Source organism: Cariama cristata, unplaced genomic scaffold (assembly GCF_000690535.1).
Source record: "Cariama cristata isolate BGI_N322 unplaced genomic scaffold, ASM69053v1 scaffold2865, whole genome shotgun sequence".
In the NCBI taxonomy this organism is placed as follows: domain Eukaryota; kingdom Metazoa; phylum Chordata; class Aves; order Cariamiformes; family Cariamidae; genus Cariama; species Cariama cristata.
In genome coordinates, this window is record NW_009615597.1 from 1 (window position 1) to 66,300 (window position 66,300).

Consider the following 66,300-nt stretch of genomic DNA (forward strand, 5'->3'; position numbering starts at 1 on the left):
CCCGTGCACGTATGGAATGTATAGGGGTGGTGGCAAAGGGACTGTGCCTGTAGCTGGGGCGTGAGATGTGAACCAGCTGCGGGTGTAGGATGAGTTTTGCAAGGGGCTCACGCAGGGATGTAGGATCATGGGTGCGAGGGGCCCGCGCTGTGCCGAAAAGCAGGGTGTGAGCGGGATGCGCTGGGCGATGAGCGCAGGGAAAATCTTGGGCTGTGGAGGGCCGGGTGACCCAGCAAGGCTTTTGGGGGGCAAAACCCCTCCCTGAGTGCTCTTGCACTTCCCGGCCTGGGGGTGGGCTGGGTGGCTCAGCAGGCAGTGAAGAAACCGAAGCGAAATTTTACTATCCCTGAAATAATCATCTGCTTAAAAAAAAAAAATAAATAAAAAAGAGAGAGAGAATTTCCTGGAAGAGAAAGTTTTCTATTACCGAAGTGGCCAATGAACAGAACAAATACTCGAGGCCTTTTCCAGCCACACTCCTCAGCTACGAAGGCGCACAAGCCCTCCCTTCCCCGCAATCACATTTTGCTCCCGACATTAGCAGAAAACTCACTCTGGTCCCAGGTAATGTAAAGCTCGTCAGCTGAATCAAGGCAAACAATCGCCATAGGAAATGTGTGCACAGCTCCACACGGCTGAGCAGCGCCGGGGGTTGTAACTACCTGAGAGACTGCAATAGCTAAAACCAAGAGGGAGTTAATCGTGGGTTTAGTTCCCATGCCCTTGACCTACAAGTTGCAGAGCTCAAGAGCGCGACACTGACGGAAGATACTCAGATGAAGCCACCAAGGTCCCCAGTCTAAAGCTATAGCCCCCATATTGCCCTGGTTTTTGCATTTGGAACGTGTTATAGGGGAACCGGTTCCTTCTGCTCTCCCTTTTGGAGCTGCCCGAAGGATTTCAGGGGGTTCAGCCCCTGGGTTGTCCTGCAGGAACGAGAGATGCCATTGAGGACATTTTAACGAAACCTGGTAAGGACGGGAGAGAGGATGAGCAAATTTCAGGATCAAATCTGCATTTTGCTTTTTTTTTTTTTTTATTCTAATTGTTTTCATTTGCTCGGCTGCTCAGGGCAGCATGGAGCCCAGTAAGCACGGGGCCGTGCATCGTATGGGCATCACGAAGGTGTGTCCCTATGGAGAGGTGCCTGGTGCGTGCGCTCGGACACGAACGTATAGGTAGCGTGTGCGCGGGGGCTGCTTGTGCGTGTGCACACCAGTGCTCGCAGATACCTTGCGCTATATATATGTAAAAATACATATATTCCATACGAGGCTCAGAGCTATACGTCTCTCCATCATGCCTGCATACATCCATATACATACACCCACTAAGGTTGCGTTTCCGGAGACATTCTCAAATAGAGCAGTGTAATTTCTCCGCTGATTTTGATTGACATGCTGTCCCTGGGATCATGTGTTAATCCCTTCTTCACTCAAGCCTTTTCATAACTCATTTCTCTCTGCTAGATGGAGACTCTGATGGTTACCGAGGCAACGATGATAGCACTAAGCCATTTCCCTCTCTGCACGGAGACCATTATTCCGCATGCATAGGCCATTTGCAACAAAGGTCGCCACAAAGTCATCCACAACACAGCACGCGTTTATTAAACTTTTATTCTTTTTTATTTTTTTTTCCCTCCCCCTAACAGAGAAACTAGCCAGCACGTGTGCCATCTCCCCCTCCCCTTTTTTTTTTGGAGATCTTTGTAATATAGGTAATAATAACTGTAGCAGATATTATTGTACCCAAACTATATATCACACAGATCGGGGGCTTAGAGTTCCTGGTCCAGAAAGATCACGCTTAGATGGCAAGGTTTTGCACCAATGGTTCCTATTTGTCTTTTGTTCTCCTATCAAATAGTAACTTTAATAGCAGCTGGAGGAAAAAACAGCCAACAGCAATGATACGAGAGCGGTGTGAGGTGAATATCGGAATGTAAAACCCACACGGAGATTCGCCCTGCAAAACCAAGCACCTCCCAAAACCGAGGAACTAAATAACCATCGGCAATGACCACCCGCTCGCTGGAGTGATTTTCTTTTTAAGTCTAATTTCTACCTGGCTCCTTACCTGGGCTTCCTAGCTCTGTGTATAAGTTGCAGGGGGTCCTTCTCGTGGTGTTAGGAGCTGGTTTAAGGGTGTTAAAAGCCAGCTCCAGCCATAGGAGGACAACGGGTTAAAGAGCTGCTGGAAAGGGCCCCCGCTAACCTGAGGTGCTCCCTCCCCACCAGCCAGGCTTTGCCCATCTGGGGCCACGCCACTGGATTTGATTTCAGCCCCATCCTTCGCCTCTGGAGACCAAACGTGATGCGTCGCTTTGGGCCGGCTTTTAGCCAGCAGCCCTTTCCCACCGGGAATGGCGCGGATAAAGGCACAAATGCCGCGGCTTTGTGAATTTAGCACTGAAGCCAACCTCAACAAATGTCCGCATTTGCCACCAGCCCTACCACCTCTCAGTGCCTGGGAGCACAAGTTCTTGGCCCGAAGGTATTTATCACCTCTTTCTGGCTCTGTTTTAAGGCAGTTTAACATCTCTGGAGGTCTACATGTCCAACCCCATCAGGACAGAGACCCCCACCCCGCTGCGATGGATCTTGCAGCCCCGATACCTGACGGCAGCAGGGACGGGCGAGGGCTGGGCGGCTGCTCGGACAGTCCTGCAGCATCAGGTCTGCCGCAGATGTGAAAGAGGAGGAGAAGATGGCCCACGGTGATAAGCTCCCGGGAAATTTCTATGGTGCCTCCTACTCTTCTCTGTCCAGACAGCTCCAGCACCGCTTCGGGATCTTATCTCTCTGTATTGCTGCACCTCTCTGGCCTCCCTCCTACAGTGTCCAGCTCAGCTTGGTGCAAAACACACTCCTAATTGCACCGGCCTGGCCCAAAGCTCTGATCCCATCTGCCCTCTCTGACTCCCATCACTGGCTTCACTGGTTTTATCACCTATTTCGTTTAAACGTTCGATGCCGCCTCTTTAAAGCCAGGCAGAGGTCACGCCAGCCCGAGCTCCTCCACTGTTTCTCCCTTTATTTTTAGTTTGCGAATTAAAAAAAAAAATTAAATTAACAGCCTTTAAACATTCAGCTTCTTCACTTGGATACACGGAGCCACTGCAGTGAGTGGGAAGTCCATGTGAGTCCAACCTCTGCAAGTGCACGAAGTAAGTGGCGAGTTTGGAGACCCACCTAGAGGAAACACCTCCCAAGAGCAAACTGTCACGTCTTGACAGCCACAGTGGTTTCCAAACCAGGCTGTGTGCTTGTTTACAAAGTTTCTGTTTTGCAAGACATTCAAATAATCGGAGACATACAGGAGTTGGGCTTAAACCTCCCAATCTGCCCTTTATCTGAAGAATCACCTTCCCACTGCGATGCGACCACTGCGGAGGAGGGTGAAACACCATCGGTCCAGCTGATGCATGGGAGCGTGGTTTATGGTGTGGGGTGAAGTGGCTCCTCTGCTGAGGTGCTGATTTAGCAGAGGTGTTTGAAGAAAGCAGCTGCCCTGGATCCAAGGCTGGTGTCCAAGACCTGTCACATCCACCCCTTTGAGCTGATGGTGAGCAAGAGCCAGGCTTGCTCCGCTACTGCGACATTACGATGGGGGCACCCGAGAGGGACTGATCCTGCAGACAAGGTCTTGTCGTCAGGAGGACGCACTGTCTCGTGGCATTTTTCACTGTATTCCCAAACCACGTCCAGCCTTTCTGAATAAAAGCCCCTTTCCCTTTTCTCCACCCCCTGTACCATCCAGCTCCCTGGGTGCTCTTGCACTGCTCCTTCCATGGAAAGTCTCCAGCCTGCCTGGCTTGATATTAAAAAAAAAGGGCAGAAAAAATATATTTATCATGATTTCTGCTCATAACAAGCTCTTCCATCTCATGCAGCGATGCTTGAGGCCGGCAAACGCACAGGGATATTTACTTGTGATGCAGCCCTGGGATGGTGCTGGGACTTTGAGCGAAGCGTGGCAGGTATTTCTGAGCCCCCTGCACTAATTGATGGGCTCTCTATATATCATGCCAGATAAAGGGCTCTTGTGCAGTAAATGCTGATGTTTAGAACATCCTGATAGTGTTTTGTTAACAAGAAGATAACGGGAGAGCAAGATACGTTTGTTTAGCTGCCTATAGATAAACCCAATAGGGCCTTTGTTAAGTTTTCATGACTGATGGCAGGTACTAAATGCGATAAATAATACCCCAGGTCCTGATCGGAGCTACTGTAGTACAAATTATAACCCATGGCACTGACCTGTGAGGTGGGATGGAGGGGATGAAGGCTAGGGGAGTGAAGACCTGGGATTTTTGGGGGGCGGCGACCCTTTGTTTCTGAATCGACAGTGGTCTGCTAAGGCTTTTCCAACACTCCTGCAAAGTGGTACGCACCAGAAAAGCAAGGGATGAAAAGGATGTTGGCAATAAGGTGTTTGTGGCCGCAGAAAGGCAGAGAGGCTGCAAAAATTTACAGGGAGCGGGTGGCAGTGGACAGCCCCAGTCTAAAACCAGAGGTGACCTTTTCTCCAGGGCTCTTCACCAGCCAATCCAGCATGGGATGCCCCAAAAGTCTTTGGAAACGGAGGCTGAGCAAGGTTGTGTCGCAAAGTCCTGTCCAGTAGATCCCAAGCATCCTTCTCCCTCCGCCCCAGGAGGACGCTGAGTCAAGGCAGTGTCCGCCTCCCTCCCATGATGGCCTTCGTCAGGGTGCTTATTAGCATTTCTCCCCAAACAACCTGCTAATTGCAAGGTGGGTCACTGTCAGCCCTCTTACAAAAGTCAGAATTGTTATTGAGAGGCGATGTGGTGGCCCTGGCCCTGAGTCACGACAGGAGAAGAGGGGCCACAGGGTCTGCCCACGATGCTCCCTGGTGAGGTCCCACCGACACGCTGGCCTGCGAGGCCGAGGTTGATGTTAAGTTGGTGACAAATTAATTACCAGCAGAGGGAGAGTTGCTCAGCAGAGGCTCCCCAAAGCCTACGGTTGTCAAGGTTTAGAAGTCAGACCATGAAACAACCCAACTCCTCTCAGTTGTTGAAAGGGATTATAATTACACTATCTTCAGCGTCATCTTCCCCGAGAAGTTGGTAATTTGCTCCCATTTGTTTGTTTTATTCTCCTCGTGTCATTTTTTGTTTTATTCTTCTCATGTCTTTTAGGAGAGGAGACCGCAGGAGCTGCACCGGGGGGATGCTTTAGCATCCACGACCCTTGGGTTGGTGCCTTCCTGGTGTGTCCTGCCAAGCAAGGGGGTGAGGAGGGCTCCAAGTTTGGCTCCCTGGCTGAAAACCTCTGGGATGCTGGGAGTCTCAGCTCCTTTTCTGATTGAGGTGAAACTAGAAAGCAGTCGTGGCACCTCCAACCTGGTGCTGACTTTGCACGAGAGCCTGCTGCCTGGCCCAACGTCAGGTTTCAGCTCCCTAGGAACAGGGAACGAGGAGCTCAGAGTCCTGGTTTCCACTTAAGAACGGGACGGGTCCTTGGTGAGGTTGTGCAGTTTGGGTTTTGTTTTTCTATCCCAGCTGCTCACAATGCATATTTATTTGTTGAGGATTTTTAATACTCTTAAGGAGATGCAAAAGGCCAAAGAAGAAAGCACTGAACTGGGTTTGTGTACTGTCCCAAATTATTTATGTTAATATCTGTACCGGCCCTGCTCCTTCCCCAGGGAGATACCAAGAGCTCCTAATTTCTACTCCCCCTTGATGCACATCTCTGCCGTCCAGCACCGGCAGAGTGCCAAGCCCCCCAACCCACTGGGCAAGGCTCGCTCCTGCTGCGGCGGTGACCACGATCTGGTGTTCACGAGGCATCTCACATCTCGCATCCTGCATCTCGCATCCCGCCGGGTCCTCGTCGGCACCGCGCACGGGACCTCCCGCTCGAAGGGCAAACGGTGCTGACACGATGTTCCTCTGGTTCAGCAATCCATCTCGCAGGAGACGATCAGGTTGGATACAATGTAGGGAGAAAGAAATGGGTCTTTAAGGAAATTTTGGAGGATTTTTTGGCCTTCTTTAGTTTTTCTGGTCAACAATAGCAATGGCCAGAGCATATTCATTCCCATCCTCTGACCAGCTCCTTTTTTTTGCAAGGGCAGCTGTAGGATTTGGCTGTAGATAAACCTGCTCCTGGCATATATGCTCTAAGTCCAGATTAATTTCCAGCTATGGGTTTTCCCCAAGCAGAAATATTGAACGAGGAGGTAGACTTTGTTCCCAAGGCTGGACTATACATGCTTCTTAAACATTTCAAGCTTGCAAATTTATGGATGGAATAGAAACTCTGCCCCATAACTGATTGAGAAGATCCTAAATTTCCATTTCGCAACCATCTGCGATGCGGGACTCATGCTGTGCTCCCGAGCAAACGCTCAGCTTCGGCGTCAGAGCCAGCCAGGAGCGATGGAGAGATGTAAATGAAAAACTAGTGGGTCTTCCTGAGAAAACTTTGAACAGGCATCCAAAAAATGAATGTGTTTTCTTCTAATTAGGAGTGTTCGTTATATCTCATGGCGATCTACAAAACAAGCCACATGCCAGTTATTGTTGGTACAAGCACAACAATTCTGACTGTGGGAAAAAAATATTTCCAGGCATGTAGGACACAAAAAGTACTAAAGGCATTTTAATGACACTTTAATTAATCTCTAGGCATAGGTTAAACAGAGAATATCTAAAAAGGTGTGTATGTGTGTGGGGGGTAATAACAAAAGTTAGGACTCAAATCAAAAGATGCTTTAGTACCTGCAAAAGCTATTAAATATAATTATATTCATTTAAAATATCCCCACGCACAAAAAATGGTAAACTGGAATGAAGGTTGCAAGCAAATCTCAGTAAATCAAGGCTTAAAAAAAAAGTATCAAAAGAATGTTGTGATTATCATATGAACAAAAACAAACCTGAATAAATTTAGAGTTAAGGTGAGACTTAAAAAAAGAAGTCCCAATAAGCTAGGTGTGGAAAATTACAGTGGAGGCAGCTAAACCACTTCAACTCGGAGATGCCATGCAATAACCTAAAGAAAAAGCAAGTGTGGATTTAGAAACACGCTAACACGTCCTGACCTGGGACCGCAGAAATGGAAATGCCCTTGTCAGATGTCTGTCGGCTGATAGAGCTATCGCAACCAGTTGGGAGACTCTCATTTCCAGTTTGCTCACCAGACCACAGTCCTGTCTACGTGCACATCTGTGACAAAGCAACTGGGGTCTCCGCAGAGATGCGTCTTTTGGTTCAAGACGAAATGAACTTGATTTTATCCAAAATCACCACGTCCTGCCCAATTCTTGCAAGTGCTTTGCTGAGCCCACCTTGCATCATATCCCAGTTGGGGTTGGGAGGTGCACCAACCAGCCTCGGCAGGACCCCGCGTACAGACATCTCTCCATGCCTTTGGTTTGGAAGGACCTTGCAGAGGGATCCAGACTTCTGCGTGTCTATTATATGGGGATCTTGGCAGTTGTGATCCACTTTTGGGATAAAAACTCAACATAAGCTAGTGCCCCCAGTGATAGCTTCACATAAAGGTGCCTGGAAAAGTACCTGGGGAGGTTCCCAAGGACGAAGGAGGCTCAAAGGTCTATTTTGCAACAGATGTCACTATTAAAGCAAGGATTAGCTGCTAGAGGGGACCTCAAGTTTAGAAAGGAGAAGAAAGTTTCCCTTCTTGTATCATAGGTGACTCTTCACCCCAGATGCCGACTCTTTTGGTCTCAGATGGCTCTGGCACCAGCCTTGTCTGCTTGGTGTCAAGGGGAGCTGGGAGCTCAGAGTTGCCCGTTCCCAGCTCGGCTTTGCCCCTGCCATGCTCCATAACCTGGCACAAATCATTTCACCGCCCTGCTTCGGTTTTGCTGTTTGTAACGCCAGCAGAAAACAGATCAATCCTTGTTCACAGAAAGTGAGTGACACTAGCCCAGCCCCATGGTTTCTCCAAGCACGTCTGATGGGAACTACCACAGCTTCTGAGTCCTTAAAGCCACTAAACTAATACCCACGCTGAATAGTTATCTGTTTTTATTACCCTCTCCCAGCGATTGCTGGGGACACTCACCCCCCCCTTGTCCAAATGCATGCAAGTATAGGAATGGCATGGTGGGACGTGTTGCAGCGTGATGGCAAAGTTTGACTAGATGCCTCAGGAGGTCCTCTTATGTCTTAAATTCATATAAGTAGTGATCAATCGTGTTCCCCAGCTGCAGAGTATGTTGCCAGCAGGGAAGAGGCAGGTTGCTATCTGCAAAGGTCTGATCTCCAGCAGCTTCTGTGCTCCTGCACACCAGAGGTGTGGAAGATGTATCTCCAGAAGATGACAACAGGCACTTGTCTTGCACTGAGGGAAAACGTGCAATGTCAGACAAGTAAAAGTGAGAGATCCATTGCAAGCAGCAGGACACATCTGATTGAGATAAGGATAACTCAAAATGGAGATAAACAGCTAAATTACTAAGCTGTTGCAGAAAATTGGAGTACCTTGGGGAAGGCGATGCCAAGAGCACACTCAGCTCTGAAACTATTTTGCAACGTGTGCATCCAAGGCTGCGTTCATACCAGAAGTCCAAGTAATACTATTTGGTAAGTGTTAACTCCATGACCAGTGCATGCAATCCAGAAGCGAGAAGAAAAACAAAGATGTGATGCAGCTCTGCAGCCATTTAAGCATGGCTTTGGTAAACAGAGATGGTATAATACTTACCAGAGCCTCAGGCATGGGCTAAGGCTCTGGATCCTCCCTCCACCCACCTGCACACTGGATGACTTGTACAAAACTTGGCCTAGTGGGAGCCTGGGCGATTAATCTGATCCCCCCGTGTCTCCCCACCGCCCTCCTTCCCTGACACCAAACCATCACGCTTTGTTCTGCTTGTAAACACAACCGGACCATCAACTGAGGCCAACTGAAAATGAGGAGTCGGGCGGGCATCCCAAGATCTGTAGCCTGTTAAAAGCCCGGGGAACGTTTTCCAGCGAGCTGGTGTAGCGTAGCTTTGCCAACATGGGCACCTGGGTGTGGGAAGAATGCTGGCAGGGCGATGAACTCATTAAGGTGGAGCTCTGTCACCACCTCCCGAAGGAATCTGAGATGAGTCCATCGTGCCGCCGTACCCTTGTGCAAGCGAGTGTAGGAAGGATCAGTCACTGGAGCTCCCTGCTCCCCGGCTCTACAGACCGAAGTCAACGCCACCAGGAGAAATAAGAGCCCTTTCCATGTAAGCAAACTGATCCGGCTGATATCAAGTGACTCATTAACGGCTTACAAACTTAAGTAGACCATAGCGTTGCTCTCTAGTAGTGGGAACTTCTTGGCTTGAAAGGAGGATTTGATACCTGCCAAAAGCTCACCTTGGGCTTCGCCATCATTAGCAATAGTAGATCTGCCCTTGGACGTCCAAGAAGTTGCAAACTGTGCCTGTTTTAGCTCTGAAGAATTAAGTTTTCCAAAGATCCAGGGCACAGAGATGAGCTGGACCCGCGCTGGGCTAATGATGAACTCCAAAGCGTGCGACACGGGTGATGAGGGGTGAAGGTGGAATTGAGCTGTTCTTACGCTGGACAAATACATCTACTCATACTGCATGTTTTGTCAGTAGTTTATAACATTTCACCCTCTGCTTGGCCCTTCATCCTTTTCCCATCCAAGCCTGTCAAAAGAATGAAAATATCCCATGATAACTAGATTTGTTAGAGACAAATGAAACTTCATTTTCTATATTCGCAGAAGCCATGCTAAGAAAAATAGGTCCATGCCCTTAGTAGTACAGAAGAATCTGTGTTTGGCTGGGTGTGTAGAAAAGACTCAGACTGATGGAAAGGTCAGTGCAATATAGACAGAGGACAGCTGAAACTTTGCCACCAGCAGTAGGGATCATGCAAGAATCACCCGTTTCTCCTGCACTTTTGTTACCACAATAACAACAAGGAAAAAGGCACCACGAGGTCCTGAGCATTGGTTTCATCACATGGCCACGCTACCTTGTGTGCTATAGGTGGTAGATTGAATACACTTCACATTTACCCCTTTCAAGGCATATTTGCTTTAGCAGCTGCTAATCTAGAGGCTCCTCAGAAAGGATAAACTTGTCATCAGTTGCCTTCAGTGTGCTGCTCCTAAGTACATTTCTGTTGTCCATGGCCCAGACGCACGCTTGCTGGAAAGGGGAGGTGTATATATGGTTTTCAAAACGGCCAAATCGTCATCTTAAACACATCTGAATTGGAATCACTGTGACTTGGGAGCACAGGGCAAAAATGATCCATCCTTCTGGTCCCCATAGGTCAAATAGCCAAATCTTGCAGAGCACTGAAACACGACACGTATGGAGCAGGAGCTCCATCAAATGGAGCAGGATCAGTTTCCAAAGGAGCTGGTAGTGAGGAGATGTTTTTCCCAACTCTAAGGAACACAAGGGTTTTGCAAAATAGATCCCCTGTGGTCTGAGTAAAATGAGTAAATAGAGTATGAATAAAGGTTAAGCAGATGCACTGAGGTGGTTGCCTGAGCTCATGGCTTTGCCATGTTTGCTATGAAACCTCCAGGCAGACTTAAAAAACATCCTGGACGGGACATACGCATGACACCTGAAGTTTAGGTTCAGTGAATTTGAAAGACATTTCAAAACTGTCTACCAAGCCAGAGCATCTCTAAGGGACTCTCTAGCTGGTTCAGTTCAAGACTTTGCATAAGTCATGGTTATATTCCCCAAATGTCATCTCATGTATTCGATAGCTACGATACCCTCAGTGGGATCCTCAGCACAAAATTGTTGAGCATCCTGGCTTTGGGAGATTTTTTTTTTTGTCAGGTCAAACCAATCCTGAAAGTAAATAAACGCAGCGTTTAGCCAGTGGCAACTGGGAGGGTTGAAGGGATGTGCTTCCTCCCGAGCAGTGGCACTGCAAATCCAGCCTTTTAGAAAGTAGGTGGCACCAAGAGTCAACGGTCGGGCTGGGTTATTAGATACTGAGGCCAAGGCCTGGATTTTGGGCATGACTGAGCATCTGTCTTTGCAGAAAGTATAGAGAACAACAGCATCACTTCATCCTCAGCATCTTAATCCATGCCAGCTCTAAGCACTAACTCAGACATTTCACAGCCCACAAAGCCCAGAGAAGGCAGCTATTGTACGAATTATGAGAGGTGTATTTTGGCGTCCCTGAAGTAATTTTAAGCAAGAAGCTGTTTCTCAGATAAACCCCACCAGATATCCCTGGAAGCAAAAAAGAGCTAGAAGCAAAATAAAGTCTTAATGTGAGCCCAGACAGGCTCCTTCCACAGAAAGGCTCATAATCAGTGGATGAAAAGAGGCTTGGATTCATGGTGGAAAACTTGTTGGAAGAGGGTCAACTAAAACCTGCAAAGCCAAAGGATCTGGCTGGTTCAGGAGTGTAGCAGGTGGTTTCCAGCTCCCAACCTCAATGAAAACACAAGTGCAGAAGTGCAGAGAAACGTTCAGTTGAGGAGCAGGTTCAAGGACAGACCTGGCACTGGGGGAGCTCCTAATAGTTCTGCAGTTTTACCCACCCCGTGTGAAGGGTGTTATTCTAGTTATTTAACCCGTGGGAAGGTCTGGGCTCTCTTTACAAGCTTCACATCACCTGGGTCCAAGGCCAAAGCAGAGCTGCCAGAGCAGGAAACGTTATCCTTCTCCTGTGGATGGAAACTGGGACACACACCGATCCTGCACCCAAATGCACCAGTAAAGCCATGACAGAGCTGAGAACCATCTCCAGCTTTCCCGATAATGAGATGATGTTTCTCCCTTCAAATATGGGCAACGGTTACCACGTGGACAACAAAACCTACAAGCAGATGTATACCCTAAAAGTGACAATTCTTACAGCACTTATTAGAAAAGTGCTGTAAATGACATCTCAATTAAAAATAAACAAGTGCATAGTATTCCCTGCCCTTATTTCCTCATTTGTTTCTGAATAAGGGATTTTTTTTTTTTTTTTTTTTTTAAAATCCAGAGAAAATGGTGCCCAGCTCCGCATTTGAGGAGGGATCAGCTTGAAGGAAGAAGACTGAAGGTCTCCTGCATGCAGCTAAGCAGTAGCTGTGCCGGAGGCCCTGGGTGACACGAGGGCGGTGGAAGGGTGACACCCCATCACACTTGTCATTAGTCCCACAGTCAGCAAACGACAGGCACAGTAAGTTGTCAAACCACGCTGGCTTAGGGAGGAATTGACAGGCAAGGCTTTTTAATTTATAAACCAAATTCCTACTCATGACAGGCGATGAAAACGAAATTTTTGTAAATGTGTTTTAAGTCTCTTTTTCCCTCATCCCCTCATTTAGGCAATAAGATAATCTAATTATTTTCTGTTTGGTTTTATAAATCTGTTTCAAAGTCTTTACAGGAACGCTTACATTGCGAACACAACTAGGAGCTGTGTATTCATTAGAAAAGACTTTCTCCTTGTGTTTTAAAAAATATGTGGAAGATCTTCCACCTATCCTGGGTTTACTTGATATTTCGCTTTTTGAAAAATTGGTTTCCTTGGTCATAGCTCCAGGTAGCAATATTCCACCAAATCTCAACTACTAGCACCTGCTTGGTGCCACCATATTTGAAAGCAAGGCTCTGTCCATGCAAGGCACCCAACAGATGTCGAGGTGCTGTGGTTTTGGCACTGACCACCAGAAACCTGAGTCAAGGGTCAGGGTCTCTGGAGCAAGCAAGGGCTGGAAGGAAAAATTATAGGGGAGACTGTCAAGGGGGAGTGGGCGAAGGGGGCACAGTGGTCCTGTAGCACCCAGCTCTCCTCCTCTCTCACCTCTGGAAAGCATCACAGGATTTAAAGTCCTGGTGCAAAAGGTCACTCCATAAGCACGAAGGGCTGCACCTTAGAATCCTAGAATGGTTTGGTTGGAAGGGACCTTAAAGCCCATCCAGTTCCAACCCCCTGCCGTGGGCAGGGACACCTTCCACCAGACCAGGTTGCTCACAGCCCCATCCAACCTGGCCTTGAACACTTCCAGGGATGGGGCATCCACAGCTTCTCTGGGCAATCTCTGCCACTGCCTCACCACCCTCATCATAAAAAATACCCTCCTTATATCTGATCTAAATCTACCTTCGTTTAGTTTAAAACCATTACCCCTTGTCTTATCGCTACAGGCTCTGTTAAAAAGTCTGTCCCTCCTTCACCCGGTGTAAACCTTAAAACAGCACCTTCGAGGGAAAGCACAGCAGGATCAGCTGCCCTAGCTCACGTTTAAAGGCTTCTGCTCACATCAGCCAGGTACGAGCTGTTTGCTGGCCGTAAATCTCCCGTTACAGCCTCCTCTGCCATACAGCACACATGGATTAATAGCAGCTTTCTACTTTTTAGGTTACAGCTGATCCGAAAGTCCCCAGAAGAAAGGGAGAGTTTCCTAAGTAGCATGACTGACAAGACCGCGAAGAGGGAGTTTATTCAGAGCATTATCTAATTCATTCCCCGGTGAAGGAAACTCATCTACTTTTGAGACTTAAAACTTCTAAAGAAAACTGCTATGATCTAAAGAGATTGGCCATAAAACTATTTGTATTGAAAACTTAGCCAGCATGCCTTTAGTGAACTTCATTCATTAACATTCTTCCTGGCAAGGTTTCCATATCTCAGCGTTCATTTTATACTTTAATTTGGTTAGTAGGTCTTTGTTTAATCGTCCTATTGAAAGGAGAACAAAGAAGGTTTAGGTGATACAGTGAAGTAATACACTATATTTTATCTCTGGAAAGCCCAGACAAAGTCAGCAGGCTCTGATACCCTCCGATTCGTTTTTTTTTTTTTATTCCCTTTCTCTTCCAGGACATTTGGAATCACAAATCAGTTGCTGAGAATAAAGATCCTCACTGTACTTAGCTGCGGACACCTTCAGAAGAGAAACACCTTGTCAAGCAGAGAAATGATGCTTTGAGCACGACATACAGCCCTGAAGGAAGATTATCTCAGGAAAAGTGCATCCCCATTACTCCAAGGATGGATGCTCTGCATTTATATCTCTGCCCTCCAATAAAAATCAGTAGTCAAGATAACTTTCTTCTGTTTCTGAGCTCTGTTCTTACCATCTCGATATTAACGTCATAGATTTTTCTGGGTGCAAAATTCATTAACAAGTTGCAATTTTGCCTAATGACTAACATGCTTTGCAGCAAGCGCCCAGCACTGCCGTTTACTCCAGCAACCTGCAGGCACAGGCTGCCCTAAAGGAGGATTTACAGGATAAAAATGATAAAAAAACCCCACCTTGCCTCGTTTCACAATAAACGGAGCTGCTCCCCAGCCCCAAAGTCAGCTGCGCGAGCGGGCAGCTCCTGGGCTGGTGTAAACTGACACAGCTCCAGCTGACTCCCAACTGACTCCAGATAATAATCTGGCCCCAGAGTAAAGGCAGGATTCAACAAGCTTTTCTCACGGAATAGCTTTTACGCTCTTTTCTTGAATATTTGCTTCCAATACTCACTGTACCGCTTAAATCCACTATGTATGGTGCATCAGTAAAGGGGGGAAAATTGTATTCGTCTTCTCTTCATACTGTGAGCAGATGGCAAGTTGTTTTCTCCTTGCTGAAAATTCTTTAATTCTTTACTTTCTAAACTTTTAACCAGTTCTACTCCAACTACCCACAGAAATAGATGTTTTCCAGAGGCAGTGCTCACTTTCCTCTTGGATGAAGCTGCCCTTTGAGGCAGGAAAACCATTCAGAAACACTGATGCTCTCCTGTGACATCTAAAGAGCAAACCAACGTGCAACCCACCCGCCGTGCCCTCTTCCCATGGACAGAGGTATGCAAAACCCAACTCAAAAGGATTCAGAGGAACACAAATGCTCAACAATGAAACCAAACAGCGAATCAAGGGAGCAGCCCTAGCTCTGGCAGAGTTTATGGAGAAGAAACACAACTCATCAAGTTATAGCAGCAAACACAAACATCTGGGGAAGCAGCTGGGCTTGTTCAGCGTTGGGTGGTATGTGAGGCCATATGGAAGGTCCATGGCACACGGTTGCTCAGGGGGTAACTATTTTTGGAAGCCAATTATTCTTTTTTACCACGATTCCTGATACACACCAGGGTAAGTGAAAGGGGAGGCAGGCTCTGCACGGCTACGGACCAAGGCTGGCTTCAAACCGATGACCCGGAGGTGAAGGGCCCCTTCTCCCATTACTAATCCCGTCAGCCACACAGGCCTCCTGAAAATGATGCTTTGGTTTTATTGCCACAGAGGTCATTTATAAAATCATAAAACCCGGGGTAGGAAACCAACCCGGCAGCAGCAATGCACAAGCATGCATAGAAATAGCTGAACGGCCAGCAAAATGGCAAAGTTCAGCCCTCCCACGGCACCTTGAATAATTTAGTTGATTAAATGTGAGAAGTTCTGATTAACGGAGGGGAGGAGGAAATGGATAAACAACTTACCAAAAGCTAGTTCTTTATTATTGCAACCAGAAATGACCAAAGACTCTGTATTTTGTATGTCTGCACATTACACATGGAAAAAAAAACAAGAATCAGGTTTGCAACATCCAACAATTCAAAATAAAATAAAACAAAAAAAATCAAACCCAGGAACTTTCTTGACTGGTAATTAGCAAGGACGGAATATAAATGAGGTGGCATTGAACAAAGAAGGTAACAGTGCGCATTTAATAAACCAATTTCATCCATATCTCCACCGATTTGCAATTTAACAGTTCTATCAGCAAAGCCTCATTTCCCTAACTAGACTGGTACTTTTAAAAACATGACTAATTCATTCTCATTAATATCAATTTGGATGCATTTAAAAAATAACTCTTAATATCTGTGCAACAGGTTAAAGGGTCATATTCTCAAACATCAGATGTTTCTCACTGTACGGTTTAAAGTAGAAATATCCCCAAATTAACCAATGAAGTCTAAAATTGCTTCAGAAACAAAAGGCATAATTTTTTTTCCCAAGTTTATTCTTACATTTTACTTAGCTCTGAGACGTATTGCACTACAATATCTAACACTGACCTTTTTTTTTTTTTTTTACTCTGCAGTTTCGCCCCTCATTTTCATTTTCAATGGGGAATACAACTCGTATTCACTTTATTGGTCTTTCCAAGGGGATACACAAAGCAGAATAATGCATCTTCTGGCCTCGACGCCATTCTGCATCTCCTCCATCTAAACACAAGCCTGATCATTTTGGCAAACTCACTACCACTTGTTAAAAAAGAAAAAAAAAAAAGAAAGAAAAAAAAAGCTCATTTCCAGCTACAGATTAACACCCTGTAGCTACCATTAAAAGTGCAGAGTCCCCTGGCCTAAACTCTCAATTCAGAAGGCATTTAAGCACATGTATAACGAAGTGTGGGAACAGGCTCCTTGAAGGCAATAGGATTACTCACTTCTTAAGAAGTTACCACATGTTTAAGTATCTGAATCGAGGCCTAATTATGGTGCTGGCCGACTCCTCGTGCATGCACCACTGGGGCAGATCTTGCCAATCCCTTAAAGCCATAAGGACGGGCGTATGTCGCGAGGGCTTTTAATAGCTGCTAGGTTTGTATTCTCAGGCAAACAAAAATAAAAATCCTCAAGCCCTAAAAAATAATTAAAAAAAAAAAAGTACTTTATAAATATCAAGTATTTACACGTGTGAAAATCTTTTAATGGGAAGTGTTTTTACACACCAGTGAAATGTACAAGCAATGAAAAGGTACATTGACAAAGACTAAAAAACAAAAAACAAAGTATAAAATATATTACAGGTCCATCAAAATAAATTCACACGGAAGAAAAAAAAAATCGACATAATAGAAACCTTTTCTTTTTAAAAAATAGAAGATATATCACAAAAGCTTGAACGTGTTTATTTTATGTTAGTACTAAAAATCAAGGAAAAAAGCTTCGTATATTCTCGTCACAAAAATATTTACCAGCCACTTTTTATTTCCATATTATGAGTATCTGGCTCAGCAGGAGTAGAGGCTGAACTGTATCCAGACTAAAGAAATCATTCCAGAAGGTCTCCTCAGTTTACAATTTACTGCAATTTACATTTTCTTCTCCTCTCAGCACCTTACTGCAAAAGTTCAAGAGGGATTAATAACAAATCGAGAAAGAATAAGACAGATATCTGTATTTACAACATTCATCTTTGTTGCTGCCAAGCCACAGGAGTGGGAGCGGTACCATGAACTACCAAAGTCTTCATATCGCTCTGTGCAAATTTCCCTCGGTAGGTGAAAGACAGCATCAGAATGTACCAAATTCCAACCCCCTGAGCTCGGATGGTCTGCAAAACGCAACAGCCCCTGACAGAGAGCATCTCCTCACCCCTGATTCATTTCAGAGTCATAACCCTAACAGCCAGTGATGGAGGGTGAGACACAAGCAGGATGGATCCTCCCTGTGACAGAGTCAGGGCAGAAGATGTTGCGGTGACCGCATGACTTCAGTCCAGTGCAAAGTCTTCAGTGTGCCCTGTGCTTCCTCTTCTTGTGTTTTTTATCCTTCTTTTTGTTGGCACACTTGGAGCAGAACCATTGCATCTCTTCTGGGGGTGCAGTCGTAATTCCAACGCAAGGCCTGTGAAGGACAGGAAGATAGGATATCATCTCAGCAGAGTAATGTTATTTTTTGTTTCTTACTCAAAGAAATGAAACTCTTCAGTGGGAGACAGGATCTGGCCTTCAAATTAATATAGCAATTATATTATCATTATCTTAATGAATATAATGATGGAACAGAAACCTAAAAACCACTTGCTTTGAAACAAAAAGAAAATGTATCAAAAAGACACTCAGATAAGAAACGTCATTTTAATAGGAAATAAGAGCGGACTTTCAGGTATAATAGGCTAGATTTAAAATAATTTCAAATGTTCCTTTAACACATCTGCAAAAAAACCTTACGATTTTATGTAGCTGTTTAAGGAAACGCCTAAAAAGTGATTAATTCCCTCCAACCCTTTTGTAAGAGCTGACATTTATATTACTGTTCACACAATGCTTCATAATTTGAAATGTCTATCTGTATACACTACGCTCGTAATCCTGTAGTTCTCACAAAATTACCAGAATCAGCAATATTTCCCAGCAGTTTCAAAAACAACCGTTATCACCAATGCCCATTAATTAAAAAGTAAGTCTCCTTCACAGCTTAAAACCTGCTTCTTCAAATTCCAGAGAAACAACAGATAAAAATATCTTCCAGATTATTAAATTGGACACACTAAAGCCATTCAAATATTTCCAGTGTCCCGAACCATAAAAAAAATACAAGGTTTTCAATAATATAGCCCCAAATCTGCCAGGGAACAGCAGAATAGGATGGATGAGAGCAACTTACCAGTGATACCAATCATCGCAGCCATCACAACCTATCATTGGACTGCCATCATCTGGCTTGTTACAGCCAGGACAGATCCAGATCTGGTTACCCCACTCATCTCGGATCTGGTGCAAAGAAAAGGAAAGTTAGCTGGTTTTCAGGTCTAAGCAGGCAGCAAAACTGACATGTGGGGGGAAAAAAAAAAAGTTTCTTGCTTATCTGACAAAGGTATTCAGCAGCCACTGTTGTTATTTATGAATTCTCTGATCATAAGTGCTCAGCGTTGTGTCTTAATTGATTTTCCTATACTGTACATGACGACAAAAGCATGCATTTTTCTGTATTGTCTGGTAAACCAGTAAAGCCAGTTATACCACCTGACCTATGCAGAGGCATTCACATATAGCAGCCAGGGCTTACAGACACAATTCTTTCTCTGTCTATACTATTGCGACTTTTTCAATTCTACCCTGTTTAATGGCAAGAACGAGCAACGGCAGCCTCCTGCGTAAGGTAACAGTCTTATATGCATGTAAAATATACAGTGCCATGTGTATATATTGCCATATTACTTATTAGCCAAAGTCTTCAACTTCAACTAGCTGATAAGATCAGGATATAAAAAAAGTTGTTACTGAGTAACTTTCCATTCCCCTTATGACATTTATGTCACAGTACAATTTACTAAAGGGTAAACCAAACAAGAAAGGCAGATCATTTACAGTATTAGGCAGCTGCTTACTGGATGTATCATATTCAGAGCTTTATGAATTTTTTTTTATGTTTATATCCTGCTAGATCCACTATTTGTATTTTTAAGTTTCAAGTGGTTTCTTTAACAGTTCTTTGGTAAAAACATACATGCAAAACGTCACGAAATCCACCCAAAGAAGTGCAAGTAACAATATCAAATACAAAACGTCTGGGGTATTACCCTGATTTCATCATTACTTTATGAAGATTTGCACACTATCACTGAATCTCAAAAACATAAACTGTTTTATTTTCAGCTTTTGTGCATTTACACATCCCTAAAGCAATAACTTTTTGCTATCTGTACAGCTTAAAAAAATGACATTAAAAAGTAGCAGATGAAAAGCCCCAAATGCTTTTAGGAAAAAAAAAAGCCACTACATGGTGGTCTGTACCTCTTACATCGCTTCCTGAAAAATCAATAGGAATGTACCAGAGCTGCAACCCACACATCACTCTTGACTGACTCCTCTTATAGCCCTAAATTTTTTTGTGGTTTAAACTAGAAAATACAAAACCCAGGAATATTAAGCAGGGAACAATCCCCTTTCCAACAGCGATATGGAATAGGTAACGTCATAAAATGAACTCCATTTTAAGTTGATTGATTGCAATAATCATTCCTATCTACGCATCTAATCTCACATCTGCAAAGTCATTTTAAGTTGGTAGAGAAGCATCTGCTCCGCAGGTAAAGCGTCTGCGTGTGGCATGAAGAGGTCCGCAGTCATTTCTGTGGGATAATCCTGCTGGGGAAGGAGGAGATGCTGTGCCATGGTGCTGCAGAGAAGCGATGCTGCGGGCTGTCGGGGTGACAGCTATGGCCCTTTACAACCTGCTTCAGCAGCCCGGCTGTACCCACATCGTCCTCCGGCACGGGCACAGGCACTTGGCAGGCACCCCATCCACAGTGCTGCCTCTTTTCGGCACTGGTGTAAGCACTGCCTAATGCTGCCCCATTAGAAGACAGATACCCTAACTTTTCCAAACTTAAGTTTTTCAGGGGGCGATGTTTGTCTGCAGAATACCTGTCTCAGTCTTTCAGGGGCTGGAGAGGGGCAGGGTGGTCTATAATCAGTGAAACCTCTGCTTGTTTGTTAAACAAGAACTTGGGCTGCTGAATGAGGATGTTAAAAATATTGCGTAACTTCTCACCCCTTAATGAGCCATGGGTCGTGGAAGGAGGGACAGTATGTGACTGCTGAATGCTATTTTAGCACAAACCGCTGAGAGTTAATGATCAGAGCACACTTACAGAGATACTATCCTACAGGGAGATCCTACATCATATCTTGTTTTTTTTTTTAAACTATAAAACCATCCTCCTGCCCTCGCCTGCAGAAGGGAGTTGCACACCTCTGTCACACTGGCTCCAATCTTATCTCTAGAAGAGCTTTACTGTGCAACCTGGGGAAAGCCATTTCATCATTCTGTGTCCTGGATTCCCTTCATACAACAGGCTAACAGTTATTAATTATTCCCTTCTTCCCCAATCTCTCTATGAGCTTTTTGACTCATAAACATCTCACATCAGGAGTCCCTCTGCCCGTGCACATAGTTGGATCCTAATGCAGGAAAGCCCTGGTTTCAACTATAACATTGTAAAAGAAAGAAAGAACCTGCAGCCTACATGTCCTCTGAATTCTCCATAAGGTGTTAAGAGTGCTACCATTAGAAGTACCCAGGGAAAGTTCTAGGCTTTCCTTCTTTAAACTACCATAATCTCCAAATTATTTGCTTTTAATCCTTAGTGAAGAAAACAGGATGTAATACAGTATTTTGGAAATGTTTCTCTTTCGGAGTGAATTTCTAAGCTTCTCAGCACTACAGTAATATATAAGAGCGACACTGCATTTACACCTGTGATACACAGAAGGTGAGGATGTGTATCCTGCACACTAAAGATATGCACAGCCTATGTGAGGTTGTCTAGTGCTGTAACTAACTCGGGAGTGAAACGTAGCAGCTGTTTAAATAGAGATCAGTAACATGATACAACAGTTTAAGTCCAGCAGGGAAGAGCACCTTTTCCATTAGAAACAGCAGGGTAGATTTACACTAGGAATCATTATAAAAACAGGAATTAAAAAAAAAGAGAGAAAAATCATGCATATGTTGCAATTAAAGCACAGGAAACTCTGTAATAAAAGCAAGTTTTAGGTGTTTTAAATGGTGAGATTTTTAAACTGCTACCCACTACAGATAAGCAAGGTGTCACCAATCAAGCTGGAACTTAGCCAGGACAGGGAGGATAACAACACTGCTACCAGTGTTAATGGTATCTGCTGCTCTTCAATGATCAGAAACGGCCAGGACATCCATTTTACATTGCATCTAAAGTGGAAATTTTCAGTAGCATAGCAATCCTAGTCCTGCCCAGAGGTATGTCCATGTTCTTTCAGAGAACGTAGTTCCTACATCATGTTAGATGGGAGACTTGTCTAAAAGAATAAAGAAGTCTTAATGTTACCAAACAGAGGCCAAGTTCAGAGCATATGTCAAACAGACTAATGAACTGTAGATTAATGAACTATCTTTCCCACATGCACAAACATCTGCAATTTCTGTATGTTGAGGAACCCAGAAAAGAGATTAGTGGACTCTACACATTTCAAATGAGGGCTAAGTCAAATTCTTGATGTTGTATGAGGGTTTTGTACTTTACCTGACTGACAGCAAAATCTATGGTGAGTTTGACATTTGAGGTTTCAATTCAGCACTTACGAAACCATCTATAAAAAAATTTCCACCTCCAAAAATAAATGCTCTAGCTCAGTTAGCAGAAAATACCAAGTGGGACATAACCGGACTTGTTAGAAGAAACTTTAACATGGAATTGGGAACAAAGAAAAAATTCAGTCCAAGTAGTAGTGTTTTAATTAAGTTATTAACTCCTCAAAATACTTTAATGGAAGCAAGAGCCGGATAAAGAGCAGCTTAATAGAGAGCAACATCACAAGTCCAGGAGCTCCATAATTCAAGAGCTGAATGTCACTGGCACTGGGATAAAACACGGCAGTGTGTGTTACCTACCACGTAAGTACTGACGGTCTCGGTCACCACGCTCCTAACCGGAGCTTTGGAGCCTCCTGCCGCGGAGACGGCTGGAGAGGGCGGTGGGATGAGGGCTGGTGAGACGGTAGCCTGTGGAGGAGGAGGAGCTGGAGCTGGAGGAGGGGTGACATGAACGGGAGCTGGTATCGGTGACGGCACAGGTGGAGGTGTTTTGGGCCGGCTCACAGGAGTAGCAGGTTTGGCCTCTGGAGCTGGCACCACTTTGCTGATGACTCTGTAGGACCAAAAAATGAGAACTGGTAAGAGCTGATGGGAAAGAAAGCAACGCTTGATCACTGACCAGATAGAAAGAAAATATAGTGCAGCTAATTCACATCACCTTTCAGTTGGCAAACAGGTTGTTTCTACCCAACACAAGGACCGTTGTCATTGCTACACCCATCCATTGGACAGGGTAAAACACAGAGCCATTACAAAGTGAACGCCAGGACAGCCTGAACCACTCTATAGCTTGCTGTCATATAAATATTCTCTGTGGCTTTACTAAACCTTGTTTCGTTAAGTTTTATTACATTAGCTCAATTTGTGGGAAATATTAGAAAGCAAAGTTAATCAGCTGTGAACAGGACTGATTTTAATCTTCAAACTGAGAGACGATATCATCCTCTTAAGATCCTACATTAGGGGGTTCTCCAAATATTTGCTAGTTTGGTATTTCTTTCCCCAAATGTTTATGAAATCAGCAGTGGAACTAGTCAGGACAAATAAATGACGCACACTATATACTCAGCAGTTAAAATATTGCTACTTACTCGAGTAGCTGAAGTAGACAGGATGTAGCTCTAGTAAATACACAGTATGGAATAATCTTGCCCAGGAAGGGGGATACATAGAGGACCCAACGTTTATTAATGAATGTTGATACACAGTGTTATTGATGTGCATGCAATTTAATGGACAAGACAGAAAAAGCCCTTACTATAAGGCTCTAGATTAGAAACATAAAGAGAAGGAAAAGGATGTTTTAGAAAACAAAACAAAAAAATCCTCAAACAAAACACAGGATAGGTCTATTTGTTTTACCACATTTTGGTAAATCATTTTACTAACTTATTTATATTTGAACGGTAACTGTGGGAGTGCAATTGATTTGTGATGGGACTGTAGGAAGAAGGTGATTTAAAGAAAGGTTAGACATTCCGGAGAGGAGGACAGCTTAAGGAAGCAAAACCCAGAGACTTCAGTAGGGAAACCATGACGAAAATCAAATTGCAACAACTCCTGAGAACCAGGAAAGTCCAGCTCCACCGTCAACGGAAATTTTACATTCAACTGCAGAGTTTACTGCAATTCTCTTATGATATTCAAAAGGCAGTATGACTGCGATCTGAGACATTGTCTGCATTTTAAGTTAGTAATCCATGCCATCATTTGAGTTTGGAATTATACAGTATTTAATGCTTGTCTGAGATAATACTGTTTTTCTCCAAAGATATGCCACTTGCACCACTAAATCACAACTATGGCAAGTTACAGTAAAACCAGACTTCGTAAAAGCAAACAGCAATGGGTTTGGTATTCCTGCCTAACCTGTCAACTGTAGCATCACACCTACCTTCTGAGACCTACTTTGAGTGATGAGGGAAAGAAAACCAAACCCAGGGATGTTTAGAAACTTAGAGTGCAGCAGAATCTATAAGGCGTTAGATGATTTTCCATCAGCAACACTGAAGATATTCACACCACTTGATGTCTTAGTGATTGCTTCAGGTACCCGCCCTGGGAACTCAGACTCTTTACGTATGTGTCAGTAAGGTGCTGGACTGCGAGCTGAAGTACAGGACTCCTCACTTACGTTGTCTGTGACTTGTAGAAGGAAGGAAGTCCTATTATCAGGTCATTCTGGGAGCAACCTATACATCAAATCCAGTCGCATTCTCCTGTTAGTGGGCTACATCCGAAACCCCACTGCTACCTCCCACCAAGAAAGTTTTCTCTTTGGCTCTTGAATGTCCATGATGTGTTTCTGGTTCAATAAAAGTCTTAGCGTGTGGCTCTCTGGGGCTCCCGCCAGACTGGCCACTCCAACTCAGATGCTTCTTCTGTGCCTTCCTCTTCCTACTGCTCCCACAGAGAGCCCTGGCTCCCGACGCCGAATGCCCAAGACCTTGGTTGGTGGCAATACTCCCATGGTTTGCAAAGTCACCCTCACGACTTAAGAGCCACCTCTCAATAAAAAAAATCTTAGCAATAATAAAAGCGAGGAGAGGGACAGACAGCAGAATATTTGGCACAGCAAAAGTCATTTGGACGGTTTCAAACATCATTACCCCTTCTTTCCTCGCCTCCCTCTTCTACCCCCTGCAAGTAAACAAAGTCTTGCTATGAGTTCTTCAGGGAGTCAACCCTCCCCAAGTCTAGACTAGGAAATGTATCAGCTAATAGGCTTTTAAACACAACTTTGCACACAGTGTAAACAGTTTTAAAGATGTATTAGCTAATACAATTTGAATAAGAGTGACCATGCCCAGCTAACATATGAAATTAAATTACACAGTTTCTTGGTCTAGATAAAGCCAGGTACTCCTCCTGAACAGGGTCTTCAAAGCCACTCTGCTAATAACTGCAGAAACTACAAGGAATATCACATATGAAATCTTCTAAAACTACAAATATTCATTAGCGGACGACACGCACTCATCGATTGGCTGGTTTGCTTGACGTGTGCAATTAGGACATGTTCAGTATATAGGGCAGCTTGTTTATCTTGATTTTAGAGCTCAGTTATCAAAACAGGAGATCGGCATTTCGGAGCACGCTTGGGCCTACCACTCCCTTGGGCTAATAAAGTTCAGAGACTTTAGACTCCAGAGTGGAGCAATGAATGGCTTTGTGCTACACCATTAGAGGTGATGGAGTAATCTCAGCGAGGGTGGTTTAGCCTGTCCTCTGTCCTGAAGAAGGGGCTGCATACATGGTAATATGGAGGTGGGGAGAAATCAAAGGGAAACAGCAGCCCCACGACTAATAATTAACGTTACTTCAGACTTGGAGAGAAACCTGATATCAAAACACTATGTAAATGATGGCAAGTTTTATCAGCTCTATTTTATAGACAGGAAAAGTGAGGCATGGAGCACACTGCAAGTAGGTGGTACTTGCTACAGCAAAGCTTCCATCCTCCTGGTACCTAGGTCCCCGCTAGGATTTAAACTCTACATTTGGACTTCACCATAGATAAACTGTTACCTTCTTTCCGACATGTGTTTGTCATATACTTCCAAAATCAGCACTTGTATATTAAAAGTCTGCAAGTACAATACTAAATAAGACAAAATGTCACCTCCTTCCCCAACCCAATCCAAAAACTCTAAAACTGAGGCTGGATTAATATTTTTTGAAGTAATCAAACACAAATGAGCATCAACCACCATCAACACACTCAGAGTCCTGAGACAAGAATTGCAGTTCTCTGCAGGCTGCTTGACTGGCAATGTACCACAAACACGTTCTACACTGAAAGATAAAAAGTCAATTAAAAGTTGTTTTTGAATCAAAATAGTTCCTCTAGAATGAAGGGGTGTGAGAAAACCCTTGGAATAGATGTGGTAATAAATACCTCCATAAATCGTAACTAAAGGTTACCACTCCCTTTAAAAAAAAAAACCCAGAATTAATGTAAACACTGTATATCTGGTTGTGTTCAACCTAAATTTACTTTGGATTTCTTTTTAAATGCTAGCAGGAACTGTATTTCTTACAGAACCTCATCAAACGCATGTATCGATACACCTCTTTTTAACAGCAGAGTGAATGAAAACCCACTTTAATTATTAGACCAAGGCAAACACCCTGTTCACAGCTACAGATCCAAACCCAAAAGGGATGAAAACGAAGTGTCGGCTTGCAGGCAAAGTGCAAATTCTACCAAGATTTTAAGTGTTGCGACAGGTCAGTTGGTTTATAATTGGCTCTAACTGGCATGAGCTGTAACATGCTACATCTGGAGCAAAATGAGGCTCCAAGGTGTGAAATGGTTTCCTATCTTTGGAAGTAATTTATTTGATTTCATTCTGATCCTTACGGCTGAAAGCCCCATTGACTGCTTCATATAAACACAGGGAAAAGACATGTGCACTGAAAGGAAATGGCTTTTCAAAAATAGGATATGAACCACAGGGCTGAAAGATTGCTATGGGCAATGAGCTCCAAAAAAATGCTGTATCAGTACTGCAAAAGGCCTAGTAAAAAATCGCAGCAATCTTTGTTTCTCAGAGGCAGAGCTCCAAAGCAGTTGTTTCTCTGCCCAAAGGAAAAACAACTTTTGTAAAGTCCTAATTCTTTTCTGAACCCATGACCTATTTTTAAGCAAGGAGCAGGAGCTGAAGGGGTCTTTGTACGTAGGAAAATGACAACATCAACTGCACTGACATAATTAAAACTAGCACAACTCACTTGCATTATTACAAGTGATATTATCTATTAGTATTTTTATTCCCTTATTGATGCAAGTTCTTTGACACTAGAAAGTTGTGGTGTAACTATTTTATCACTGAAAAATCTCACACCTGGAAATGAGATTGTTGCACCAGAAAAAAAATATTCTGAGACCTATGGGTAAGAGTGTCAAAAACACCCAGGGAAATTAGGAAGATTTCCATATGGTTTAGATTCTTCACAGATTAGAGGTGATTTTGAAAATTTTATTCCAACCCCGGAGGAGAATCAGTGTAATTTAAGCTCTGTAATGTAGGCTAATTCCCATATTACTTTTAGAAAGGGAAATTTAGTTTTTATCTCTTATGCCCTGCTGAATTTTTTATTCTGTGCAAACAAGTCATATTGGCAAGTATAAGCTCCACAAATACACGCCATGACCAACTCGTGAGTTTGCAGAGTGCCAAAATGTATCAGACCTCCAGCAGAGCCCCTAGTGATTTTGCAAGTGAAAAGACTTCAGTACTTATGCTTGAAATTTAAAAAAAAAATCAAAAAATTAATGTGATAAATTGCCTGCAATGTGATATTCTTCTCTATCAAGGAAAATGAACGTTGAACACTTATTCCAAGATACCATCCATTTGTGTGGACACTGCCTGGTCTCATACAAATGGCACAACTTCCACATAAACGTGCTGACCTTCAGTGGTGCACATGGAGCTCAAGAGCCCATTCTCCATTTCACCGCTACGGCAAAACCCCGCAAACATCCCTTCCTGGGCAAATGAGTCTAGTGATTTCGCAGGCATCATGTCACCTAATCCCATTCACAAGTTTATTGAGCTTCACCTTAAACCCAGTTAATCTTTTTGTCCCCACTGTTACCTTGTTCCAGGATCTCTAACTGCTCTGGTGGCACAGCAACCTCTTCTAATTTCCAGCCTACATTAATAGCCAATTAAGTCCCATTTTTTTTTGTGCCAACATTGTTCTTTAGCTTAAATTGCTTTCTCCCTCCAAAACGTTTACTTGCCTGAGGTATAGTATTTGTAGCCAGCAATCACATCCCCTCTTCACATGCTAGACTAAACACACAAAGTTGCTCTCCTCTCCTATCATAACACAAACTCCCCTGTGCTCCCCCTAACAGTGCTCCCAGTCCTCCTCTGCACCTGCTCTTCCCTATTCATCCTTCTTGAGCACAAGCTGCCTTCAAAAATTGAATGTAACATTTCAGAGGAAGCAGCAACAGGTTCTTGTATGATGACCTGGACACTTTCACTATCTCTGCTAAAATTACCTCTTGCAATGATTTCTACAGTCACACTTCTATCATGGTGGCAACTCTGCCATTCTGTGATCAACTAATGATCCGTCACCGACTTAATGCACCTACCACAGTGATACACCTACCGATCAGCTCTTCTGGCTGAAGTTTCTAATGCAAAGCCTTAACTGTAATTTTTCATTTATTGAATTAAATACCATTTTCCCCTTCTCTTCAAGGGGATCCAGTTCTTTCCAGACAATCATCAGATCCTCATTTGTACTGACATGGTCCTTCAACCTCACTGCCAACAAAAAGCATCAGTGTTCTACCTCCTTCCGTGACAAAATTTTGAATTAAATTATTAAATCGAACAAGTCCTGAAATACATCCTTGATCATGCTGACTAGTAACCTCCTCCCTGGTTAGATAAGCTCTCTTACAACTCTTAGTTGCTATCTTCCTTTGAGCTAGTTTCTTACTACTGAGCAGTTCCTCTGCTAATCCAGTCTTTGCCAGCTTCACTATGAACGTCCTGTGTGATAGTACTAAACGTTTTCCTGAAATCCAGCTCAAATTTGCCATCTTTTATTCATCCAGAAGAAAGCATTCCTTCTTCCAACAGTAGGACGGATGTCAACTTTATTCCAGCTACGCAAGTGTGAATGTCTCACCTCCGCTCCACCGCAGCTGAGACTTTCCCTTGGAGGGGAAGCGATTTGATTCTGCGACCCAGCGACTGTTTCCCCAATCCAGAAGAAATCATTCTGCAGTGGGAGGTGGAGGCAGTTGCTCTCAGTATTGGTGGTGGAAACAGATAACCTGAGGTGCATGGCAAAAAATCAGCCATTGCCAGCCACATCTCTCGCAGGGACTGCCAATTGGACTAGGCTAACCTAAAAAATCAGTTGCTTTATCAAAGATTGGTATCAAGCCTGCTGGTATGGCTCACTTCTATTTTGTGTTTTATTCCATTATGTCCAAGCCTTTAATCAGCCCTTCCTCCAAAATTCGTTTTATAACTATGTGTACCACTGTCACCGGGTGTCTAGATTACTTCTCTTCCTTTCTTCAGCACTTCTACTTTTTCTATTATTTATTAAAAATAGATTTAACAAACATTGCATTTTAAAATAAAAATAAATGTATTAGAAATTACTTGTCACTGAGTCTGCAAATTCACGACTCAGTTCTTCTAGATTATCCCATTCTTTGATTTCAGTGTGTATAGTTCCCTATATTTTGCTTCCCAATTCATTACAGTAACTTCCACCACCATCAACCTACTGCTGTGATCCATCTTCTCCTAGCTCTCAGTAAAGGAGAGAATGAACATAGGGTCAGAAGGAAAGTGTTCTTTCTGTTCTTGGCTCATACCTATACTATCCTTCGTCTTCTCCCTGACTTCATGGTCCTTCTTCTTCTCTTCTTTTCCTATTTGCTCAATATCCTTCACAACATGTAGTTCAGTTTGACTTCTGCCAAGCCTGACTTCACCTCCACAGCCTTTTGCCTTCAAGATGTAACTTCTTTGCTAACAGTCCTTTTCTCCTAGCAATACAATGTTTAATCCCAACGTTCTTTTGGAAGGAGTTATTCATACTATTTACTCAGCAGTCGTTTTGCTACAAGTGCCCTGTTCCCACAGGCAGAAAACACCACTTTTGAATCCATTAGGTCTACAGTCCAGCTGACGTTTCTAGCTAACTCCTTTGGTTTATGGACATTTGCACTCTTGAAATTGAATTACAGGTTTTCTACTGTTTATTTTTCTATTACTTTAAGTGAAACAGAGTTCTGCCCTTGGCCTCCACCCTCTGTATCTGTTACACCGGAGTACTTCTCCCAACAACCACAAACACCTCTCTGCCGACGACTCCTAAATCTCCCTCATTCTTTCTCACCATTCTGACTTACATCTCTGGATGGTTCACTGCCAGTCTGACAAAACCAAACTGAGCTGGTAGCGTGGCGTCTTGGTATCTTTCATCTTCTTTTCTCTCTTATCATCAATAACAAGCTGCTAAGAGCTTCGATGTGAAAACCACCTGGTATTATCCCCTTCTGCTGAGCTCTCAACAGCAAAACCAGAAACTGGTAAAATATGTTTATGCCAATGAGCTCTTTGCAAACTTTCTCTTATGTGCTCCTTGCAAACTGCCCTTTATTGTAATTTGTTGTGGGAAATGTTATGGGATGCATGATCTAGAAGCTTGCCCATAAACCAGTCCCTACATCTACTCTCTTTAATGGGAGCTCGTGTAGAATACGAATTTTACTAACTACCAGAAAATTATGCCAGCATGGGTTTAGAAACCTCTAAAACTGTAATTTCCAGCTTGTTACTGAGACATGTTTTTCTAAAGAACCAAGCAAGCTGGTCAGCCCCGGACTTGGAGGCTCTGTATAGCTAAAGATCAATTGCTCACAGGACAACTTAACTAAATTCAGGTAGAATCATCTTATTCTTTTGTGTCTATGGATGGTTACCTCTCTACGGCTCTCTTGTCCACGTTCAGCTCCCAGGAACTATAACATGAATCCTTGGGTCTATATAGCTTCCTCACTTTTGTTTAAAAACTTCAATAAAAGAGAGAATAAAAAGAAGCACCTCTGTCAAAGACAAGAACAAATCAGTCCCTTTCTCTTGCAGTCGTCTTCTACGGAGACAAAGTCTATTTTTTAAACAAATACCCATCTGACTTTCTACTCTTTCACACATATTTGATCAGTTTCTGTTGGGCTTTATAAGGGCAGCTGCTCATGCCCATTTACACAAGCAATTCGCTTATGTGTCTAAACCTGCCCAAAGTAATTTTCTTTTTTTTTTTTTTTTACTTGTGGTATACAGTATACATTTTTTTTCGCTCTTGAGCAATAAGCAGCAAAATCTAGGAATCTCACAATAAGTTGTTTTGTTTTCTAATGACTCAAGCCTTTCTATGGACTCACTTTTGGAGGGATCACCCAATGTGGCCAGCAGCAAAATGAAAATAATTTGCCACAGCCTACCACCTACCATAAACAGGATAAATAATTAGTTGGGGTGGCTTCAGTAATTAAAAAAAAAAAGAAGAAAAAAGCTATAGACTACATCTGAAGTGGGAAATAACTCACACTCAAGGAAGAAAAAACTCTTCTAAATCACCTCTAGAAATATAAACAAAAATTATCATTTACTTGTTTTGGTGAAAGGGATATAGTATGCTTCACTTTTTTCATGTAAAAGCTGTGATCTTGCAGCAAGGGAGAGGCTGGGGAACCTCCACTGAAGTGAACGAGACTTTTGGATGGATACAAGACCACACACGGGGATTTTACTGCAGGATTGGGGCCAATATGTTACACTAAAAAAGAACAATTGGGAAAAGGACATGAATCATATTCGAGACAATATCTTCATTAAAATACATTCAGCATTTAAAAAGGCATTGAAAATCAGTCTTCCAGCTCTTACAGTTTGAAAGACTACAGAACAGAAAAATGCGGGTATGTGTATACACACACAAACACACAGAGATTTATGAAAGCTGTAAAGATCACTGGAATTCCTTAAGCACACCTCTGCAGCCTTGGAGAGGAGCAAGATCATTTTTCATTTCTCTGTCTCCTCACTTAGATGGTCTATTGATCATATAAAAAATGATTTCACCATCACATGCTCTTTTCCATCTTACAGCAAAAGTTGGATTGATACCCAGAGTGCTAATTCTGTTAACGGACGGTTAACACGGTCTTTCTCTGCTAAGTGCTACACTAAAATAATTGGGATACCCATTAGTCCTGCAATAAACGCAGACTTTCGCTGCCCGGGCTCTATTGTTTAATTTTCCCAAACAGTGTCTTACCCTTCTACATTTTTCTCCCTGAAGTATCACTTTTTCCCTCCTATTTAATTCCACAATAAGTTCTCCTCCAGAGCTTTCTGTTGAATAAGCAACGTCTCGCAGGGTAACCAACACCGCCCACAGCTGTGTCCCACAATAGCCCCATGCTGCTTGCATTACGTCTTTTGGAGGATCTGGTCACGGTGCCTTAACTGCTCCAAACACTGCTCTTATTCATAAAAACGTGTGGAAGGAGGGGCTTCCAGCAGGATTCCTTTACCTGTTTCCCCACCACAAAACAGTGAAATAAATGGAATGGGTCATAAGCTACTTGGCCGGTAATGCAAACCTACGGCTTGACAAGTCAATAAAAAGCCAATCCTCTCCTCCTCAGCCACATGTAGGGAGCCAAGGCTAGAGGCAAACAATTTGGATATGCCTACACAGGGAGGTTAATGAAGCCCATTATTCAGCTGTTGTGGGCAAACACTATGAAGACAGTAATCTAAATTATCAAAGTCTGAGTAGCTCTCCACTAAACAGCACTCAAAGTTGAAAAGTTTCTTCACACCGTCTGATTTATCTGTACTAGAACAATCCCATTAAAAATTAAAGCTGCTGAATATCCATCAAAGATGATACTGTAAAAATAAGATGCACTCTCAGAAACTACACAGGGCAGAATTCTAGTTTAATTGAAGCTAATAGCAAAGTCTTGTCTTAGATATCTAGCTTTTTTTCACAACTCCCAGGAAGTCTACGCAGTTTTTAAAAAATACATATTCATGTTACAGCAGCAACTACAGATCCTCAGTGAGCTTAGGGGAACACCAACATGGTCCTTGCCTAATTTCTTGTCTTCAACCAGGTCAATAAAAAGTTTATTGATGGATTTGCTAATACCTTCTTCTTCTCTCCTCCCTTAGTGCCATTACCTTTTTAAAGTCTGATTGTGTATGGGTGTGTAGTTTTCCCAAGAAAATTCAATCTCTGGAGAGGTTGCAGCTCAACTCCTACATAAATTAAGCTTGTTGCAGATAGAAGTTCCATCATTTAGGCATCTGTTTTTTTTGAGAACATTACCCTATAATAAACTCGGTGGTACTCTGCATGCCACAGGCTAGATAATAAAATTTTACAGAATTATAAAAAGTATGAATAAAGAACTGTTTTACTGCAATTCTGTTGCCCAACTGTGGTTGCGCTTAAAATAACAAATTCTTGAGCAAGTAGTAGTGATGACCCAAACCACGTACATTTATGAAAAATAAACTCCTCCAACAGTCCAGCTGTGTTTCAGGTAGGGTTAGAGCTTCAACGTGGAGATTTTCTCAAGTTGCATTTCACAGAATCACAGAATCAATGAGGTTGGAAGACACCTCTGGGATCATCAAGTCCAACCTTTGCCCTAACACCACCATGTCAACTAGACCATGGCACTAAGTGCCACGTCCAGTCTTTTCTTACACACCTCCAGGGATGGTGACTCCACCACCTCCCTGGGCAGCCCATTCCAATGCCTAAGGACCCTTTCTGTGAAGAAATGCCTCCTCATTTCTAACCTGAACTTCCCCTGGCGCAGTTTCAAACTATGCCCTCTTGTCCTGTCACTGGTTGCTTGGGAGAAGAGAGCGACCCCCACCTGGCTACAACCTCCTTTCAGGTTGCTGTAGAGAGCGATCAGGTCTCCCCTCAGCGTCCTCTTCTCCAGGCTACACAACCCCAGCTCCCTCAGCCGCTCCCCATCAGACTTGTGCTCCAGACCCTTCACCACCTTCGTTGCCCTTCTCTGGACTCGCTCCAGCACCTCAAGGTCTCTCTGGTAGTGAGGGGCCCAAAACTGAACACAGGATTCGAGGTGTGGCCTCACCAGTGCTGAGTACAGGGGGACGATCACTGCCCTGGTCCTGCTGGACACACTATTGCTGATACAAGCCAGGATGCCATTGGCCTTCTTGACTACCTGGGCACATTTCCTTTCAGGCTTCCATTTTTGAGACACATGGTATTTTGCCAATTTATAAAAATAGGTGCTATGAGCACCTTATTGCGGCAGAAGTTCTTAGATCTCAGAAACTCGATGTAATAAAACAGAAAGAGACAGGAGAGGTTCCCCTGTCCTCTTAGTCCCATAAGTATGCTTCTGGGTCACCAATATTACACAGAGAGGTCACATCTACTGGTCACAAAATAATTTGGTCTACATTGCCACTTGGTTTTGAGACTCCCTACAAAGGATGTCAGCTAGCTATGCTGGTGGCTTTTGTCATGGGGATATCATGCAGTCGAGTGAGCCCCCAAACGAACATGTTAGGCCTTGGACTGATAATATCCTACCAAGCGATAAAAAGCTTTAGTGGAGTCAATTAAATATCTGGATAACAAATATTTTTCTATCCCTTAATCCTTTTAGGATTTTATTTTACAATCCACAGGTTATTTAATTTTCATTTTTTATAGACACATACGCACACATATCTGAGCATGTGTGCAATTTGTTTTTGGAGAAAGTCACATATCTACTGACTTAAAGAAGATGTAAGACAAGGGGCAACTTCATTAGAGCAGCAGGTCAGGTTTACAAGTTAAACACTATTAAAATACCTGTCTTCCCCCTTCTCATGTCTGCTTTCCAGGTTCCCTCCTGATAGCAGAGCTATGATACAATGCAGTATGAGTCTGGAGCAAAAGCCTGAAATTTTAAGGTAAATTTGCAGACCTGATTTCACAAAAAATATATATCATGCTTGTAAGTCACAGAAGCACTGAAACAGCAACCAGTGAGTGGTATTCTGCTTGTGGTCTGGCATTAGTTTCAGAAGCCATGCGTTTTTTCTTAAAAAATGTATTTAAATGTAGAATAAATTCACCTGAAGTATCAAAAATTACAGCATATACTTTTTCTGAAATTTACGTCAACTGTGGCAGCAGCTGGAATGTCAATACCTCATCAATAGATATGCTTTTTAAAAACTTACGTGTATGAAAAATGATTGTGCTTAGGAATAATAACTAGACAAAAAGAAACCATGATGCAAGTGAATAAAAGTATTAAATTCTGCTCATCATTTGCAGTTGATTTAAAATTTAAAAGCCTACACTAGCTTTTGTCTTTTTTTTTTTTTTTTTAAAGATAGCATCTCTAGTTCCTTCCTATACTAACTCAGTTAGCAATCTACCTTGATAACACTGGAGTGGGAAAAAAAACTAGTGAAAAACCCTTCCAACATATCATTCAAATCATATCTAAAAAGGTGGTCATAAATAATTTAGAACTCAAGCAAACCAATAAGAGCCAGGCCCATTAAGGATAAGATCTTTTACAACAAATTAAATAAAACAATTTATTGAAGCCTGGACTTGAGATAAACTAGATTTACTAGCTGACCTTTTATTCATTTAAAGAACAAAATTAGCTCTAATTGCATTAGAATGGAATCCAGTAAATTTCTTCTAATGTGGCACCCATGCAAGTATTGCTGTAATTGTTTACAACTAAGATGGAAATGCTTTGATTATCATCTACTTTCTTCTTGTTTTACTGTGCAGTTAAAACACTTGCAAAAAAACCCTAAAGTAGAACAGGTTGCCCAATATTGGTTTATCCATCCTTCAGTAACAGTACATTTTCATGTCTATTAACCTAACTTTATTAATAGCCATCTCTTTTGAACTGATGTGTGATGTAAGAATATTTGCACACCAGACAAGCTCGAATGCGAATATTACTTTGAATCTAGGAGCAATATGTACTCATATTCACAGAAACAAGAAGGAAGGAGACTTCTCTGCCGCTACCATCGCTGCTTTGTATGTTGGTCCAAGAAGAGGAGCCAAGAAGTGAAATGATGGAGACTAAACTGTTTGCTACACTGCAAAGGCATTTTCCTCACCACTGCTGCATTATTTGAGTAAATCTGTGTTGCTGTTGTGCTGTGTTTATGGTGTGATGTGAATCTCCACTTTAAGCACCACCAACCTGACACTTTTTCTTCAAACACCTGAAAGATTTCGTGGCCTTACCAAGACCTGTAAGTACTTCCATTAAAGACAATGTTTTATATGAAGTTCCCCCAAACAAACCAACCTCCAGTTGAACAGGTACTTAAGTACTTCCAAAAGCCTCCAAACAGCTCTTCTCTCTAATGGAGGAAACTGAAAGAACTCATTACTCCATCTAGTTTTTACTCATCAAATTCTATGAACCCCCAAAAACTTTTCTCATACCTTTCCATTGTGATTCATGGTATTCTCAAACAATCTCATGCTAGTAATCTCCAGAGACATGCTAACTGAAACACAACTTTTCCATAGGATAATTACCAGATATTCAGAACTCCATTACCAACACAGATGAAACATAAGTTTAACCTTCCCTTACCATAACACGTCACAAAAGCTTTCGTTTCTGCCTGTTACAAGCTACTTAAAAGGCTGATGATCCTACTTTTTCAGTCTTTCCAACTAGTAACTTAAAATACAGGTCGCAGAGACTTCCAGTATTACTTCAGAGGTCCAAGCCACACACACAACTACGGAATGCTTTGCCTCAGAGCCACACCAGTCCTTTTCATAATGATCACAATACGTGAAAATTAAAATATGCTCTGAGTTCAGGCTGCATATTAATTGTTGAGGATGAAAGCAAAAGTATTATTTAGAGTAGGATAGCTCCACTGTGAGTCCTGCCGCATTAGACATTGGATCGAGACACAACACAAAACAGTTTTCCCAGAGCCACGTGGCGCAAACTGTATTTACTTGTGTAATGGCAAATTTCTTCCTGGATTTTGCCTTGGAAAACTATGACAAATCCTAAAAGCTATTACAAAGCTCTGCAAGTTCTTGTTTGTCATCAGCCAGAAGGTGCAACTGTGTGATACAGCCATTACACTGGGGCAACTTTAGGGTGCCAATATGGTGGGCAGTGAGGAGATATTTAAGGTAGAAAAGGGAAACCAGTAAGCAACTAGAGACGGAATATTGACTCAAATCTTGTTTGGTTACGCAGCCTAAAGCAATCTCAAGGATGAGTGTTATGTGGAGAAGATGAAGTTCCCCTCCTAAGCCCAGTACAGATGCTGCAAAGAGCTGGAGCACAACCACATTTCAGCATTTCCTACCAGCTGCCTCCAGGACTCCCCTGTCTCTGAAGATCTTGGCCTTGGTGTTTAATTCTCCCCTATTTTGTCTAGAAACTTTGAGCTAAGTCAGCTTTGTGTATCTCCCATCCTGGAGTCGGGGTTAAACTCTCGGCTCTGCCGTGCTAAGGATCACAACATCTGAGGTCCTCAGATGGTGGTCATGGTGCCAATAAAGACGCACAAAGGAAACTGGGACAGAAGCGAGTTTCCCAAAAGGCCATTAAAACAAGATGTCAGTATCTCTGACCCACTACAGGCTGGCAGGGCTGACAATTATGTACCCACATGATTTGTAGCAAGCAGATGGGAGTCTGAAGTCTCTTCTTAAAATGTGCATGGGTATGAGAAAGACTGGGCTGCAATAAGATGGGAAGCAAAGTCAACTCTTTGGTGCTAAAATATGGCTTCAGAACTTTAATTTAGAAGTTCTGCCTTGAAAATATGACTTAGTTTTCCCCATATAAACACTTGTACAGTCCTTGAGAATGAGTAGTTTAAAAGTATCCATAGCTTCTCAAGGAGGAAAATGGATTTGTGGGCTTTAAAGGGACAGTCTGTCCACCCATTCACACTCAAATCTGCACAGCAGGACAGACAACTGTTCTGAGAAAGCAGGAGCTTTCATACACCTGAGGCACAGAAATCTTAGATCACACTCAAATTCCATATTGTGAATGGAAGAAAGCAGAAACGGTTCAAGAGCAGGAAAAGGTCCTGATATTTGGGGTGAGGCTGTCCCATAGAAACCAAGAAATGACTGAAGTCCTGTAACAACTTCAAACCAGTAAAACAGTTACCTACTGAAGAGAGGCATGAAAGCACAGAAAACTGAATAACCATCCAACAAGCCATTTAACTTATAAAGCAGAAAAATTAGCGATTAGGAGATTTAGTTCAGAATTGCTATAAAAGAGAAACAACTACATTAGCAATATTTAATATGATGAACGGAAAAAAAAATCTGTTTGGTGGCCATACTTACCATTAGGCAGGAACGTGTGCTCTGTGCTACTAAAACACGAAAAACCTGATTAAAAGAAACCCTTCACGTACAACACGGGACCAGCCTAAAAAGTACAGTGACGCATGGTTACCCCAGCCTCTCCAGCCACCTGTTTATGCTGTGTGATCTCAGGATAGGGATCATCCTATTTATGCTCATACAGTACAAAGTAGCTATTATTTGTATGACAGCACCCAATAATTAGGGAGCTAATGAACCAACATTTGAAATGCGTTAGGTACACTCATGAATAATCATCAACAGTTATAATAAACCAGATGCGGATAAAGGAATTTCAACTGTTATGTTTTAAAGCATAAAACAACTGTTAGCTGAAGAGCATTATGAAACTTAGCTGTAGGTTACACTAGGGATAACCGTCTACTACAGAAACCTCACTAAATATCACTGGAGGCATCATACGAGTCTAGATGGAGTCTTGTAATCCATGCCCTTGAAAGGCATGGAGTGAGAAACACAGTAGAATGGATAGAAGATGACAGGTCCCACTTGGAGAGTAGAAGAAAAAGGGTAAAACATCAAAAAAAGTTTCAATTGGTAAGCATTCTGCTTGATTTTTCATTAGAATAGTCAAAAGATGCCATAGGTGTATGTATGTCACTATTTTTTAAGTGTTTCCCACTGAAAATAAGAACTACCACAAGATGAACTGTGGTAAGCATACACCTTGCAGATGGATTTATTTGTACTTACATCTTGTCTTGGCCTGCTCCCACTCTTAACGTCAGCCGAGGAATAACTGGTGATGGAGCCGGAACAACTGGTTCCACCTTTATCTGTACAAGGGAACACAATCATCAATCAAAGACTGCAAGCAGACTCCCAAAATATATGATTTTCATGAAAGCATTGATGGAGTTAACCAAACAGGGTAAATCGGTTTAATGAGACAAAACTATGACAGACTGATCACCGTGCTCTCACGCTTCGTGCTGTGGCATGGATGGTCAGAGTTTTTTGGGAGCTCCCAGCCATAGCAAATCACAAATATGAATTCTAGACTAAAAAATCAACTTGAAATTTCATTGCATTTGTACCTGCTCATACACTTTGTTAACAAGTCTTCCCAATGTAGTCTCTTTCTACAGACATAAAAAATCCCAGTCTGTTTCTAAACAATGACGCGAAATGCTTTGACCTTAGTACTCAAACTTGATAGGTGCCCATTGGTGTTCACACTTTTTTCTCAGATTTAAATTCAATTATTTCCCAGGTTCATCACATAAATGCACTGTGATCCTCTTGAATAAAAATTAGATGCAGAGGAAGCAAATAAACCCCAAGCACCAACACTGAATACTTTATGAAAGTGCTAATCCACATAGGTATAGCAGAACTACTGCTTTTTGATGCAATCAGGCTGAGGTTTCTAATGGCTATTTTTCAAATGGTCTGGTTTCCAACCTCAGTATCTGGTGAAGTTTAGACCAGCTGAATATGTCCTTAAACTCTTTGAACCAGTATCTGCCAAAATTAACTCCCATTGAGCTACTGCTTTGCAAAACCTGTACAGAATCATCTCAGATTTTACAGTTTACATTGTAATGATTCTCCATATGTAAGTTGCTCAACTTGTATCCATATATGAGAAGTGTATATACATTATATATGTGTATATATATGTAGAAAGAGAGGGAGACTGATCTCAGTTTGAGCACGTACATCATCGTATTTAAGAAAATAACCCCTTAGCTGAATCTGGTCCAGGAACGTAAAGAGACAAAATTAGTCTGCATATGCTAAAAGGAAACCCGAGCAAATCTCAGTGGGAGAAATCTGTTTTAAAAAGCTTTCATAAAGAAAGGCAGGGCAAACAATCAATTCAAAGCACAGAAAGAAGTGCAGGAGACAGCAGGCCAGAGTGGGAGGACTCAATTATGACTTACATTGAGGAATGGTAATGGTGAAGTCCTGTGCCACGCACCTGGCCCAAAGAACTGGAGTTGCTCATTAGGAGATCTCTACTCCAGAGAGAGAAGGGCTGCAGCCTGAGTAGTATTCCTGTTAGGGCAAACAATCAATTCAAAGCACAGAAAGACGTGCAGGAGACAGCAGGCCAGAGTGGGAGGACTCAATTATGACTTACATTGAGGAATGGTAATGGTGAAGTCCTGTGCCACGCACCTGGCCCAAAGAACTGGAGTTGCTCATTAGGAGATCTCTACTCCAGAGAGAGAAGGGCTGCAGCCTGAGTAGTATTCCTGTTTTGACACAGTTAACCGTGCTTTTCTATAAAGCTCTTCATGGATATGTATTAGCCTAATTCACAGGCCTCTCTCTACTCTTTTGTTTATATAGTATGATTTTTTTATGTCATTCCCCTGGAGTGTTGCACGAGCTTTTTTCCTCTGAAACCCCTAATGCCTGCAACAATTTCACCATCACTTTCCATAGGTAGGTCTCTTACCTGCTTTCCCAGCACCTTAACCTGTAGCATCATCCGCTGGATAGAGGACCCTGGGTACAGGAGGTTCAGGCATGTGGCTTTGCACAGACTACCTTACCCTTTTTCCTGCAGGTTTCTCCTCCTCTGTAGTGCCTACATCGAATACAAAAATTCCTAGGGAAGCACTGCTGCTTAGCTTCCAGCACACGCCATAGAAAGACACCCATGGCACCCATCTTTTCTATAAAGGTCGTTTATATTATTATTTGTATACCACCAAGATGTTCTAAACAATGGTGGTGTGGGTTCATGTGGTAGAAGGAAAGCACTTAAAACACTTCTTCATGCTGAAATACCAACACTGCAGCGTGCTGTGGGAGGAAAACTAGGCTTCACAACAATCCTAAATCTTATCCTTTGTTAGATAAGGAGAGGAAGCATCTTTCTACAACATGGGTTTGTGTGTAGGGTTTGCAGAGGGAAAATTAAGGAGCATTCACAGTTATATCCTGCATAGCCCGGTCTTCCTCTACACCAATGATAGGATTTTGATTCACAAGTAAGGGCAGTTTACTTTGGGGCAGCTCCAGCAAGCCCTGCCCCGACATAAGGATAACTCCATTTCTCATGAAGTAGTTCCTCAACTTCTTTAGTTTACAGCTCAGCGTATTAAGGTTAGCTGAAACTGGGTCAGCAGCTGCTTCGTGAGCTGCTCAGTCACTCCTACAGCACGCCTGGTAATCTCGATAGTACAAGTGGGGTGTAACTGCTTCAACTGTTTGCTTTTAATTTGGTAGGGCATGCAAGGCAGTGCTTTGGCTCAATGTCTCCTCTTCTGCCTCCAAGGGCAGCACCCCAACAATTAACTGCGGAGCACAGAGGTGCAGGCAAGGCCTGTGCAAAAGCTTCTCTTCCTCGGTGCCACCATTGAATGCTTCCAGCATGCAGTCTTCAGCTGCTTTCTGCCATTTTTGCAGAGTACTGGTTGCTGTTCTGTGTCTTCCAGCAGCTCAGGGCAAAATTACAAGGAAAACTTGATAAAAAGTTTCAATTCCCCAACAGGATGGGATGTACACTTAGGTAGTAACTATAACACCACTCAAAAATGGAAACATTACCACTGAGTCACTCTTTTGTTTAAGTATAGCAATACTAGAAATAGAAATCTGGTATTTTCTACTGGCCATCAAGAGCTGAAACTGCAGTTAGCCCAAGAACTCATCCTTCAGGTTGCGTTTATGCCTCTGAAGCGGACGCACCGCAGAAGGTTAAACGTCCGAGCAGTAACTTGATCATTTGCTCTTACAGCACAACTGCTGGTTAAATAAGTCATTGTATGATCTAAAAGCTAAATTAAGGAAACATGTACTTTTAGGGGTTAAAACGGAAGAGCAGCATTCTGGAGTAATACTGGGAATTGGGGCCAGCAGAAGAGCATTTACAGTGGATTACTAAGCTTCCCAAATCACCAAAGAGGTAAAGTCCAGCAATATAAGACTCCTTTGTAGCTAACTAAAAATACATTGTCAGTGGATTTGTCCAGTTTTATGTATAAGCAATACTTCTTTCACCTGAACTAATACTAGTAGTCATATAAGCCCCTTATTGCCATGTGCTGCATTTTTTTTGCTAATCTTCAAGGATTTAGCTTCTTTGCCACATACCTCAGGGCACCAACTGATAAAGCTCTAACTCTCCATTTTTCCAGGACACCAGCAGTGCGGCCTTGCAAAAAATGAAAATCGCTCAAGAGATTTAAAGGGGAAATTTATTTTTAAAATCCTGACTTGCAGCAAAGAGGTGGATTTAAAAAAAGCTTATCTATCAAGAATCAGTTTAAATTTTAATTCTATCTGGGGACTCTTTCATGCATTCTAGCTTTAAAGTTTATCTTTTGACAGGGACTTTTTGCCAAGGTAATGGGCAGCTTTGTCAATTTAATTTGTCCAAGTTTTTATTAGTGTTGAACTCCTTTTCCTAATATATATATGTTCAGTTTATACCAAAGCTTTACCAGCATATTTGTTTGTGTATCTGTTATATTGCTTTAAAGCAAACTAGATATAGAGATTTGCAGAAGAAATACAAAACCGAATGTATGAAAAACAAGTGACTCATTGTCTCTACTTTATATACACCCATATTTAACTTAAAAAGAAATCTCTGCAGAAATTCTCAGTGAAATACTGACAGAACATCTCAGGCATGAGGGGCAGAGAGACAAAATGGGGAATCTGTGAAAGTGTTGCTGCAGTCTAAAATCAGACACTAAATTAACATGGACAACTGGACCACCACCCCGTCGATCACCGACTCATCCACAGCAGACAAATGTTAGTTCTCCAGATCACCCAGATTCTGCACTGAAAAGCCATTTGTCAACTTAAAAATATGTCAAGTTTTGAAATCAGCAGTTTGTTTCAAGTCCAGCGGGTAGCATAACAGGCTACAGTGGCAAAAAAGGAAAGGGAGGAATGTCCCAAATTCGAGCTTGTACGAACTGAGTATTACACTCAAAGCAGGCTGTAAAGAGCATCGAGGTAAAACCAGAACTTATACTCCCTAAGGCTAAGGACAGAGATTTAGGAAATCCTGTATCCAAGGTTATCACATATGAAGACAATCTCTTTCTTTTCTTCTTTTTTCTTCCTTTTTTTAAATATTAACAATTTAATGAGTATTATAAGGTGAAGTGACAAAAAATTAGAGCAAACCTTGAATTAGGGGAGCTGTTTCTAATGGGATTTCAAATCTGATAACATGCAAATATGCTAGTTTCATTTCTTAAATATGAAATATATTCTCAAGATTAGGTGATATTGGAAAGACGAAATTATCTTTGGCTGATGTAAATCAGCAAGAGTTACAGGAGCGGAAGGAGCTCAACCCACTTGAAAACTAACTCTCCTCTTCTCTCTCTCCAGCATAAGACTCAAAACGAAAGGTGACATTTGAACATTTAGACCATAATTTGAAAACAATTTTCTTACTTCAAACAAACTGAAGTAACAAGGGGGCGGTCTTGTTAAGAGAGGATTCAGTAACTCTTCTGAACATCTGAGATAACTGGTGAACTTGTTTATTTGAAAGCAGTCTGCTCCTAATTTCTGTCCACCTGGTAATTTACAGGCTTCTACAAGCTCTGAAACAGTAGACTTTTAGAAACTAAATTTAAAGTTCACATGAAAGGCATATGGTTGCTGGCCCTACTAGTGGAAATCTACAGAACAAAACTGCACATTGCAACACTACATAGATAAATTGTGTGTGTGCTGTTGTTGAGTCTGAACCCCAGCTTTTAAAAGCGAAAAGGGAGTTGAGGAAAACCAGAAGGACAATCTCACATTTCAAATTCACAGAATTGAACTTCCATTGTTTTGTCTTTCAAAGAGATGGGACAATTCCTGAAATGCTTGGGGGATGTCTGCCTTGGAGCTGTTACTTTTAAAAAATACTAAACCTGTAATCACACCGCTCCTCAAAGCTCTTAAACAACACTCACCAGCAAATACAGGAATCCATGTGCATTTGTCAAGCAAATATGCCATGTCAACTCATCTAAACAGCTCACCTTTTCATGTTTGTGTTTCTCTTTTTCCTTCTCTTTCTTTTCTCTTTCTTTCCTTTCTTTTTCCTTCTCCTTCTTTTCCTTTTCTTTGTCCTTCTCCCTTTCTTTCTTTTTCTTCTTCTCTTTTTTGTCTTTCTTCTTCTCTTTTGGTTTCTCTTTGTCCTCAAATAGTTTTTCAGGAAGCATTGGAGACAAGGAAGGTAACATGCTGGGAAGCCTCATTGCAGTTGGTGTGCTGAACAAGGGCAAAGACATTTCTTTGGGAGGTAACACAAGAGGTGCCGATGGAGCCTTTATCTTATCTTCCTTACCCTTATCTTTAAGTTTCTCTTTGTCTTTCCTATCCTTGTCTTTTTTGCCTTTCTCTTTCTCTTTCTTTTTATCTTTATGTTTTTCTCTCTCTTTTTTGGTATTGCCATCTTTCAACTTTACTTTTGTGTCAGCATCCTCAAAGTCCTTTAGTTTGAATTTATAGGGATCAAGATCATCATCTTTGAGCAGTTCCTTCCACTGAAATTTTGCTTCCTTGTTTCCTTCCTTGTCTTTATCCTTCTCCTTGTTCTTTTCCTTCTCCTTGTTCTTCTCCTTGTTTTTCTCTTTATCTTTTTCCTTTTGTTTTTCTTTCTTCTTCATTTTTGTCTTCAGCTCCTTTTTCAACTTCTTTTTCACTTCTACTGATGAAGCCAACTTGGTTTTCTCCTCATAGACTTTGAGAAGAGGTTCTGGAGTTGGCGGTGAAGCGGAAGGAGAGGAGAAATAAGTGAAGTTGGTAGGTGGATTAGAAGGTGTCCCCATGTTTGCCTTTCGAATGACCTCATCAATTGAGTCATCCATTGTCCATGAAATGTCTGAACTTGAAGTTCCACCTGAGGGAGGTATTGGAGTTGCTCCTGCCTTATTTGCATTACTGGCAGAAACAGAAGGTTTAGGAGCTGTAGTCTCTGAAATAGAAAGTCTTTTAGGACTAGTAAAAATCTCCCCCTCTGATTCAGAACCGGAGGAAAACTCGAAGGGATCCGGTTCTCGTTCTGCACATGCACGAGCAATGACAGCATCAATTGAATCATCAATGGTCTTGTCCATTACTGGTACTTTCTTAGTCTGGTTTTCAATATTTGGCTTGGTGGCAGGCTCAGGTGGCATCTGTCCTTGTTTTACTTGAATGTTTTCCTTTCCTATCTTGTCACTTAATGCAGCCAGAGGGGGTCTACTTGGTGTTTCAGGCTTGACAGGTGGTTGGGGAACATGAGCAGGAACCTTTGGACTTTTAGGACTTTTTGGGCTCTTGGCGCGACCTGGTGACTTTTTTTCTTTGGATCCAGTTTTTGGTGAACGTATGGGACTTCCAGCTACCACTGGTGAGGGTGTCGTTTTAGGTGATTTTGTCTTCTGTCCTGGAGAACTTGTTTTGGACTTTGTTTTGGGTACAAATGGCTTTGCCTCTAAAGTTTTAGGGGTTGGCACTTGCGATTTTGCAATGGGAGCCAACATTGGTGGTTCTGGTGAAAGAGGGGCTAAGTCTGTATTGTCCTGAACATGAACTGGAGAAAGCATTGGTGGTACTTTTTGAGTATTTATTGAGCTAAGAGGCTCACGTGGTTCCAAAGCTCCGTCCAAGGTGTCCCCTTTGGAAACAGATAGTTTTGGCCGTTTCACAGGAGGAAATTCCTCAGCATCAGGACTTTCTAATGGTCTCTTGCTCAAGTAGTTCTCATCATTAATGGCCTCATCCTCTTCCATATCTCCCTCTTCTTCCAGTGGCACCTGCATGGCCTCTGCAGATGTACCTCCATCGGTAGGCACCTGTTCCTCTTCCTCTTCTGTAACAAAGAACGTTTCAAACAAGCATTAGGATAATTAAATGTGTGTTTTACAGAAACAAGCAAGCATCAGGGCAAATGTTCACATGCATCTCATCCTGTAAGAGATAACTGGCCACCTAACAGCTTCTAAAGGGTCTACTTGGAAGGAAAGCGTGGCACCTCCTCTGTCTCACATCAGCCACTATCACAACTGGCAGGTGCCCTCAGCGCAGTGTAATGTCAAACCCATGAGCAAAGGATACAAGGGCAGAGCTCACCAATGATGGCAGACCTTGTGGAGCAGCTCCAAAGTGTCAGTTCTACCTGAAAATGTCCTGATTATTTCTTACTGTAGTTGTTGGGATTACAATAACACGAACCTGCTTCATTCATTTTAAACGAAGGGAGAGAGGTTGAAGCATTTTTTGCTCTAACAAAGTGGACTGCAAAGCATACATCAAAGTAAAATTCACTGGAATTAGTTGTCTTGCCTACATATCACACAATTTTGACTGCAGATTAACTACTGTTACAATGTCTTCCTAAACCTGGTTTGTTTTTCTTGAAGTAGCACAGTCTGAAGGTTAAAGCAGAGGGCTAAGCCCCATTCAATCTGCCAGGTTCTGTCTCTGATACCGTCTTAAGAGCTTGCTGCACAGGGATGTTATCTATTATGATTATACAGGAACACACCAGCATTGTGTGTGTGCATGCTGGTTTGGATCAGGAGCACACCTTTGAAATGCATTTCCCCATCATCCCCGCTTACTGTTGTTTTGTTTGCATCATGGAGCAATCCTGGAGTGCATATGCTGGTTTCCTGCCGTAGTGAAACCAAAATGAAAGATGTTGCCAGAGGAATATACCTAACATGCTCCAGTTGCAAGTGGGCATTCAAGCTATAAGACCAAAAAAACAGCTTTTGGAAATAAGATACCTCAAACATGTACAATGTGGACATGAGGCACCAACTGTTTCAACTCAGTTGGGATACCACCTGTATGATTGCTCTGGGGTTTTTTTGTTTAATAGCAATTATTTTCTTTTTCTTTTCTTCTGTGACATTATGGCACAGAGAAAGGAGAAAATTCACTTGAGATCTCCCAGCAAATCCACAGCAGGTTTGAGAAGAAGAGAACCTCTGATCTCCCCAATCACAGCCAAGCACTTTATCCTCTTGGATACACTTCCCCACTTTCAAAATAGAATTATCCAAGCAGGAAAAAGGATTCTTAGTCTGGAATAAGAACGTCCACACTGACGTTAACCTGACACATTTATATTTGCAGTAGTTACGTTATTACACCTATGCTGATTAACATTCCTGCGTAGACAACTTCATTTTACCCCATGTCTCTGTTTACCCACCTGCAAAAATGCATGACATTTCGTCTAGCAGGGTTTTGGCGGAAAGTTATCAAGTGCCCTAAGATTCTCACATGAAATACATAGTAAAGAACATTTATTATGACAGTGGTTAAAACCCAGCTTCTTAATGAGTGGGTGATTTTAAAGAAGCAAACACTGAGAAACTTATAACGTTACAGTAACATCATTTAAAGCTTTGTAAGACAGCATCTTTCTGAAATACCTCTTTTCAAGGCATTTATTTTCAGGTTTTCTGTGCTGGTGTTTCTCTACTGTAATGTGTCAATGCTGTGATTTAGGAGAGTTGAGTCAAGAGCCCTGGGCTGCAGCACAAATCTTGGCAGCATCACAAATTAAGTAAAATGAGCTAGCAACTCTGGCTTTTGCCAGGGCCCAGAGGATTTACAGCAGCCAGCCCAGAGAGAAGACTTTGCCTGAGGATAAAGTCTTAGCCTTCCGTGAAAAACAGAAATGTTAGGGAGTTAGGTTTTGCCTGGCTGGGCACTGACATTAATTTTTTTAAAGTGCAAAGTTAGACTATAACTGAGGAATCACTGTGGACTGAGTCTGCACCTGCTATGGGGGAAAAAAATCTACTTCCAGATCATGGAAGTCATTTCAATCTCTGTTTAAGCTGTTGCAGAAATCAGCTGCCTTCATCTGCTCAAAACTGTTTTGAGGATGAAGAATTAGCATTCATCAGATGTCATACAAGCACTGGTTGCTACTGAGCAATTCCCTCCCAACCCCATTCAACTTAGTTCACCACTGAGAGTTTGTTTTCATTTAAAATTTTAAAGAGCAATAAAATTTAAAACAAACACCATACATTAAAATAGGGATTTAGAGAAGTCTTCTACCTCAGCTACAAGATGAAAAGTATAGCCAAATTCAAACACTAGGAAAGACAGGGTTTGATCATGCAGACTTTGGAGATAGCAAAATAAATCATTTTAATATAAAAAACACGGGGATAAAAAGAGTCAATAAAGTGGAAGAGAAGCTATTGCAACAAATAGTAAAAAAATTACATTTACTGGAAAAATCAGAACATTTATTTGCTAAAGACTTCTGCCCGGTGTCCGCTTAAACAGCCACTCTGTTACACCATGTCTCACGGAAGTGCACTGCAATATTTCATATTTTTGTAACTCCTTCCTATCCCAAGGTGCTTCTCATGTTTTACCTACTCAGGATTGCAGAATACCAGCAGCTGCTGGATCAAAGGCAAAAAAACAATTTCAGAGGAGGTTTGGAGAACAGGGACTGGAGTTTTGTACAATAAAAAAAGAGCAATGCTTATTTTTTTTTTAATAAGGCCAAGTAAAGTTTGCACCGGGCCCACGAAGTTTCTGTGATCTTGTGTGGAGATGCCAGGGAAGGGCAGAAAAGGTTAAAGTGCAGTTTGTAGAGGTGAGACTAGAAATTGGGGTGTCTTGGCTCCCGCTTTCATGCACATTCCTGCAAGCCACAAAGACAACTTAGTAAGGAAGCAGAAGCATTACCATCCCTTTTACACAGACTTGGATTCCCCAAAACATCTGGAAAAAATTGCCTGGGTCAGTCCTGAACAATCCAGGGACTAAGGAAGTTCACGAGCACTTAACTACTGACACACATTCACCACTTTTCAGACATGCTCAGATGACAATCTGGAATCCTATCGTGGCCAAATGAAATCCAAATTTCTCTTGGAACAAGGCCATGGTCTGATCCTCAACGAGGACTGGTTCTCTGCCAGGCAATGGCTTTCAAACCTGAGCCACCGCAGCTGTGGCCACAGCAGAAAACAATAAAGCATTTTTTTTTTGGGGGGGTGTGTTAATTAGAGAAAGCGAAATCTCTGTCTTGCATTCAAGAGCTACAGGCTCTTTTTCCTCCCAAAGGATTCACACCAGAGCAGGAACCAAATATGGGAAAACATTAGCTTTTAAGCGATGAGCATTTAAAACTATGCGGCCACTTTTTCACCTTTGTCCATCTCATTCGCTACACAGCACTTCTCGATGCGCAATCCTTTGTGCACAGGATTGCTCTTTAACTCTCTTTACTGCCATCTCTCCCTATCTCCGGCCACCTTATTAATGATCCGACTCTTGAGTTAGCATCTATAGGTCAAACGGATATCACCTCGGCCATCTGCCCTAATAACTCTCTCCTGTAATGAAAGGAGACTAGAGCTGTTTGGGAGGTTTCTCAAGATAACAGATACTTTTTTTAATTTTTTTTTTGGTTCTTGTTAGAGAAGTCAGTGCTGGATCAATATTAATGCTCACATTACTAAAGCTATACAGAGCAATTGTTTATGATGTCAGCCGGCCCTATGTGCAGAGCCCGGGATGAGATGATGCACAGGTTATGGGAGGGATGAGTTCAGCCGTCACAGTGCAACCCCAAAGGTGAATTTGTCCACCACTGAAATAAAACAAGCTGAGAGCTGCTACTGTGCCACTTATGAGAAAACTGTTTGTTAAGACAGCATTTCTTACTGGAGCATATTAGGATGTGTAACATTGCCCGTGTCTATGTAACGAGGCAAGTTCTTCCCTTTCATGAAAGGATGATTTTGAAGTTAAGGGAGGAAAGAATTCACTCCTCTCTTGACACGGGTCTGCAGCGTGATCTCGGGCAGGTCACACTAGGTACTGCTGTCTTCCCATCTGACAAGCAATGATAATTTCATCTCACAGAGGGGCTTTAAAAGCTGAACTTGATAAATACATAGCTCCTTGGGATCTCTGGACACAAAGCATTAGAAACCCAAATGCAAGCCATGGGGATCTGTCACCACTTCAAATGCTGGAAAATTTCTTAAGCTGAACAGTTCAGGCAAGAAACTGAAACTCCTGCACCTTTTTAAGGAAAAAGCACTGAAGAAGCACAAAATTTCTTTCTTGGTGCATCATGTTCCTGTAGCACAGCAGGGACTCCAAACCCAAAGATTTACTGAATACATACCTTCTTAATTTGGCCATGGCTCAGTTTCAGGACAGCAATACTCAACACTTCAGTAATGAACTTCCAAGTTCACCATGATCGAGGGACTATTTCTCCCTAAACCTGACACAGGGCTACAAAGGAACAGAAAATCTGCCTTTATTGCAGAAAAGGAGTGCAGTCACTCATACCACGCTATCACGCTCTCCTAGCTGCCTCATTAGAGGAGGCTGCACACATTGCTCTTTCAACAGCAGGTCAGATGAAAGTGAAGGCAGGAAAAAATGCAAAACTCTTTTGATTGAAGGGAAAGGCACCTACATACAGGCAATCTTCAAACAAGAAAACTTTTTTTTTATATATATATATAAATACATATATAAAATTAGAATTGTCATAATCTTGGTCATTACCAGACTTTTTACTTGGTAGCTTCAGAGATAGCAGCATAAGCACTTACAGCTAGATGATGTCCTAGAGAACATGGCACAGATTGGGACAGACAAGATCTCTGCTCAGCTCCCGTCCCTGCCAAGAACTTAGCCTGTCTGTTAGCTGGTATTTAATTTAAGCAAAGTTCCAATCTCTGTTCTGGAAATGGGATTAATATTTCCCTATGTCACAGGGTGGTGATAGGATAAAATCACCTGCCTAAGACTTGGAGACCTAAGAATAAACCAGTATTTCTTAGGTACAAGATGAAGCAGAGTCAGAGACGCTGGCCTAAAGCCGGACACCACTTGCTGAAGGAAGCATAACATGATGTTAGTAACAGCAGCCTCTTACCTCCAATGCAATGGTTAATGTAATAAATGCACAAAGCTCTGGCAGGTAACAGTTCCTGTGGAAGCCAACTCTTGTTATTATAACAATGCAAGATTTTGGCTTTTGGTATTTGATATTAAGTTTAGTTTGGTAGATAAACAGTATCAGCTATCACAGCAAACCCATTACGGACACAATTCTGAATGAGCAGATGTTTCCATGCAACTCATACACGCCTACTTTCAACAACTAGATTTCTTCTATAACACTTCTCTTTTTAAACAGAATTGGAACATTTTATTTTCTAATGGAATGCAAAATGGCCAAGTAAAGATCTATCAGTAGATCATGCATTTCTTTCACACACAGTCCTGCTCATATCAGGTCTCTCTGCTCCTTTGCACTGCAAGGTACCAAGTAACTAAGCATGGAAGTTGAAAGCATCAGGGATCTTAAGGAAAATTAGGAGTCATGAAAGGAAATATTGCGGCAGTGCCTGCACTTAAATCTTCAACTCATCTTCCTTTCCAAGCATATGCTCCTGAGCACTGCATGGATATTGAGCTGAAGGTTTTATACACAAGCCAGCTCAGCCTCTCAAATGCAAGAAAGGAAATGATTGCTCCTACCCAACACACAAAACTTTTTAGTGAAGAAAAATACCAAAAAACTTCCCTCAGACTTCCAGAATAATTTTCGTATTGTCTAGATACAGCACGAGATTAAGCCAAAGATAACTTTTGGGAAATTTTAAGTCACTAAGTCAAGAGCTTAACATCCCTATCACATCCTAGTAAGTAATGGGCTTTTGACTTCTGTTAAAAGTGAAAAGTTTCTTTCTTATGCCATGACAGGTTTTATCTCCTTAACTTGTAATAACAATGGCCTTTTCCCAAAACAAACAGAAAGTCTGCTTGCAGTCCATAAAGGAAATTAACAGAAGAGCGACACAATTCAACCCTGATATCCTACAGGCCAATATCCTGACACTCTAATGCAAAATGAACACACTAAGATACCCGCAATACACTTTGAGCTTAAAATGACAGATTTTATATAGAGATATGTGTGTATATATATACGTTATATATATTATTATATATACAATTTCTCTGCCATATGAACACAACTGATCACTGATGTGATTTGTTCACTGAACAGGCAATACACCAAGAGATTTCTCTTTTACTGTGTAAAGGAGATCAACCAATCTATTACCAAACCCTGACATTTTCCAATTAACACTTTTTATGGGAAGAGAGCTGGTAAGAGAGCATCATCAAGGAGCTCAACTTCCACGTGTCTCAAATTTTTCCACTGACATTACCAGCGAGTTCATTCCAGTGCCTTCTCGGTATGTTCTAAAATGCAGAAACCACAAATACATTAAAAAAAAAAGCTTTCAGGTGTGGCTAGTGATTTTGCATACATAACTGAAACACTGTAAAGAGAATGTTAAAGGTGCCTGAAGTTAAGCATCCAGTCGTTAATCACATTGGAAAACTTTGGCCCAAATGGCTGGGTGGTGCCTTCAACAATCACTATGAGCCAGGACTGAACTTGGAGGTGTTCAACAGAACTGAGAGACTTGGTATATACGTTTATCAGTCACTCCAAAAGTAGATATTAACCTGTCCAAGAAGTTACAAGTGGTCAACAAAACCCACTCCATTCCTAATGCCAAAATACATCCATCCATCTTGAAACAGAGGTGATAGCAATAATCTGGTTCAGGACTCACAAATTTCCAGATCAATTCAGTTACCTCTCCACCCTGTTGAACAACTGCTTCACAATCTTGATTAGGCATTTCTTGGTATGAAATCAATGGAGACGAACTTTTGAACATCAACATGAGAATAAGGAATCCATAGTTTGCCAGAAACAAACCACAACTACTAAAGCTGTAGTTCTACATCACAGCATTGCTTTAAAAAGAAAAAGTCCCATCCTTTCTTTCGTCCTGGTCCAAGTATTTGTGCAGGAGAATAGGGAACTAATTGAGGCTAAAATAAGAAAGATTATACATCAGTTTGAACTCAAATCACCAAGCTGGTCTGTGATGATATTACTTAAACTTTAAGGCTAGAATAAGCCAGAGGAAAGGCCCGCACCTCCTTTCTTATATCATCATCTTGGCCCTTCTCCATAGTGAAGAGACCTAATGGGCTAACTCAGAGGGAAATATATCTGGAGGTGGAAGAAAAAAAAGAGGAAATATTTTTCTGTCCAGTTGGCAAAGTAAAAAGCCCACCTCAGGATCACGGAAGCCCAAGAGTGTGGGAAAGAAGAAGAGAGAGGCGTGGAGCATCACTCTTTGGGCATCAGGTCTTGGCTTAGGGTATAATGTGCAACTTTGGCTTCCAGTGCTGCTTTAGGACACTAAATGATGCAATGAGAACAACACTTTTAAATACTTACTAGTGGTGGTCCTCATTATAATACTTTTTAGAATATGCAATGTTTATGAAGCCAAACTACCCAGGATTCTTAAAATGACACACCCAGCTCTCTGCTGAAGAGAGAAAAACAGCGTTAGCAGATTGTTATCAGCTACACTCACAATGTCTCTCTGACCTGACAAAATATCAGTCTTGCATTTGTGCTGCATATAGCAAGCAAAAACGTGTTTCTGTCTAAATACAAAGAGGAAGACTTTATTTTCACTTCAACCTTTTAATAGTGGCTCATCAGTTTTTGTAGATCACACAGACATACACGAATATTTGCATATGCACGGCAACGCTATGCTAACGTGTTTGGAGTTGTTATACAGACTTTGGATGGAGAGTAAAAACAACCACAGAAGCATCTTTAGGAAGTGATCAAGCAAGAAGATGCGTGAGAATCAGCCACCTCCCTATCAGCAGGGCAGCCTTGGTTCAGTCACTTTGGTGTTGCTCTGAATTACCTGTGATCGAGACTCTCCCCTGAAATCTGCAGAACAGAGCGTGACGCGAAAACCACCTCTGTTTGATCAAAACATACAGCCAGGGACTGAAAACCTCCATAACAAAATTTGGATTAATCTGCATGCTTTTTATTTTACTTTTTACTCCCTCTGGGGTGCACGATCCTTAAGAGAACCGGGAACTCACCCCAAAGTACGCGTGTAGGTGTAGATGTTTTCTCTTTAAAGGAACATTTTGACTTCTAAAAAATAAAATTATTAGCAAAGACAAGGTAATTAGGCAATGACAATTCATAGAGTACAACCAATCAATAACAGAGTACATTAGCAAGACTGACAGAGGTGTGAAGCTGATACATTATAAATGGCTCTATACTGACCTGTAAAAATGCAGCGTTTCCCTAACATTCGGCACAATAAAAAACTAAAATGCTATATAAGCAAGCCAACCAGAAATGACACCTAGTATTATAAATGGCCTAATCTATATGTTAATACTGTTGTATCACATAACTGCAGCAAGACTAAGATAACAATATGACTTTGGGGTTTCTATGGCTACATCCTGGGCTAACGTGCCTGAAAGGGCTTGCTGCTGACACCACACAAGCTTTCTGAGTGCTTCTCTTTGGTTATTTATGATATGATTTATGATAACGACAACATCTCCTATTTTCTCCCCTCGTCAGATACAATAAATTGCCATCGTTAATCACCGTTCTTGCTTCAGCTATGATTACAATAGTATAATAGGGCCTAGCTACGGTAATACTGTGTATTAAGGTGGTTTTTTTCCCCCCTTTTAAAGAAATATGCACAAGTAGATCTTTGTAGCCGATGTCAGTACCTGTAGTATTTTAATAATCTTCTCGGGAGTATTTCTGGATGAGAATTTCTGTTACAACTAAGATTCGGCACTGCTCCTCATGCAAAGATCAAATTTATGATCTAAGGACTGAAAATCCACATCGTATTATCTGTATCTAACAATTCCCAAATATAATACAAGGGGTTTATATGTATTTTTCTTGACAAAAGGAAAGCAGATGGTCAGTCTTCTCACTTTGCACCTCTGTATCTAATCCTCCCGGCCAAGCTTTCCAAACCAGCTTTTCAAGTATCACAGATCTTACTAAAAACAAAAACATTGAACCTATATAAACATTTGGAAGGATTTTACAGTGCCTTTCCTTTTATATATTATGGTCCTGTATAAGAAAATACACTGTTCTACCTTCAATAAAATCCTGTGCTAAAAAAGCCCAGACTTTTACAAATATTTTAGGAAGTAGCTATTAATATCTCTTAGCAGAGGAACAAACTAGGCATTTATTACATTGGGGTACCTGTACTTCTGCCATAGTAATAATTTTTACCTGGCATTGCAGAATTTGTTTGAGTCCTTCACATATTTGCAACTTATATATGCATTCAGGTACTTGGATTCAGAAGTGAGAAAATACAGTGATTATTTAATAGCTTATTTTGCAACTGAGCTAAAGAACCCCAGAAATGGTAAGGCATTTGTGATGTCCCATAGACATCATGTATTTTTTACCATATTATTTCAGACCTCACCCTTTCTTCCCAAAAGTTCAAAATTTAAACCCCCAAAACTTTGCTTTCTGTGTAACACACCCATGACAGCAGAACCCATGTGGTTTAGGGCACAGCTGCTAGAATTTAAGAGTCGCATTTCTTGTCCTCAGCAGTGCCAGAGACAGCAAGTAAGAGACAGACACGATAGCACGATGGGGTATTTTAGATTGTATTAATAAGCATATTTCTATTTATATTGCTGCTATAAATAGCTAACATGCCCTTCAGCCCAGCAACCATTAGTGACTTGACTCATTATTGGTTTTGTGGCAAAGATAAAAGAGATGGGAGGGGAGACAGTGGCAATACCGATCAGCGCAGGGAAGATGTCTGATGTGCAAGTGGTAGCGTGGAAGAAATGGGAGTATGGAAACAGTGATTTCCTATCAAATGATTAGCTCATCTCAAAGTTCAGAGGATAAGGACAGACACCACTGTGCTAGGTGTGGCACAAAACCCACGTGGAGAGAGAACACCTCTGCCAGACAAGGAATGCAACCAGCTACAATTACCTGCGTCTGCCTGTGACGTGCTTTACTCCCTCAAAAGCAAACCTGGGCTATTTTGGGTATTAATCTGTTATATACTTGCTCACATGACGGAGCTTCTGCAAAAACGCATTACCAGAAGGAAGCTTTGGCTCAACGCAACTTAAAGATCATCATCACTCTTGCTATGCACGACAAAGATGCAACTGTGCCATCGTAAAAAGGCTGTGAGTGTTTCTATCACCTTCAAATAACTTCTTAGTTCAACAACTCATTTGGCCATTAATTGCCTTTCCTCTCCTCTTCCTATTGCGCATTACTTGCAATTGCAAGGGCACGTTTGAAACCAAATGATAAGCTGCTCAGGGCAAGAACCGTATCTGTATTTTTCAAAGTGCTGTGGTTACTTCCGGGCACTATAAAAAAAAAACAAAACCAACAGAGCTCGTATTTAGAGACTCTTCCATCCATTTGATTGTCTTCATTAGATAAGAAAGGGAAATGAAGTATTTTCCCAGCAAAAAAAAAAAAAAAATTATAAAAATGAGAAAGACTAGGGGAGGGAGAAGTTTATTTTCAATATATGAATTGAGATGTAGATCCTAGTGCTCTAGAATAAACTGGAAAAAGTCTGTCTACACTGTTAGCCAAACCCCTGATCTGTGGTATCTGTCCATAGTGCCACAAATGAACATAAGTTACTGAAATACAATAATTAAAAAAACCCCCAAAAACCCTGCCATTGAATGGGAACCCCCACTAATGCAAACAGAGTTACTACATCTTCAAAGTGAAAAAGGGCATATCTTCACCCTTTCTCTTAATATATGCATGCACACCATACCAGAAGTGTTTACCAAATATTCCAGCTGTTGGGAATGGGTATATCAGTTCATTTCTTTAAGAATACCAGCAGCAATTAGGAATGGTTTTGCGATCCAGAGCAATGTGCTTATTCAAACAATTGCTAACTCAGAAATACAAATGCAGTTCCAGCTTACAACTTTGAACAGCATCCAAAATTTTCACAAATATGTGTTGACATCGTGCACCCCGGGACTTCAGTACTCTGAACTGGTAGTTGTGTGTCTTGGTACATACATGAAAACCCACATTTGCTGGAAAGAATTCTGAGATACAATACGAATCCCATAACAAATATAATCTTCTTGATCTAGCAGAGAAGGAAATCACTGATGATAAGGTTTTAATAAAGCTTGACAAGCCTCAAAATTAAATTTGCTGGGAAGGGTTCACCCCCGAAACAGATACTTTCAAGCGGTCTTCACGAAAGAAGCCAAGGAAAGACTTAAAGAGACAAAAATGTTTATTTTAAGAGTTTTTTTCTTACAGCTACAAATCCAATTAGTGACTCTCTTTGTCTTTCAGCCACTCTGCTTTTAGTCTGTATGGGAGCACATGTGTGTCCCCAGCTCTCCCTGTAACCCTGCCCCTGCAAAAGGTGCCCATAGGCAGAGAGAAAACTAATCGGGGCAGCCTGATCACCTACACAGCAGCACTTCTCAGGCGGCACTCAACAGCCATCTGAAACCGGATCGGACAGCCTTACGCCACGGTGGGTTCAAAATGCCGCTGTCAGCACTGCTGGAAAAAAAGTGCTACGAGAGCATGGGGTGACCGTGCTGAGTAATAATTCTGCGGGCAGCTTCCCACTCCAGCAAGGAGCCCTATTCAGGAGGCTGTAGGAAAATTTAAACCACATCCAATTTAAAACCTCTGCTTTTTTTCCGGCGACCTTATAATTTTTCAGGGACAGCTGCTAAAATCTATTGCTTCTTTCCATAGGACCTCATGGATCACAGCAACATCTTCAAATAAATCTCGCTTCCAAGGGAGCTCAGAGGCTAAAAACAGAGCAAAGGAGTCTGTCAGATGCTCTTACTGTACAAGAGCTTTTTTGGGGGACAACGGGAAAGACCTCGTGGTCTTTTGCAAAGCCACAGCCACAAAACAATCCTATGCCTGTATAGTTGCTGCAAGCCTTTGTAGGACACTTAAGCTAAGCAAAAAGCAGTGCAAAAAAACAGAGAAATAGAATAAAAGACAGATTTAGAGATATCAGTGTCCTGCATGATAATGTCCTCCTCCTAGGAGAGCTGGGCATGAAGGTGAAATGATTTGTGATACACTCCTCCTGCTATCGCTCGCAATGGATGCAAAATAAGAGGATGTTTTTGTGGAGACATTAGGCAAGTTTCAAAACATTGTCTCTGTTCAGAAACATTCCAACCTATTTTTTTTTTTAATAAAAAATTACAGCTCCGACAATGACCTCAAAGCCAACGCTGCATGACGCTGCACTTTATGCTCAGCTCACTCTGAAGTACGCAGTAGCCTTCATTTTGATGCAAGGTCTGCCCCAGTGCTCCCAATGACCTTGGCAAAATTCTTAAAACAAAACAAAACCAAAACACACACAAAAAAACCCTTCAGGACCTCAGGCTCTAAAGCCATTTTAGAATTAGCTTTGAATAATTGTCCCACAATAGGAGTTTTCTTGATTAATTGCTTAAGATAAGGCCTCCTTTTCCTTGCTGGCCTCCAGTGACTCCCTCTACTTCCCATAATCACTTTTGTCTCAGTCTCCTGTTCACTGGGAACCACTAAGAGAAAAATCAGAGATACACCAACTCCATTACCTGAGGATTAGCCACAAGATAACCCTATGTATTCCATTACTGACCGTTATTTGAGTAATTATTCAATCAAGTTTAGCCCATGTGAAAGATGCACTAATTGTTTTGCAAAGCTTGCCCAAGCTGTGTATCGAAGGGATGCAACTTGTGTCCTTTAACAAAACAAAAATGATGGGCTGATTGCAAAGGAAAATGAGAAGTGGTTTTGTATCGAACTCTGCTTTTTTCAAAAAAAAGCTAATTAGGCTTAACTAGGAGTTAAGGATCTATTTTGATCAAGTTTCTGCACAAGCCAGATTGTATACATACTTGATTACAGAAATTTTGCAGGATATTGCTTTTCTATCTGAATTATTTAAAAAATGGTACTCAGCTGTTAGTTTTCTAGCAGTTTATGAGATAAGCATCCTGAATATAGGGAAAGCAGGGATAGAGGAGAAACAAACAAGCCAGTAACCAGCAGGCTTAATTTAAACAAGAAACTTGTGCACACACATCAGTACTAGACTCAGAGGGGTCGATACCCTGATTTAAACTGAATTAGTGTCTTTTAGCTAAGTAATATTTTTCTTGGACACAAGGGAGAAATGTAAAAACCCTATGAAAACAAATTTAGCAAAGGAATTGGCTTCAGTAGGCAGTTTTACGTAACATTAACTTTCCACTCAGACATAAAAAAAAAAAAAATTCCTTCATTTTAGAGTTGTTGGATTCCCATGTAATCTTCCTATTTCGTGGATCTGAGACCAGTACACTACCAGGTGACTCCCTGCCAAGAGGGAACTGAAATTCCCAGAGACATCAGCCGATGCTGTACAAAGATCCCCGGAGAAGCCACAAACTAAACACAACTTCTTCATCTCAAGATACAAAACTTCCCTGAGCTATCAAACACTGCAAAAGCATTTACAGCCAATGCAAAATTAATCTGTAACTATTTATTTGATTTTCTTCTTGTTGCTACACTTTCTAAACCCATGTTCTTAAAACTGCCACCATCAAACAAATCTACAGCCTTTATTTTTAAAAGCCCATCAACCTTCCAGCTCCAGCAGATCTCACATAATACCTCGTATAAGATATTTTCTAGACAGTTTCCTCATAGTTATAAGTGCCATTCTGGCAGATGGATACAACCAGTCCTTGCTAGTATCCAGAGGGGTGGTTTGGCAATTTTTAATCTAGGTTGCTTGACTGTCTTCCAGCTCTTGGCTAACGCAGATAAAGCTTCCACATGGCTTCCATAAACGCAGACCTTTACCACCTCTATCTTCATGAGTTTTGGAGGGTGGAAGGGAGATTTATCTATGGGAGTGAGCATAAACTGTTGGTATTCTCGGGATGCAGGCAGAACAAAGCGTGCTCAGCCGTGGCAAGGGAGTTCCTTCCAAGCTAGGATTAAAGCCAGTGGTAGAGAAGCTTGGGTTTTAATGGATAAATTGTTGCAGAGTACGCTCAGCCAAACACCTTTGCTGATGAACGGGACTTCAAATTCGGTGGGGAGGGGATTATCTTCCTGCTGTGGCATGTAATTTTTAAGAACACCCCCCTATTAATCTAGTTACATGCCAAATAGTAAGCAGCAGTTTGACCCAAATCCTATTAGCAACAACAATCTGTCATTACCTCCTCTCCCCAAAATGAAATATGCTCTGGGATGCGTTACAGAGAAATAAATTGAAATGCGGGAGGTTTTCTGCATTAATTTCTCCCGCCTCCCAATTCAAACTGTAAATTCACGGGGCAGGGACCTGAATTATGTTTGTAAAGCACTGCCATCAACCACACTGCTGCATGAATAAATCATGAACATAAACAACACTGAAGATTTTCTTTCCCATTTCTTTGTTTCTTCTTTTTGTTCTGATTCTCTGTTTTCTCTGATCCTTGCGTTTTCCTCCTTCTGTTTGGTCTTCATTGCCTGCCCCTTCCAAAATGCAAAAAATATTAGTTTTTCTGTATTACAGTTTTTCTGCCTTTTCCTGTCCCTCACTCTAAGCTTTCTCTTTTGCTAGCATTTAGCAGAAAGGTAAAAACTAAGAGGGAAGAACACATTTGCTCTTCATGTCACTTGGGATATTTTCATGGAGGAGACAGGTGGCCAAAGGCAAGACTGAAGCAAACGGTAAATGACAAAACATCCCATGAAAACATGGGACTGTAAGAAGAGGGAGGGGAGATAAAGAAGAGTTAGACTAAACAAGTATTTCAGGGGCAAAACGAGGAAGATGGGACAAACAAGGATGTTGTGGACACATAGTCAAAGTGGCTGTGTAACAAGCCACAATGTGACTGGGAGGCAATCGCTTGCTAGTTCAGTTTCTCCATCGCATGATGCTAAATCCTGCAAGTTTTGATCCTTGAACACTCGCTTAGGGAGAGTCTCTTCACTCCTGAGTTCTTTCATCTCACATCTGTCACTGCAGATCCTGTGGCTTGATTTCTTATGCACATCCAGAAAAATAAAAAATGCCTGAGAATACTCTTAGATAAGAAGCTGTTCAGATGTGACGTATCTCAGCAGTTATTAAAAAGTAATTGCACCTCATATTCTCATGAAGCATTCATTACTTTCAGAAGGGATTTAGATATTTAACTTTTAGATATATAACTTTTGCAGATCCTGCTTTATTATTCATATGTTATAGCAGGAACCAGGAATAGCTGAAGAATCCCAGTTTGGTCACTAAGTTATGGATTGTCTTGCTTAAAATGGTGAATTCAGTGTCACCATGCCAAATCACGAGAATATACCTGTCTAGTACGTTACTGCCAAGAGGAATTAGTTTACAATCTCTTGGGTTTTTCTGGTTTCTAATATAATGCTCAAGAGGATGAAGTTGTTCGCAATGATCAGCAGCTTGGGACTCGGGGTACCGACACTGTCTAATGTAGGTTACCTTAGAGCCTGGCGGCACATGCCTCAAGCATTCATCCCACAGCATCCAGTGGCCGTGCAGCCACAGGGCAGATCAGTTCAGTGAGCTGAAGGAAAAGCCAAATTCTCCTATCCCTCCTCCCCGAAAAAAACAACTTTGAGCCTCATCAACTTGTTTAACCAACTCAAAGGACAGGGGGACAGATGACCAGCCAGAGATGAGAGCATGCCTGCTCCTCTTGGCAGTATCCCACAGCTACAGCAGATAAACCTTCCACCCAGCATGCAGCAGCCTATGTCAGACACAGGGGTACCAGTCCTCTGACTTAGAAGAACAGCACACGATGAAAACACAACGTTCAAGGTCAGTATATCACAGTATACCTACACGATTTCTGTTGCTAACTTTGCTTTTTGTATTTTAGTAGAGTTATGAACCCTCTCAGGTGAGATGGGACTTCCTTCATCTTCTCTTAAGGGCAGATACCAACTCAGCCTCTTGCTGCAGATGGAGAAAGTTCAGAAGAAGACTTATTCAGATCTCTTACTTTGCAGTAGGACAGAAGAGTCTTTTTCCAACTGGGGCAGGAGATTTCTTTCTTTTTCCCGAATGGCATTTTTGAGTCAGCAGAGACCACTCCTCAATTTACCTTCTAAATTTTGTTTTGTTTCCTTCTCTTTACACCATATTATTGCCTAATAAAGTGGGAGAAGGACAACCCCTTTCCTCTCTCCCTCCCACCAAGAACTCACTGCTCCGAGCTGAAAGACAGAGAGCAGGAGAACTTCAGATAACGTCCAGAAATCTCTCTCAAAGATTAAATATCACTGAAACGTACAAAAAGGACTTGGAGCTACTTCTTTTGCAGGGAGCTAAAGAGCCTTTACCAGAATTTCAGATCCACAAATATCTGAGTTTGTTTCAAGCGCTCAATAAGATCCTGGCTGACATCAGGTTCTTGTTTTAATTCTGAGCTTCTCCCCTTCCTCCACCATTTCTGGGCTAGAGAAACAAACACAAAATGTTGGTGTACTTTGTGTACACCCAGGAACTCATTAAGTTCAATCAAAATGACCTCCAGAACTGTGGGATGAAGTAACAAGAAAAATAAAGCATTAGGAATTTTAATACAATAACTACTTACTTCCTTATGCCATAAATTCTTTATGGGTCTCTAAGATAAATTTGCTACCGTAGGATAAATACCTTGTGCTCTGGCTATTAAAGGCTTCCTACAAAAATCTAAATTTACTCAGCTACCTGCACAGAAAGCTGTTTAAAAAATCTAGGTGCCTTACAGGGAGAAAGAAATCTAACCATAAAATCTGTGAGCAAGAACAAGGACACCTTCCTTACACCTCTAGGTAAGAAAGGTGTTGTCAGGACTTGATGCCTTCTGCAAATTAGAAAAGAAAAAAAACAGTCAGTTATGGTCAAAAGCATAAGGAACTGGGAGGAGAAAAGAAAGGTAACAGTTTTAGTCAGGACACCTGAGGAACGGTAAACACATTATTTCCATTTTCAATATGCTGCACCACCGCGAGAGAATGTTACCCTTGACATATACCAGACATGCTGAATGACAGAGTGGCAAAAAATATAATTTATCATAAGCAATATGATTAATAAGCTCCATGATTGCTCAAGAATAGCAGGTATTTAGAGATACAAGATACCCGATTCAGAATAAAAGTCTACATTAATTCTTGCTCAGGAACAGTATTTTTGCTAAGCCACTGTTTTGGGAATTTTCTACTACCAAGACCAGATATTTCAGGACAACCTGCTCATGGTACGGCCATATATATATTTACAAGCTCTTCATCCACAGATGGCAAAGAATCTGTACAGACAAACAAAATCAGGGGGTTTATCTTACAGAGGAAAAAACAAACAGGGCTCAGAAAGGACAAACTATTTATGCACAGTCACTGTCACACAAAATACTGGCGGCAGAGCTGAAAATTAGAAGTGTAGAATGAGTGTGGAAACCTAACACTGAACCTACCAGCGCACCTTTTGCTTAAGAGAAGGTGTAATCTGGCTAATCAGGTATTTTTTTATACAGTCAGAAGGAGAAAGGGTCTACCTCTCACTCCGTGGATTAAGGGAGATACCTTAAAAAAAAGGAAATGGTGTTTGTTCATCGGCAGAACGATCCTGCATCTCTCCTTAGGAGAGGCAAGCTCCTCCTGCCACTGAAACCGTTAGTAGTTTCTTCTGGCAGAAAGAATAGTTAATTCCTTGTAGTTCATTAGCTACTTTGGTCACTGGGCTATGACTGATTTGGGAATGAACATGACTCTGTGGCTGATGCCTCATTCAGAAAAGGTATAGTTTTTAATTTTAAAATAAATCCCAAAAGGATTGTGAGATTGTAACATCCACTTTTTGTACCACATCCTTCTCCCTGCCTCCATCCCCCCCCGTGCGGATTAGGATGGGGAGAGGGATGAATTATCTCTAGAGAACTATAAAAGATAGAATTGATTTTTGGTAAGAACTCCAAGGAAGTTCTTAAAACCACCTTATCTTTGTGAGTAATACAGAAATGTTCCTCCGCTGAGTGAGCACCTATCTTCGAAGCTATCCTTGCCAATGTTATCTCTACAGAAAAGCAGCTTTGAAGGATATAAGATAATATATGTTCCCCATTGGTTGAAACGGAGTTGTGTCAAAACTTGTAATACAGACTTTAGGTTCTACACTAGATATTTCCATAACTTAGGGGAATTCAACAAGTTCGCTGCTGTGACGCTAGCATGAGGCCAAGATAAGATTTGCCCATCTCGCATAATGGAATTTAATAACTGTGATGCACTTCAGAGCACCTGCACAAACCTAATGATGTGACATCGCCCAAATTCACGAAGTCTTGCATGTTAATATTTTTATTACAGTGTGAATTTGTGAAGCTTCCTTAAATGAATTTAAAAAATACATCACATTCAAGTATTTCTTGAAGAAAGGCAGCAAAGTCTAGGTTTATAAGGGGAAGCAATCTCCTACTAGACCAGTAAGAAGAGATGGAAAAAATAGATGTAGTTTTGGATGCACAAGCAATTTGTCAGAACAGACGCTTCTGTGCTTGAAAGTGGGTTTTTTTGCCTTTTTTTGTGGGTTTGTTTGGGTTGTTTTTTTTTTTCCCCCCTCCTGACCACAACTGGAGGTCTAAGAGGAGATACTACCTCCTTCTACAAACCATCTGATCCTGGCTGCAACATTATCAACACAAATACTGGACTGTCCCACCCCTAAGAATTTAGGGTAGTCCCCCACCCAACTTCTGAGCGTTTAGGTCAAATGGTTGATTTTCTAAGAAACAGAAGCCTTTGATTCAAAACTTCCCATTTCTAAGACAGGCTCATTTAAACGTGCATGAATCTCTGAATGTCGTCTTCTTGCCAGTCCAGGGTTATGCTTATATATAATACTTTCCTCTTTACTTTCAGCCCTTGACAACTATCAAGGAGAACACATACAGAAAGCATCTTGCAGCTCCTCTAAAAACAATCCTCTGCTGCAGTCGTGCAGTCTCTCCTGAGAAAAAGAACAACTTTATGGTCATCTGCTGAAGCCAGTAACTCTGTTCTTCGGACTCCCAGGATTTCTGCTATCTGATGGAATATTTAAGCGGAGACTTCATTCCCCTGGCACAGTGCCAACAGCTCAGCCACTCCACTCCGGTGTTCAATGAGTTCTTGTGTTCTATTACAGAAGAAATGTGATTTTCTGCCCAGCTGGAAAATGATACTTCTTCCTAGTGCAGAGATTTGTACCCCACTCTAACCCATCTAAATAGGTCACAGTCACATTTTCACAATACTACCAATATATCCCTTCAGAAAATGCAAAAGCTTATTGCACCCAGGGCAAAGACTATCTAACGTGGAATATTGCAGATTCTCTCCTTAGAGAGGAAAAATAAATAAATCAAACTAAGGAACACGTTACATCTCTCTATAAAACTTCTTCCTCCAATCCGGTGGGTTGGAATAGCTGTCCCGTATCTCTTTCTCTCATCAACTTTCTTATTTCAAGCAGATTTGAAGGCCCTGCTCTGGTAGTGACCAGCTCAGCGGTGCTTGACAAGACGTAGCTCTGCGCCTTACTCCCACCCTCTATCAAATGGGGATTACTGGTATTTTTCCCCGAGTGCTTTGAGCTCTCTGAGTGTACCAGGAAGCCTTGTTTCTTCTTTTGCCTGCCCCAAACAAAACAAGCTCTGTCAATCCTACTGGGCAGGATGCTCTACTGTTACTGTTCTGTATGGTGCAAGTCTGCTGAAAAAATGGAGATGTCTGAAAATATTAGGAGTCTGAAGTCCAGTGAGATGTCTTGAGAAAACAAAAAACCGTGATGTGTTGTTTAATTTCTTCTTCAGATGTCTTCCATGCATGCTTTTCTTATGCTGTTTTACCAGTCAAATACAGTAATTAAGCACTGGTTAACGTGCCCTTGAAAAGTGCATGCTGTTTCCAGCTACCCTGGTGTAAATCTGAACTAAGCTTAAAAAAAGCTAAGAGAATTAAACCCTGTGTATGAGCGGACTGAAACTTTCAGTGTCAAAATACATTTGAGGTAAAATGAATCAAAACGTGGAGAAAGGGGATGCTCAGAATTGATTTTTCCAAGAAGGCATTTACAGGCACTCCAAACACGATCTCCACTTCAAACATAAAATAGTCATTATGCTGATTTGTTACAGTACGACTTGCTAACGTATTTGATTCCACATTATCTGAAACTCCTAGTTATCCGAGGTCTCATCTTCTTAATGGAAGGGAATGTACAAAAGCAGAGTACTCACTTTAACACACAATATATTATCTATACAAATTGGTACTCATTCAACAGACAAACTTAAAAACCAAATTATGGTTGACTATCAATTTGATACTCTGCAGCAGAAAACACCACTTAAAGCCTGATAGCTTATAAAGCCTTTTAACAAAATTTCTTGGCTTTGTAAAATACCAGATCTTGACTACGTGCTAGGATTTGGTAGAAAGCTCCCATAAGAAGAAAATTTTTGCTAGGTGGTTGTTGCAGCTGAGACCTTACCAAATATTACACAAATACTGTACTGTGGGCTAAGATATCAATATTATAAAAACTTTTCTTGGCATAATACCCCACTGCTGTGTCAAAAGCAAAGATTCCT

The 66,300-nt window shown here is 41.8% G+C and overlaps 1 protein-coding gene across 1 annotated transcript; it reads right to left on the minus strand.

Annotated features, from left to right (window-relative positions):
• Window positions 1-16,821: 16,821 nt before the first annotated feature.
• TAF3 (TAF3 RNA polymerase II, TATA box binding protein (TBP)-associated factor, 140kDa) lies at window positions 16,822-45,572 on the minus strand (the record flags this gene model as incomplete). The annotated part of the gene is made up of 5 exons (XM_009699857.1): window positions 16,822-17,562; window positions 18,325-18,431; window positions 22,093-22,348; window positions 38,470-38,552; window positions 43,734-45,572. Coding segments are annotated over 5 exons (2,400 nt in total), but the record flags the coding sequence as incomplete, so codon positions are not given.
• Between the last annotated feature and the right edge of the window lie 20,728 nt (window positions 45,573-66,300).